At 33.9% G+C, this 72,089-nt stretch overlaps 2 long non-coding RNA genes across 2 annotated transcripts; both read right to left on the bottom strand.

The window, feature by feature from the left end:
• Window positions 1-35,919: 35,919 nt before the first annotated feature.
• LOC127705773 (uncharacterized) lies at window positions 35,920-37,858 on the bottom strand. The gene is made up of 2 exons (XR_007984005.1): window positions 37,335-37,858; window positions 35,920-36,935 (listed from the first exon to the last, which is right to left on the bottom strand). It is a non-coding gene; the product is annotated as an uncharacterized LOC127705773 (long non-coding RNA).
• Window positions 37,859-56,120: 18,262 nt separating this feature from the next.
• On the bottom strand, window positions 56,121-68,254 carry LOC127705767 (uncharacterized). Its single transcript, XR_007983981.1, has 2 exons — window positions 67,997-68,254; window positions 56,121-56,599 (listed from the first exon to the last, which is right to left on the bottom strand). It is a non-coding gene; the product is annotated as an uncharacterized LOC127705767 (long non-coding RNA).
• Between the last annotated feature and the right edge of the window lie 3,835 nt (window positions 68,255-72,089).

Here is a 72,089-nt window from a genome sequence, read left to right as displayed (position 1 = left end):
GCTTAGGATTTTCTCCCCCAAGAATAGATTACCTTAGATGTATTCGGCAAAACCTTTGTTTCGAAATTTTAGGTCCTCAATTCCTTTCAACTTCGTACTTTATTTGGCCTTTTTAACTTTTTATTCGAGCTTCACTAATGCGTCTTTTGTAGACTGAACTCGCGGCTTGCGTACAACATTTTAATCCTGGTATCTTTTTATATCTAAATATCTTTTTATATAAATTGGTTCTTTTGAGAATATGTTCAGGTATTCTTAAAACTTCTGAAAATAAGATATTCTTCAAAACCAAGTTTTCCTGTAGAATATTTGGATTGATTTAAGGTAGATCATAAGTATATACTTTTTGAGATAGAATTTTCTTATACTTTGTCAAAAGGAAGATTTTACTATGCTTTTTTCAAAAATATGATAAAAAGTATGGGTCACCGTGCTATTTTCCAAGCTATGAGTCGTTGAAAATTGCCTAAATTTGGTTAGATTGTTCATGAAAAAAAAACACATTTGTGTGCATAAAAAAATTTCTATGTGATAGAATTTTGAAATAAATTGTCAGAAGATAGGTTTTATAATATATTTTAAGAAAATAAAAAGAAAAAATGGTGTCACCGAACTTGTTTTCTTGCTACAAGTAAAAATTAAAAAATTCCCTATCAGTCCAGTATATATTTTTTGCTAAAAGAGTTATATCTCCCCTTAAATGGCTTATTTGAAAAAAATGATTCTAAAAACACAAAATTTGATATTTGTTTAAATATTTTGAATAATACAATAAATCACCAAGTTTTCTTTGTATAAATAAACAATCTAGCCATTAAATTGCAAATCTGTCTCCAAATTTGCAGATTTGGGCAAATAACTAGACCATTTTTGTACTGAGATTGTACAATCCAAGATGGCGGTATACCATGAATCTACCTTAAGCAACTTCAGGAAATCCTTGAATTTGAGATGTTTTATGAAACCAAAATAATTGTCAGTAGATAAGAGGTCCCAATGAAGCTGGTGTGTTACTCTCAAGAAAAATATACGAAAACTTCTTATAAGTTGCATGCCACAGGGTTTCACTTCACGTGCAAATTGGACTTTAAATTTATCTATACAACATCTACCATGGGTACAGACATAGCTTCAATAACGAGTATAAGAATAATTAAAGGCATCCAGAAAACAAAATATGAAGATATGATAGATAAAAATGATAAATGCATCCAGATTATAAAACAAACTGAGTGCTAAAATTTATTGCGATTGGTTTATGCTATTTGCATTTGACATCCGGTTTGCAGAAACTGGGATTTGCAATAGGATTACAAAAAAATGATAACACTCCCAAGTAATAAATAAAATAGTCAAGCCTTAAAATGTAAATTCAAAGAATATCTGTATATATACACTTTTCTATTAACAACTATCCAACATTGCTTGCAATTGACTTGTGCAAGAATCTACACACAATTACATATTTTCAATAAAGGTGTTTTAACATATCATTATCTTATTCTATTATTTCAGATCAAAAGAAAACAAAAATTCAGCAACAACTTTTTGGTGACCAGTCAGAGGTCTCGGGTTCACGTGTTGCTTTTCTTTTTTTTAAAGAAAGCAACTTGTTTTTTCTTCCACCATTTTTGTAAGATATTTGGTATTTATTATCAAACAGTTATTTCACTTATGAAACTCACCCTTTTCGACCAAAGAATTTTTCATATGGGAGTTATCCAGTGGACTAACATTTTAAGACACTGGGTTAGATGTACAAAAATGGATAATGACAGAATAAATTATAAAGTGTTCAAATGGTCAATTAGAAAAGGTAGTTATAAAATTAAAAATTGGAGTTATAAAAATATGGAAATGTTGAAACTTTACAATATGGACAGATTTTGTAATGTAGATGAGTATATACTGGATAAAACTACAATTTATCAGTTAAAAGAAAATATTTTTGATAATTATAAAACTGAATGGAGTACAAGGCTTGATTCTTATGGTCAAGGAAATAAGTTGAGAACTTATAGATTGTTTAAATTTTCATACTCTACTGAACAATATTTGTTACAAAATATTCCTACTCGATGTCGCAGTTAGATGTGGAGTAGCACCTTTAAAAATTGAAACTGGTCGTTACGAAAGATTAGATTTAGATAAAAGATTGTGTTTCAATTGTGATAATATATATAAAAGATGAAAAACATGTATTGCTAACATGTCCATTATATGAAGATCTAAGGCAGTCTTTATTCATTGATATAATTCATCAACATAATAATATCTTTTTAACTTTATCAGATGATGAAAAATTAATTTTTTTATTCAAAAATGAAAATGTTTGTAGTTCTGTTGCCAAAACCTGCCATAATATTTTATTGCGACGAAATAGTATTTTATATCGTTGAAATTTGAAGTTGATATTTTATGTACATGTATCATTTTTATCCATGAATGTGCATGTTGATATTGCACTTTTATGTTTTGTGTAAATAGCAAAACTATGTTTTATTCTGATGTTTTAATATTGTATATAACAGTCGCTCATAGTTCTTTTAAGAATAGCACATGCATTCTAAATTTTATATTGTGTATTAAATGTCATATTGTGTTTATACTATGATATTATTACGTGATTATTTCTGTATTGGCCTTGTTATTGGTCCGAGGCTTACTGTATTGGCCTGAGGCGAAGCCGAAGGCCAATACAGCTGGCCGAGGACCAATAACAAGGCCAATACAGAAATAATCACGTAATGATATCTTTATTAATTAACTATGTGCATACAGTGTTTAACTTTTTTTGTGTTTTCTTTCATTTCACAAGATTTTAACATGTTTTACATTGAAATCGAACTATCCAAATTTGAATTTCCTTTTATAAGCTGCAATGTCAAATGATCTGGTGCTGTTTAGAAGAGTCTTCTACATTTTTTGATGATTTGTTAACCCTTTTCAGTCACTTTAAAGTGTTACGATACATATTCAAATGCAGCACATAAATAGTAATTGGAAAGGTACTGCCATTGCATGAGAGATTCAGAAACAAAATGACTAAATAAAACTAGGAGTTGAATATGATTGCCAATGAGACAACTATCCGTAAAGACTTGATCAATAGATTACAGGTCATCCTTCAACAATCCATATGAGGTTCGGGTTGAAAAAAATATGATACAAGAACATGAGAAGCGAAAGTAAACAGTAAATTGAAATGCACTCATTAAACTGATAAACTGTTTTAAATAGTTATGAGGTCGACAAAAAATGAGCTTTGTGATAATCTACAGACTCGTTGCCCAAACCTGAAATAATTCAATTGTCTGCTTATAAAATGCTTTTTTAATTGAATGTGACCGTCTTCAGCCTGAAATATTTGCCACACTGAACGTTTCGGCATGTTTATGGTGAGTAAATAAAACAGCGTCTTACATTACGTTGTGTTTATCATGATTTTCGATCTAAAAACTAAGAGACGTTCCGAAATCCTGTATTGGACGGATGAAAACTCGGCCAATACAGAAAAAAATCCATATTGGCCGAGTTTTCCTGTATTGGCCGAGTCGACACTTTTGTATAGCAAAGACAGTTATCATCATATTAAGTCCAATAACAGAGTAGTTAATTAATAATTGAATGTATGTGGTGAGACTATAATAAACTATTGAACTTGAACTTATCTCCTAGTATAATGGTTTCTTAGTTATCGCTTCTCATCAGAAAACGTAAACGTAATCACTTAATTTTTTCTCCAAAATGTTTTATTCCTCAGGATGATCTGTTAAATATGAACCTAAGCGTTTCCATTACATGTTGTTGTAAATGTACGTGTGTATTGGTTATTTCCAAGTAAAGAAATATTGTTATTATTGTATTAAGAGAGTTTATATGAGTTGTCAGAAGTTATTTCTAGTATTTCTAGTATGAATGAGTAATTAACGTACGTTTTACTTTATGTTATTAGATGTATCGATAACGTCATATATGGCGCAAATTTGTCATGTATTATTCAGAACGTTACCGTTGGGTAAATATTGTAATCGTGAACCCAAAAGTGTTCATTTGTGAGCTCTCAACTGGAAGAAATATTATGTCTTGATTGTTTTAGTAACAAAAGTGTATTATTATAAGCATTTTTAGTTGAGGACTTGTATATTTTATGTCAGCGTTTGACGTTATGTTTTCTTCTTGCTTAGAATATTTACTTCCGGGAATTTCAAATAAATAGGCCTACCAGTGCAACGTCACGTTCGTCAGTCTGCTGTGTTTACATTTGGCTTGCAGCAAGGCTCAGCCCGGGGGTTCCTAGAGGTGAGAAGCAGCGCATTTAGCTGTATGCCTCGCAGTTTATATTACAAGTAAGGGTCGTAGTTTAGAGGTAAGAAGCAGCGCAGATAGCTGTATGCCTTGCATTTACTTACGTTTTCATTGTAGAATTTATTAAGATAATCCCGTTTGGTCCGTACAAAAATACAAGAGAAAGAATGTTATTTTAGTAGCTCCGCCCCGTATGTAAATTATATAATTGATGCTCGAATATTGTACATGCATGGAAATATGTCGGCTGTTCTAGAAGTTTAATAAAAGTATCATTTTCTACTATTGATTATTTATTCACGCTACCAATTAGGCGAGTGACTTATTTCAAAAAGACGCTTAGTTGACGACTTTAATGCACCCACCAAACACACGGCTATATTATATATCATTCTAATAATCTGTACTTTCTGTTTTGCCCGGTCGTAAAAAAATCGTACGGTGCATCTTCTGTTAAATCAAGGTCAAAGGTCATGAAAAAACATTCCAATTTTTGCGATTACTAAACAAAAAGCCATTTTCTAATTCTTGTAGCATAAAATTTTTCAAAAGATCATATGAACTTTATATAACATAATACATTATTTCCAAATCAAACAAAAAATAAGAGGTTATATGCGCAATATTTCCCGAAAATTGAAATTCATCAAAAATCCTAAAAAAATGAAAAATTGTTCCAAAAGCAAAATATATCTTGGGGGATCGATATTTGTATGCTAAAAAATTAGATAAATAATATGTTTTAGGTCAAGGAATATTTGTTTTGTAATTTTAAGATGCAATTATTAATTATTGTTCATAAAACAGCCTTCTATTGAAGTGTTTGTTGTTGCCCAAAAATCTGCCATCTGCAAATAGCGATCATTTTGTTATTCTATGTTAAGATAGCACATCGCTAATTGTCAATATCAGGGAGGAGAATGATTTTCCATTATAAAAGAAGGGGTATTTAAAGTTCGAAAGAATATATACGAGCTAATTGAGGTAAAAATATGTTTTTGACGAAGTCAAACTTATTTACTTTTTTTAAATCATGTTTTAATAAATGCAAACATGACTTTGCGACTAAATCGTAGGCAACATTGAAATAAGTAACCTTGTTTAGAAACACTTGGTTGTCTAAAGCGGGATGTAAACGAACTACATATAATGCTGCTGCTTCTTATTTACTAGTAGTTTAAAATCGTGTTAGATACATTAAATGTGTTTAGAAGTTTAATCTCTTTAATTATTTGAATAAAAGATGCTTCTATATATCTTTATTCTCACAAACCAAATTTCAAAGGTACAGAGATAGGATTGAGTATTTTCAACATAAGCTTTTAAAATACAAATGCAGGTCATTGTGTATGTAAAACACTATAAGCAGTTGTGAAATAAAAAAATGAAAAAAAAGTTGAATACCTTCCTGACCTCATAAAATCATTCGCTGTTTTAGGCAGTGATCGTTTTCATGCTGTGCTGTGTTTTGTGGACTGTTGTTCGTCTCTTGGACTTTAATTTTATTTTGTTCATGGTTTTAATTAAGTTTATTTGATTCATGGTTTGAGTTGTTGATTGTGCCTTTGGTATTATTTCACTTTAAAGATATTAACTTGCAATAATGAAAATCGGCAAAAAAATCGCCTCAAAGTAAAGTGAAGAAGATTAACGCAATAAGACAAATATCCGCGAAAATAACTTAATTTGCTCACGGTGATAAATATATAGAACCAAATCGTTATCATGATACATTTAACTACAATGATCTACAATTTTTAAAACTTTTACTACTTGAAGAGTGACGAAATATATCAAAGGGACATCAAACTCATAATTGAAAACGAACTGACAAAGCCGGGCAAAAAACGAACAAGACAAGCAACAGTATACAAAACACAACATATAAAACTACAGATTGAGTAACACAAACCCCCCAAAAATATTTGGGGTGAACTCAGGTGCTCCAAAAGGTTGAACAGATCATGGTCCACATGTGACACCCGTCTTGTGGCTCGTGTAATACCTACCTCGGTGCCAAGCCTTATTCGGTAGGTGACATTCAAGGCAGAAATGACGGTATTTTGGTTACGTCGATTGGAACTTATCAGTCGTCATCTGGCAAAACAGATATTTCATAATTGTCAACCAACTCGTAGAATTTTCAAAGGGATGATTTCAACTTTGCATTTGAACTCTGGTTTAAAAACATCTTCAAACCACCATTTTTCTTCAAATGTCCTGTACCATGTCAGGCATATGGCAGTTGGTATCGAATAATCTGTTTCTTTGTATGTTAATGTTTGTTTTTGTAGCAGTTCAGTGTTTCTATTATTCCGTTGTGTTCCTCTTATAGTTGATGCGTTTCCCACGGTTTTGGTTAGTGACCCGGATTTGTTTCAGTTACTAGTAAATCGATTGATGACTATTGAATAACGGTATACTATAGTTGCCTTTAATTAATATCTTCATTGTGAGCAGTTATGCACTATCACGACAATCGTGAAAGTAAATGCAAGCTCTGGAATATTGTATCAACTTGGAGATATATACTCCACAAGTAGATTCCGCGAAATCGCGTTACAATTGGGCAAGTGTTTAAATAAAGAGTTTTATTTAATTTTGCGGGCAGTACGTCGACTGAGCATGCAAAGACAAATTTAGGAAATGCAAAACCCTACATTTATACGTCATATCATAAATATTCCGACTTGTTATTGTTTCAGAGGAGTTGAGGCTCAATGGAATCGGTCTCCTCCTTTAATAGTATAGATATGCAGGTGATGCTATAATGTTGCTACATAGAAATGAAAAGTTTATAATTGGTTAGTAAGGAGTGTTTTTATGGGTTGATTTATGCTCATCTCTTTTGTCGTAAAACTTGTTCTCAACCAACCCTCATCGTCGATTTCAATATAAGTGGTAGAGTAAACTATATCTGTTGAGTCTTTTTTTTTTTAAATTTCAATGGAAAATACGAGTCCAACATTGTGACAAATTTGGCACTATTCAGCGAGATGACATCATCTATATAGTGGGAAGTGAAGTTTCAAGATAATGGTAGCTTCTTTTCAGTCGTCATCAGAAGCTCTTGCATGAAGTCATCCTCGTGTCGTACTGACTTTTCTGCTGCGTCTGATGACTTTTAGCGCCTGGTGTAAAACAAGAGAAAGTCACAGTCTAGTAAATATAGATGTTTATTATTGGAAATCAGTAATCAAAAAGTGCAACAGATTTTACACAATAAAATAGCAAGTCTCACTTGATAATAAATTTAGAATTTCACAACTGAACTAAATTAAGGGACATAACTCTATGCAAATTTAAATCAATTAAATAAAACTTGCCCAAACTCTATTTTATCAAGTGAAACAGCTTTACAAAACTTTACGTACAGGTTAATGCATAATACAATATGTTAAATAAACCGAATCATTTCAACTTTAATGGATACTTAATTTCAAATGTTTTGCATAATTATTTGTTGCTATGGAAACAATAAACTTTTAAAATTAATAAAATCTTTGTCATACTATCTTAATATTTAATCGCATAAAATCTAATACCAAATACAAGTTATTTATGAATATATTGGTATGTAAAATAACCTTGCATAATGCTTAAACAGTATTTACTCCTTTTGCAAAATACTAAAATAAAGAATATACCCATGTTGCTAAGCAACAAACATGTACTTCTGTCACGAGTTCCGTGTATGTGTGTAATACAGTGAATTAACTAAATTCAACTTAGATATAAGTTCTAAAGTCAATTCAAATGTTCAAACAATTTTGTAAACAAACTGAAATCCTGCGGACAAGTGTCGCTTTCCAAATCCTAATTTATGAACTAAATATGCAATCTATATACAAAATATAAAAACACAACTTACAGAATAATAAAGTAGAAAATAAGGTTTCATATCTTTGTTATTAGCTTTCGATTCAACTCTATAATCATTGCTTTATCAACAAAAGACATTTCTCCCGGCAAATAAAAATTACAAATTATCTCCCCTGGACATTATAATATTTAAAGTCAATACGGATACAATATGAAATATTTCCGGACTTTCAATAAACTTTTGAAAATAACTATTATAAAATCAACTATATATTTCTAAACATAGAATATATTTGTATTAAATAAATTCTTGAAACATTTATCAATTCGCCGTTTCAGAATCTAATGCATCATGGGTAATATTCTTTGGTGTACGCTGCGACGCCATTTTGTTTTTAAGGACGCCCTAACGTTTACCGTAACTGGTACAAGAAAACGTCAATGATAATGGGTTGGACATGTGCTGTTTGCCCAAATACATTCCAGAAATTCTTTTTCAGAATTCCAAAAAACAAATTACGAAAAAGTGGTTAAGTGCCTTAAACTTAGAGGAAGAAAACGTAAATACGGCAACAAGAATTTGTTCTTAACATTTTTTCGCTGGTGAAAAAGTTCTGTGAAATGGTATCCCCGACCTGTCAGTTGGCAAACAAATTGGAAAAAAATGTGAACGCAAAACTCAAAAGATAGAAAAAAAATCCAAAGTAAAGCTAGATAAACCAGAAGCAGATGATAATTCAACTTTCTTTCACAAAGAATCTCGGTCTCAATTACCTTTACTGCCTTCTGGTGACGCTTGTCAACCAAACCCCACGGCCACGGAAAATGAAATAGAACAGAACAAACTGAAAGAGAAAATACGAGATCTAGAAAAAGCGCTAGAACAAGAAAAAAACATGACTATCTTATCAAATGAAAAACATATGCTCAGTAATAAACTATTCAGATATAACAATTTCAAGAACAGTGATACAAAGATAAAAGAATTAACTGGCTTACCTGATAACCACACATTTGAGATACTATTTACACTATTTGACAAACCTAAACAGTATTGGTCTTATGATAAGAAGAATTTGGATGGAAATTTAGGTAGACAGAGAGCTTTATCAGCACAAGACGAGTTTTTTTATGTATTTACTGAGACTACGACAAGACATAAGTGAAACCGTTCTTTCTTCTATGTTCAATATTTCAATATCTTCTGTTGCATGTGTTTTGTCAACATGGGCCTGTCACATCAAATCAATATTTTCAAAAATTAATATGAACCCTACAATGGACGAATAACAGACATTATGTCCCCCTGATATACTTAAAAAATTTCCAAACTGCGTTATGATTTTGGACTGTACAGAATTTGAGGTTGATGAGCCTAGTGAACTTGATAAACAGTCGGTATTTTGGTCCAAATATTGGAGTCGTCATACGGCGAAGGTATTAGTTGGTTGCACTTTTTGGGGGTCTTTATCTTTCATCTCCGACCTGTTCCCTGGGAGCCGAGGTCATACATCAAAGCAACATGGAAGACACTATTTAAAAAGTATTTTATAACCTTGTTTCCACGAGACAATCATTTGTAGTGGTTTTTGTCTTTTAATCATTTGTAGCGTTTTTTGTCTTTTTATTCTGGGGTAAAGAGATGGCAATTTAAAAGTACAGAATTTGAGGTAGATGAGCCTAGTGAACTTGATAAACAGTCGGTATTTTGGTCCAAATATTGGAGTCGTCATACGGCGAAGGTATGAGTTGGTTGCACTTTTTGGGGGTCTTTATCTTTCATTTCCGACCTGTTCCCTGGCAGGACAACAGATGTTGAAATGTGCCAAAACTGGCAAAAGTCAGGCTTGTTAGATAATATTAAATCTGGCGAGGTATACATGGCCGACAAAGGTTTCACCCTTCAGAGACAGTTTCAGGAAAAGGGTGCGCAACTTCTGGTTCCTCCGTTTGCCAATAAAAATAAGAAACAATTCAACCCACAGCAGGTCGAAAAAACAAAGCACATAGCATCTACCCGCATTTTTGTAGAACAGGCGATAGGTAGAATTAAATCGTACAGATTCTTAACCAGGAGAATTCTGATATCTTCGTGATTCACTGATTGGCTTCAATACATATACAAAACATCGCTTACCTTACAAATTTCCAACGTGCATTTGTCACCGCTGCAGATCCAATACTTGTCGCTCACCGTAAAGTGCTCATTGAAAAGTTTTGCAAACAGCTTTTAAATGAAAGCGAAGAAAACACAGAGGAAAACATAGAAGCATTTTATATTACATAGCCCATTGTAAATTTAGAAAACGTCTGTGACGGTGACCCTGACATTCCTGAGATTGACGTCAGAGTGTATGACGACGAGCTAGTGCTTGGGTTATTCGACTTGTTAATTGAAGGGGAGATTGAAGCCGAGGAAGTGTACAGCATATGTTAATCTGCAGATCTCCAATCCGAAAACATTAAAGAGATAAATAATACCTCTAAACTTCACTCTTTGTCTATCATTAGCTAATATTAAGAATGCAATATTCAAACGTTGGTCATAAGAAATAATTACTTGCAAAACAGAGTTAAACTGAAATCTGAATAGCAAACATATCATGCTGAAATAGACAACAGCAAACAAACAAACAATCAAACATACAAACAATAGCGAAAATTGAAAAAAAAACAATTCATACATAGCAATCAGCAACAGAAAAAGAAAAGATTGGAACAGATAATTATACATTTGATTAAATAATATCTCCATCTATTTTCCCGATGATTTAATTTAGAACTGGACTGAAATTTAGTTATAAATTGTACTGTGATAACGGGGTAACGGCCCGCATTATAGCATCATTTGAAATGCACATTTTTCTCTTAAAAAAAGTTTATGAATATTTGATATATAAAATCAGTCTCATGTGTAGTCATTAAAATTGTTAGAAATGAATAGAGATATTTCAATAATAAAAAAAGATCAGCACCCTCCCTACATTATATACATGCATTGGTTGGTCAGAATGAATATTTGTTTCTTGGTTGGCACGAGAATATATTCAGTTTTACATATAGTTACCTGCAGCGTCATACATGTCACAGTAATTTATTTTTATCCAATTTTGCAATACTGTTTACCTATAATTATGAACCAGCACGTAACCAGTTTGGTGAAAAGTAACAGATGAAACCGCCAGTCGAGTATATGAATAATAGAAATTGATAAAGAATATTTCAATGCAATTAAAATACACAAAATTACAATTTGAAAGAGAATCGTGTTGTTGAAAAAATATTTTTTCATTCTTGACATATTTTAGTTGCAATATTGTTTGTACACGGCAAATTCTGTCTGACAATTGTAACTTATCAATTGCATCCTGAACACGACTTGTTATTTTGTCTTCAGTTAATGAGGGGTCTGAATTGTATGTTTTGTAATCCCGTTTTTGCTTGCGTTTTGTTGGCTGGTTTTCCCATACAGATAAGTTTTTATGAAATGTGTAGTCAGCTATACATGTTTTAGGCAACACCGATTTCTTTTTTGGTGGTTTCCATGTGTTTTGTTTTGAAGTGCAAGGGGTATTGTCATTGATATCAATCTTCTTTTCACAACGTAATGATGAGTCCATATGTTTATTCCTTTGAGACCATTCGATAAGCTGATGCAGGACAGCGGATACATGACCGCATGTACCAGATAATCTGAAAACAAACCAAAACATCATCAGGGACTCTGAGCGAATCTTTCTGAAACATGAGGCAGATTTCGGGATGAGGATGGGGCGTCCCCCATATGGAGCTTTATGGAGTTTTAATTATATGTATGATAAATGCATTGACATTTTACAAGTTTAAATTCAACAAACGTTGGTTTGCTAAGGACCCCCCCCTCCCCCCCCTTCAAAATCCGGGGTGTTATCAATATTCAGTAATGCATCAGAGAACAGTTTACAGGGCGTATTAATTTAGTTTTACGGAAGTTGAACTGGGTGCAGGGGAGGATCAAGCCATTTTAAAGGGGGTTCCCAAACCAGGATAAAAAGGGGGGGGGGGGAGTTCCAACTATGTGTCCCCATTCAAATGTATTAATCGTCCAAAAACTTGAAAAGGGGGGTTCCAACCCCCTCCCCCCTCCCTCCCTCTGGATCCGCCACTGGGGTGGGGTATAGTTATATTCCCCTATATCTGACTCATAGAATGTGTCTGCATGTCTTATATATATATAAAGCAGTTGTTGTGCATTTCTAGAAAAAAAAAGTGTACGTGTCCCTGCGATCAGTATTTTGAAAAAGAGGACCCCAAACTAACAAACCTCAGAAGTTTGTCCCCTCCTTAAATCTGACTCCGGTATAATTATGTTGAACTGCGCCGTCGAGGAACAGTTTCTTTTACCACGAGTGAAAATATTTTGATAGAAGTTTTCTTCATAAAATTCCGTGACAAGTGAAATAAAAAAAAACTTTTATAATTTTGCCACTTTGTGAGTGATACAAGTTGTCTTTCTTCAAGAATTTAGATTTGTGGTCATCTTTTTAACCACTTTAACGACTTTGGTGTTTTTGTTAGTTATTTATTCTACAATTCTGCGTGGCATAATTTTTATTAACCTTAATTTACACCTTCTAATATGTAGACTCATCCACATAGATTGGCTGACCCACTTATTTGGAAGTTGATTGGGCGGTAAATTCTAAATGTGTTTGTGTATTCTTTGTGTATAGATGTACAATACAGTACACATGTGACAGTGGAATGTGTTGTTTTATTACATTTGTGTGTTTTCTTTCAAATTTAATCAGACAAATAGTGCCTTAAATGCAACTATAAAAAGTGTTTCGCATACGCATTGACTTCGCAAAAAATTAACATATCTGAGTGACATCACAGCCGGAGTAAAATATATTAAAGTGACACAGGACAAAATAGGAATTTCATTATGACAAAAGTCAAAACATGTATGAATCTAGAGTGAAGCAGAAAAGGAAGTCAAGGTAGGATATATAGGCACATATATTTCATTTATAATCTTTGATTTTTGTATTCATAGATTTAGTATTACACTTACCCGGCTTTGCACAAGCAAACAGCAAATGTAATCTTGACTTTGTTTTGATTTTGCGGGTCATATTTTTTTTATCTGAATGCGGACCTCATGTGTTCCTTTTCTCATGGAAGTATATACAAAAGCTTTAATGTAAAGTCCGTGGCTGACTAAGCTTGTTGTAGGTGCAACATTTTGAAGAGAAATTACAGTGTCTTTAACAAATCCTGCATAAAATATTTTGGCACCACGACTTAAAGTTCTGAAACTCAGGTCTGTTCCTCTATTTTTTGCCATTATTTCAAAATATTTATAAAGTTCAGAGGATGTAAAAAGACTGAGAAATATATTCATTTCGTCCGTTACATTTTCTAATTGAGTCCAGTTGTAAACAGGAAAGAGAGGAGGTTTTAAAGTTGGAAATTTCTCTAATATTTCGTCTGTTAGTTTAGATGTTGTCGACAACTGCTGAATTTTTTTGTCAGTGTAGTACGGGTAGTCTGGGTCATACAAGGGGGTTGACTTCGTTTGGACTGGCAGTATATTTTGCACTGTTGAAACCAGTTGTGACTTATTGAGTCCCGCAACTGATATACCGCGACAGCGTAACCAAAACTGCAACTCTGGAACCTTCAACAAATGTGGCAATTTTCCTTGCAGTGATGCCCCCGGTATATCATATTCCGTGAGCACCCATGGGAAATGATCTGGGTTATCTAGTGCCGGCTGTGGCGCATCAAATTTTAGTTCTTGCTCAGCATCTACAACTATTTCATTATCATCCATAATGCTTAAAACTAACGCGATCAACTTTACAACTTTGTGGCGTTAAATTCAAAATGGCGTCGCAGCGTACACCAAAGAATATTACCCATGATGCATTAGATTCTGAAACGGCGAATTGTTTACATAAATAAAAAGCGTCGCGTCCTAAGCGTAACCAATACAAAATAATTAATCACAATGGAAACGAAATAAAATCTATACAAAATATATACAATTAATTTAAGTGAATATCATAAAATGAATTTTAACTTTAGTTTGCTTTACCCAAAAATATAAAGTAATTAAAACTCTTTAATTTAAATAAACAAAAATACAAAAAATATTATTCCACTGTTTAAACATATTGATAGTTTAATCAATATTTGATTGGTTGATACTATCCCACGTGTCATTGAACAAATCTTCATATTCCATTCTGAGGATCATATTCCCCTCTGAAATGTCGGGATTATTTAGTGCGACGTTACGCGCGGTTAATGTACATAACGTTTTGAACTTCTTATTCTTTTCTTAAAATAGCGATAGCAAAAATCATGATCATGTTCAAATTTATTTCAGACGATAAAACAAAAAGACTTATAATTAAATTTTGATCCTTACTGTTTATCAATGGGTAAGTCGTGTTTACGGTTTGACTTACAAAAACAAGCGGATAAGAAAAAAAAATGTATGCAAAATAATATTTAATGTATTGATAAAAGCATAGGCAGTGGAATAAAACATTCATTTCCCTTTGCCTCGGGAGATATGAAGATTTGCTCACCCTCGAAAAATCATATTTCCCTCGGGCAGAGCCCTCGTGAAATATGAATATTCTTGGGTGAACAAATCTTCAAATCTCCCTCCGGCACGGGAAATAAATGTATAAAATTCAACTTACCTGGTGTAAAACAAGAGAAAGTTCTCATAGCCAGAAATTAGTAGTACTTTTGCTAATTAATATTCATAATTTGTAAATGAGAATTGTACCACGTGATAATAGTTTGAACTGGACTGGCTTGATATCATTAAAATCTTTAAAACACGGATATTATAAGTTGCCCGTCACAGAGTCCTTGTTTATAATCACTCTGATATTTCCGTAAAGTTGTCAGGCGGTCAAAATCAAAACAATGAACGCGAATTTAGTGAATTTATCGTGTTTTCGTGAGTTTATTCTTCTTGAAATAGAGGCATTTTAACTTTACGTGGGAACCTAGAGTTAAACGACTACACATACAAGGTTTGGACTTGCTTATTCTTTGGACATTCAAGCTTCAAGTTTCACCCCGGCAACCTGTATTTCTAATGACCTTGTTAGCCAATTTTCAACACGAAGTTTGCAAATTTGACGTTTCAGCCAATTTAGCCTGTATTTTATACTGCAATGTTAAAAGCCTCTCGCTTCGATTTTTAAAATAGCTCAGGAACCTTGATTTTTGCAACGCCAGTCATTATATTTCGTTTAAATGGTGTATTTTGTTGTGTATATTTATTTTCTGCCCCGGCAACCTGTCTATCACTTAAATCAAAGTTAAAACAGACATTTTTTCTAAATTCCCTATCATTTCAATATAATTTCCGTGACCCGTATCCGATTTCTTTAGTATAATATTCAAATAAGCAAAGTGGCGTTGATTTCTGGATATGTAGTAAATATAGATGTTTATTATTGGAAATCAGTAATCATAGTGACCGTTGAAAACCTAAATTGTTTCCATGCGGGCGTGGTCACATGATCACTGATTTCTTAACTTTCTCCTGTTTTCTCCAATCAAAAAGTACCTTGTATCGCTCCCTTGACCACAACCTATTTTCACTGGTTGGTCAATAATCAAGTCATGGGTGACAGGTGTTATTAACAATTTCACACATGAGTAATAGGAAAAGGTTGTTTAACAAAAAGCCTTAATTTACATGTAAGGTACATAATCCAAAGTAAATAATTTAGCACTTACATGTCTCTTTGTTATCCGGCTTTATTACGTAATCTAAATATTCAAGTTGTATGTCATCATTCTCATTTGAATAAAGCTTCATTCATGTGCACGCAATATGGAAAATTCCGATTTTATTTCGTGGGATGACAATCTTAATAGTTACGACTTAGATATACTCCTAGTTGAATAAACTGATAACGAACTCCTTGTTGATAGTGACAAGGACGAAAAAATAAGCGAGAGACCCACCAACAAAAACAATTGACAATACTGCATACATAGATGGATATGTGTGTCCTCGAAGCAACAAAAAATCTATAAAAAAACACAACATTGAAGTGGGAGCCGCCGAGGTCATACATCAAAGCAACATGGAAGACACTATTTAAAAAGTATTTTATAACCTTGTTTCCACGAGACAATCATTTGTAGTGGTTTTTGTCTTTTAATCATTTGTAGCGTTTTTTGTCTTTTTATTCTGGAGTAAAGAGATGGCAATTTAAAAGTAAGATTGTTTATGTGTCATATATACAAATCCTTGGTGTAAATAAAATCTTTTATTATCAAATATATATATATATATATATATCTTTTGCAGTCACCATTGAAATGTCCTCAATACGATTTTCATTTAAAAATGAATTAGGTTCATGTTTTAAATGAGAAGCGTAGTCTGAAACGACAACAGATGCATGAAGCTCATTCATAATATTACGACCAGCAGAAGGTTTCCTTTACTAGGAAAATTTTACTCCTTTTGTAAATTTACTGCATTCGTTCATCTATGGCACCCTAAAAAGAAGAAAAAAACAATGACTTCAGAATAGGAGAAAATAAACAACTTTGCCATAAACAGAATGAAAAATGAATAAATTGTCTAACAAAATGCAGGCTATAAATTTCATAGTGCACAAAAAAGAAGGACTGATTTAAGGAAATTTGTCCATGAACAATTTCAATATTTAGCCAGTTTAATAAAAAATTTCGGGTATCAATCAGAAAAAATCGCCACATTGTTGGATCAAATTTTACGAAAATAGTCTTATTTTCACGAAACAACATTTGGGAGTACTATTGGCCCATAAATTTATATATTTATTAGCATATTTCCAAGTTTTAAGAACAAAATTGGGAGATCAAATGGTTTCTACGGCAATAGGTGAAGTAAAATGGGCCGAGTTTTAACTTTGTTTGTATTTGATTAATCTCATCATTAGAACACATTTTATCAATAACAAATTATTAGAATTAGTTTTTTGTAACTTTTAAATATACTTGCATGCTTTAGCTGTGAAAGGTATCGGCATTATCCATTAGAAAAATCGTGAGTCGTAGAACCTTTTTTACAACAATAGCATGTTTTTACCCATAAATCCATCGGATTAATCGGCTTTCCGGTGGCCACGCCATTCATTGGCTGTTATATAGACTCTACTAGAGTTGCGAATCTCTTGTATTATATGTCTCTGATGTCATTCTTCTTTATCAAAATTTAACATTCCAAAAATAATGTAACTTACATAAGGAGAAATTTTAGAAATAAAATAAAAATTTAAACTTCAAAATACTTTAACTCAAATTGTAAAAATTGAATAATTTTCACTTTAGTTTGGTCTGTTATATAAAAATTTTGTCTTTGGCAATTCATAATTTTACTATAACAACTCTTCCTCAACCTCACTAAGCTTTGTCCCAAAGCTTGAATTTGAAACATCATCTGAACAGATAAAAAAAATAAGAATAATAATATATATATACATGTTTATAGAATGAAGATAAGTATGATAAAATATAATGTAAATTTTCATATTGAGTCAATGTTTATATATCACACTCATGTGAATGTAGTTTTGTGATCTAATGCCCATAAAATACTTAAGTTAAAAAATAAAAAAAATATATATATGTATGGTCATAATTGCAGATATTCAATAAAACACTTCCAAAATTGCAAAGGGTGTACATTTGTAATGGGGAGGCACTGAGGTATTGTATGTTTGCAAATATGCATTTAATTAGTATTGTCATTTTGCAATATGAGGAGGGATTTTAACTCACATTAAAATATGTGTGTTTTAAAATAGTACTGATGCAGTTTTCCAATAATGAAAAATCAAGAAAACCACGTGCTAGTGCAACAGAAAAGTCAAAGTACCAATAAATTTTCATATTAATAGACAATGAACAATATAAAATTCAAATATAAAACATGAAACTGAACGATTCATTACATGCGCACTTCTTGCAAGCGTATGTTCTGCAATCTCCATGTATAATATAATCTAGAAAAAAAATGTTTAATATATCTGTGTTCTAAATCTTACAAAAGAAATAAACTAAACATTAATACGCTCTAAACTCCTCCACTCTGGCTCTCGGTAACATTTCACTGAACACTTAACTTCATCATACATAACTATAATATTGGAATGGATTCTAGTTTCTCAGGACACTCAGTTGCTAAAATAAAAAAAAAAGTGATGATTAGTCGAATGAGCACGGCCGTACTCTAGCACTACTGACAACAAAACACATATGCATTCTATTTGGTTTGACTTCACATCATAATTTGCCTATCAAATTTCTGAAATTAGAAAAAAAAAGTTAATCAAAGTGTCAAATAAATAAAGGATGGTCCACTGCGCAGATTCGAAACTGGAGTACAATCCAGATTATTTGAATGTAAGTGAGTTATTCGCCATTAAAGCTTTATCTGTGTTATTCCAGTGAAATTTATACAGTAATTTGTTTTCACCTATGGCCTCGTAAAATATTTCCTCCATTTTCTCCTCCTTCCTTTCCAAGTTTTCCTTGTAAAATATTCTTGTATCAAGCCCTCTCCTATATTCTGTTTTGGTTCCCATGTCGGTTTGGAACCATCTTTCCATTTTACAAGAAAATATTGTATACCTCTTGTATTCGTGTTATTTAGTAGTTTCTCAACCTCATGAAACGTATCATCAATAACATTGTTCGGTTAATCTCCATTATCACTGTTAGTTTCTGAATCTGAACTCTCATTTTCTGCAATTTGATCATCTTGATCATTATCTGCAGGTGGATTATTTTGCTCATCAGGTGCATTATCTGGAACTGGGCGTTCTGGAGCTTGTGGCGGATCACGGAAGTCAGTGGGATCTACATATTGCCTAAGATTGCTCGCATTGACCATAGCTTTAAGTTCCTTTTGGTCACTGCAGCGTCTTAATTTATATGTGAAATTCGGCCCACAGTCAGTTATGTAATAAGGACCATTAAATTTATTAACTATATAGTAAAATTATGAATTGCCAAAGACAAAATTTTAATATAACACTCGTATGAACAAGAGTGCACACGCTGAAATGTCTCGCCTTCTTTACTAATCATTGATATTATGTTGATAGTCCTAAATATAAAGCTTTATTACAACTGTCACATAAACTTAACATTAACCAAGTAAACTAAACATTGACCAATGAACCATGAAAATGAGGTCAAGGTCAGATGAACCATGCTAGGCAGGCATGTACAGCTAACAATTCTTCCATACAACAAATATAGTTGACCTATTGCTTATAGTTTAAGAAAAACAGACGAAAACACAAAAACTTAACACTGAGCAATGAACCTTGAAAATGAGGTCAAGGTCAAATAAAACCTGCGTGACTGACATATAGATCATAAAATATTTCCATACACCAAATATAGTTGAACTATTGCATATAGTATTAGAAAAAAAGACCAAAACTCAAAAACTTAACTTTGACCACTGAACCATGAAAATGAGGTCAAGGTAAGATGACACCTGCCAGCTAGACATGTACACCTTACAATCATTCCATACACCAAATATAGCTGACCTATTGCATGCAGTATTAGAAAGAAAGACCAAAACTCAAAAACTTAACTTTGACCACTGAACCATGAAAATGAGGTCAAGGTCAGATGACACCTGCCAGCTAGACATGTACACCTTACAATCATTCCATACACCAAATATAGTAGACCTATTGCATACAGTATAAGAAAAACAGACCAAAACACAAAAACTTAACTATAACCACTGAACCATGAAAATGAGGTCAAGGTCAGATGACACCTGCCAGTTGGACATGTACACCTTACAGTCCTTCCATACACCGAATATACTAGACCTATTGCTTATAGTATCTGAGATATGGACTTGACCACGAAAACTTAACCTTGTTCACTGATCCATGAAATGAGGTCGAGGTCAAGTGAAAACTGTCTGACGGGCATGAGGACTTTGCAAGGTATGCACATACCAAATATAGTTATCCTATTACTTATAATAAGAGAGAATTTAACATTACAAAAAATCTGAACTTTTTTTTCAAGTAGTCACTGAACCATGAAAATGAGGTCAAGGACATTGGACATGTGACTGACGGAAACTTCGTAACATGAGGCATCCATATACAAAGTATGAAGCATCCAGGTCTTCCATCTTCTAAAATATAAAGCTTTTAAGAAGTTAGCTAACGCCGCCGCCGCCGGATCGCTATCCCTATGTCGAGCTTTCTGCGACAAAAGTCGCAGGCTCGACAAAAATGAACTAGTCATTCAAGCTATTCAGAAAGTCTAGTTGTAACTAGAATCGTTGCGTATTAATGGATTTTTTTCTTCAAAATTATTCTTATTTGATGAATTAATGCATTTAAACAATGAACAACGCAATTTAAGCAATCAAGAAGTCAAGTTTTATAATGTGTTTACTGGTTTTTAAATTCTTTTAAATTTCAATTTTCATCAATTTATTATTTATTTATTTTTGTCTGAATTTTCAATTTATTTTTTATGGTTCACATTAAATAAATAAAAGGTATTTTCACTACATCAATATTTATAATGAAGCTACAAATCAAACAATTAGAAAAGTCAAAAGATGTTTATTTCATTCTGGTAGTTACAATGCAAGTTGCAATCTCTTAGTTTCGCCCCCTTTATTTCAAGCAATAGTATGATTCGCACACATATTTTTTTACTTAAAATTTTTCAGATTCTTAAGAATTTGTTTATTAAATCTTATATTGACCACATAGACGTTAAGCACGCTATTGTGTCAATGCCGTGAAATCCGGCAGAGCACTTAGATAAACAGCTCTTCTATGAAATCTAAATAGTTGAGCTTTATAAAATTTATATCCATCGACTACGAAGGTATTACTGTTTCCAAAAAGATAATAAATTATTTTATAACGTTTCATAATAGTATAAAATAATGATACAAATATTGTCAAAACGTCAAAAATATGCGTGTCAGACGTAACAAATTATACGCATAATAACTTTTACGGGAGTTTTTGTGCTCTTATAAAGAGTGTAAAATCCGCGAAAATTCGCATGAATGATAAACGTCATATATAATTTATGACGTCATTGCTGATTTTTGCGTTGATGCAACGGTCAAAGCTAATTTTTTTCAAAAATGAATAATCTTCACGATGGGCAGACTTCAGAAAATGGTAAGTTATCAAAAGTTATGGCTTTTTAAAATATTAGATGACATGAAATTTCGTTTTCATAAATTATTCCCACAAAAGTACATAGATAGACCATTTCAAATCCGGATTTTTACAGCACTCACACCACAAATAAAAACGCATTGGCTTTGGACAAATGTCTTGCAAGAATGTCCAATGTCGAATTTCGCCGCTTTTTACAAGTAAACTGTTAGTTTGGACGTCATTTAATAAAATATTCGTTTTGTAGCATACAAAATAGTGATTTTGCGTAATTGTACTTTAACCCCACATAACAGTTACATACTTTTTGGTAAGTTGTTAAGTCGAAACGACTTCGTTTTTTAACAAATCCAATATCTTGCAAAGTCCACTTTACAATTTTCTTACGTTTTGAACGTTGTCGATTCGGGACGCTATATATATGTGTGTTTTCAAACTTAAGTTAAATCTAAATGTTTGTTTTGTGTTTTGGTGTTGAACGCTACTATAAGCGACTTTTATCTAACTTTATTAATAGGTGGAGGCAGCCGGACATCAGGCGACCTTCGGTTAGATAACTGACACTAACTGTCAATTAGGATCGGAGTCCAACAAATTTCGCCACGAGCGTATTTTAAAATCGCCAGGCTCGTGATCACTATATGAACCCTAAGGCCACTCACCCACCATCGAAATTGAAAGCTTTTCGTATTATCATATAATATATGAACGATATTCTATTGTTTTCAAGTAACAAGTACGGTTTGATTTCATGTTAAAACTTATAAATTTCGCTATTAACTGTTCAAGTATCGAAATAACTTTATATGGCTACGTTAGAAACGAAGATAACAACTGCAAAGGAAAAATATATACTAGTAGTATTTAACAAAAAGAAATTAAATTATTATCTAAAATGAAACAAATATGGTAATTTGTCAATAAATAGGTAAAATATCAATTGCAGAAAAGAAGGATTTTATGTCCGGAACAGAGAGAATTAAATATTATAAAGAGATGAAGAAACTAAAAAGAAAAGAGCAGAAAAATAAAAGTTACAATAAATATAAAGACAAATACAACGCAAGCCGAATCAGAAGTCCGAAAAGTGAGGTGTCCAAAAGCGCTTTATATAAAAGAAATCAAAGGCAGAAAATCAAAGAAAAGAAAGAAAAACAGAATCAATATAAACGTCGGTCACGAGACAAAACACAATAAACAGATGCGCCATGAGCGCATGATACGCCCGTCGTCTTCTGTGTGAATTTTTATGCAATAAGCATAAATAGTTTCTGACATACGGCGTGACATGCGAAAAACCCCTTTTTTTTACAAAAAACTCAATATCTCTAAAATAAATTTTTTAATCAAAACCAAAAAGTATACAGATCTTGAGATTAATATAACTAAGAAGTGTGTAAAATTTTAAGCAATAATCATAAATCGTTTTTGAGATACGGCGCGAAATGTGAAAAACCCCTCCCCTTTTTTTTTACAAAATACTCAATAACTCAAAAATAAAAATTTGAATCATCACCAAAAAGTATACAGATCTTAAGGTTAATATAACTAAGAAGTGTGTAAAGTTTTAAGCAATAATCATAAACTGTTTTTGAGATACGGCGCGACATGTGAAAAAAACCACACACCTGTTTTAGTTACTAAGTCCCGTAACTCAAAAAGTTTTAATCTTATTTTCACCAAAAAGTATACAGACAGTTTGACCATCATAAGAAACAACTATGTTAAGTTTCATGAAATTTGGATAAGTCATTCTCAAGTTACCGTGCGACATGTTTACGCCGGACAGACAGACGGACAGACAGACAGACGGACAGACAGACGGACAGACAGACGGACGGACGCCGGACATTTGTATACCATAATACGTCCCGTCAAAAATTTGACGGGCGTATAAAAAGTAAAACAAATAAATAATCAAAATGACGAAATTCGAAATGCAATATTTAAAAATAAGATGGCCAAATGCAGGGCACTGAAAAGGCTTAAGGACGCTCTACCATCATCTCCAATTAAAAAACAAGCTGTACTACAACACTATCTGTGTATTTCACCAACAGCAAATCAATCTTTAAAACGACAGAGTCCATCTCTCTCTGAAAAGGTCTTAGAAAATGTGAAGGGATTCATACATGAAACAAAACAGAAAAGAAATTCTGATGCACGTAACGCTATGCATGTAATATCGGCTTCTGTCAGCGGTGAAAAAATTTTAAAAGGAGAAAAAAGCAAAGCAGCGCGTAAGTTGGGATTGCACCCGCGGCGACTTTCTGGTGGTCAAAGAATTCGCACTTCTGTTTTGAGATCAGAAAAATCTTGTTACGAATTCACAAAGAGGAAAACAAGATCTGACATTACTTCTGATGAAACAAAAAAAAAACAGGCTTATGATTTCTGGATATCCCCTATGGTTTCGCGCACAAGTTCTAACAAAACAGACGTGAAACGCTCACGGATAGGGCCTCATGCATATGTTTCGCATCAAATACACCTGCTCGAAAAAACGCAAACTGAAGTGTTATAGAGTTCAAAGCGAAATATCCAGATTTTAAAATATCACAACGTTTGTTTGAAAGTTACAAGCCGTTTTTCGTGATGCCAGTCAAACAAAAACATCGCAATACATGTTGTTGTCGGCAGCATATAGAGGTTCGAATTCTTTTTAAGAAATGTATGGATTTTCGAAAAAATTTGCATGCAAGTAATCTGGACTTGACCCAAGAGAACTTACCAGTTTTTGAACATTTAAATGACATATGTGCTGACACTTTATGTGATAAGACTGCACCGCACGCAAAGTGTTTAAATCGGTCTTGCAAAGAATGTGGAGTTGAAAAGTTGTCCTTCCACGACAATACACCTTATCGCTATTCCCGCTTGACCCGAGAATCTGTCCCGCTCGAACTTTTGACGTCATACAACAATCACTTTTCCACTGTGGCGTCAGATATTTTCTATTATGACGTCAAAATTTTACGGGAACTTGTGTGGTGTCCAGTAATGGCGGATACATAGCGATAAGGTGTATGAGCTAGACATATCTAGAAATGCTCGCGACATTAAGTGGGAAAAATTTGAATACACTGAAATAAACGTGAAAGGCAGAAAAACAAGAACAAAACTTATGTTAGTTAGTAAAAAAACAAAACCTGGCGAAATGTTTAACCATTTTAAATTACTACTCGAAACTTTTCCGGCTCATCAAAATAGAGCTAACTGGCAAAGTGAACAATATAGAAATATTGTTCAAAATCTTCTAACCAATCACGCAGTTTGTATTCACGATTTCTCTGAGAACTACCGATGTTCCGAACGGACCGAAATCTAATCAGCATACTTTCAGAGAACAGAGGTTAGCATACACGTTACAATTTTAGGCAGGCATGCTATTCTTTTGAGGTAGACGGGATCGACAGTACATTAGATTCACCGGTAATAGTTAGTGAACAGTTTTTTGTCATTAGTCCAGACTTGGATCATGACCGTCACTATACTGGATATGTCCAAACTCTCATTTCAAAATACTTGAAATCGATATCTGCTGAAATTAAGATTATGCATGAATTTACCGACGGTTGCAGTGGTCAGTATAAAAGCCGAAACTGTATGGGCGATGTTTGTACACATAGATCGGATCTAGGGTACGACGTTTTAATTAGAAACTATATTGAAACCTCGGATGGCAAAGGCCCACACGATGCTACCGCGCTGAAGTACGTTCATTATTCATTTTTCATTATTCAAAATTCAATAATGAATAATGAAATAGTTCACTATTCACGATTCAATGTTAAGTGATGAATAATGAATAATGAAATAGTTTATGTTTCATTATTCAAGTTGAAGCGGTGAATAGTGAAATAAAAATAAAAAAATTGACTGTGACACTATAGCTATATCCCGTATTTATACATTAGTCTTTTTGGTGTTATCTAACAAATATTCAAATTGATATAAGAAAAAATAAATAAAAACGCTCTTTGAATTTTAATTTGATTTATTTATCTGGTTCCTAGTTTCGGAGGATAAACTAGTGGGTTTTCCTAACTATTTTTAACAGAAATTCCTTGGTTCAATGTATGGACGATCTGAATACCAAAACATATATATGTATAAATTAAAATACTCTATGTGGTCTTTTTTTATTTTCACTGGACCTTTGCTATTCTTCATCCTCTAATTATAAATATAACAGGTCGATTGTTCAGCAATGACCATTAGAGGGGTTACGGAGGACCTAAATGCCAAAATACGCGTGAAAATTAAGAAATAGCCAATTTTGAATAATGGAATGGACTGCTGCAACCCGTCAGTCCCTAAATAAGGAAAAATTTATGCACCAAATTAAAGCTTATTGATAGAGGAATAAATTGAGTACAAACGATGTGTGCCGCAATGACCATTAGAGGGGTTACGGAGGACCTAAATGGCAAAATACGCGTGAAAATTAAGAAATAGCCAATTTTGAATAATGAAATGGATATTTTGAATAATGGAATGGACTGCTGCGACCCTTTAGCCCTTAATTAAAGATATACCTTATACCTCATTCGAAAGCTTATTAAGAGAGAAACAAAAGGTATATAGTCAATATGTTCCGCAACGCATATTAGAGGAGTAATGAAGGACCTAAATATCGAAATACGCGTGAACATTAAGAAATAGCTTATTTTGAATAATGGAATGGACTGCTGCAACCCGTCAGTCCCTAATCAAGGAAAAATTTATACACCAAATTAAAGCTTATTGATAGAGGAATAAATTGAGTTTAAACGATATGTGCCGCAATGACCATTAGAGGGGTTACAGAGGACCTAAATGCCAAAATACGCGTGAAAATTAAGAAATAGCCAATTTTGAATAATGAAATGGATATTTTGAATAATGGAATGGACTGCTGCGACCCTTTAGCCCCTAATTACAGATAAATCTTATACACCATTCGAAATCTTATTGATAGAGGAACAAAATGGTTTTAATCAATATGTGCCGCAATGACCATTAGAGGGGTTACAGAGGACCTAAATGCCAAAATACGCGTGAAAATTAAGAAATAGCCAATTTTGAATAATGAAATGGATATTTTGAATAATGGAATGGCCTGCTGCGACCCTTTAGCCCCTAATTACAAATAAATCTTATACACCATTCGAAATCTTATTGATAGAGGAACAAAATGGTTATAATCAATATGTGCCGCAATGAATATTAGAGGAGTTACGGAGGACCTAAATTCCAAAATACGCGTGAAAATTAATAAATTGCCAATTTTAAATAATTGAATGGATATTTTGAATAATGGAATGGACTGCTGCGACCCTTTAAATCCTAATTACAGATATACCTTATACGTCATTCGAAATATTATTAATAGAGGAACAAAAGTTATATAGTCAATATGTTCCGCAACGCCTATTTGAGGAGTTACGGAGGACCTAAATATCGAAATACGCGTGAACATTAAGAAATAGCTTATTTTGAATAATTGAATGAACTGCTGCGACCGTTTAGCCCCTAATTACAGAGAAACCTTAACACCATTCGAAAGCTTATCGATAGAGGAACAAAATGGTTATAATCAATATGTGCCGCAATGCCCATTAGAGGGGTAACGGAGGACCTAAATGCCAAAATACGCGTGAAAATTAAGAAATACCCAATTTTGAATAATGGAATGGATATTTTGAATAATGGAATGGGCTGCTGCGACCCTTTAACCCCTATTTACAGATATACCTTATACGTCATTCGAAAGCTTATTAATAGAGGAACAACTTTTAAACTTAATATTTGTATGTATGAAAGAATTTAGAAAAGGTTTACATTAATTTTTGGTAACGAAATCCCTGACTTAATAATCTATTAGTTATACATGAATTACGTTCATTGAAATCTAAAACATGACTACATACATGTACAAAGTGAACATATTGTGAAATAAACACACCGTAAGAAGGGGCGAAAGGAAAACCACCATCCTAAAGGCGAAATTAACAATTGGGAAAGAAGAAAAATCGTCTCTTTTGTCGTAAATTTTTGTATAGAGTTTCCCGTGTTGAACTGAAATATCCGAAACTAGATAAAGAAAAATATTGTTGTGTGTATTAGATTTATTAAAACTAATTACCTTTCGGTGAATTCGATCATTAAAATTCAAAAATTATGGATTGTATAAAGCAAAAGTATCAACAATCAGAGGCGGAATGGGTGGGTGGGTGGGGGGTTTGGGGGGGGGGGGGTGGGGGTAGAGAGCCCACCTCCCCCTTTTTGTTGGAAAAACTTGGTTGATTATACAGGGAATCACTGAAGCATGACTGGAGCGGGCCCCCTCTAAGGCAGTCAGTGGGCCCCACTTATGAAAATTTCGGGATCCGCCACTGCCAATTACTGTAAATGTTTTAAATTTATCAATTAAATGTAATTCATACGGATCTTCACTGAGCTTGGCCATAAACTGTGATTTATAACAGTACAACAACAAGTCTTCAAGAGGCGCAATTGTGCCCATCGGAATACCTACATAATGTCGGTAACATTTATTGCCGAAACGTACATATGTGTTGTCAAGAAGACAGTTTAAAGCTTTAATCATCTCATCACATCATTCCAGTAAGCATATATAATAGAAAAGCAAAGAATATGGGGTATCCATCCATGACACAAAATCAGTACATGCATAGCAAAAAAAAAAAAACAAAACAAACACACAAAAAACAAAGGAACAGTGCTTTCATTGATGTTCTTCATCCCTAAATCATAGTGAGGCTTTCAACAAGGAGTAGCATATTTCCCGTTTTCATTACAGAAGAACCTTAATTTGTATGATTTGAAGCAATTGATAGTCAAATAGTAAATACATGTAACCATGTCACTACCACCGCACAGCTAGAGGACTCCTCTGAAATTTGAAAGTCCCCACTACGTATTGACATCCTAAACTACACACACAAAAAAAAACGTTCATATTTTGTTTCCTCACGGGTTCTAGTAAATGGTCTACTTCTAATCTTTGTTGGCTGTTAATTTGTCAACTTACTTATATTACAAAACTTGTTATTAATTTTTGTAATAAAGCATATAAAAGTAATGCAATAAACTTTTTTTTGATGTTTTGGATAAATTACGTGCTTTTGATGGTCCGTTTAATTCGGTTAACAGTTATGATATTTTCGACTCTATACACTATATTACCATATGGTCGCAGATTTAATTGCTTCAAATCATACAAAGGTTCTTCTGTAATGAAAACGGGAAATATGCTACTCCTTGTTGAAAGCCTCACTATGATTTAGGGATGAAGAACATCAATGAAAGCACTGTACCTTTGTTTTTTGTGTGTTTGTTTTGTTTTTTTTGCTATGCATGTACTGATTTTGTGTCATGGATGGATACCCCATATTCTTTGCTTTTCTATTATATATGCTTATTGGAATGATGTGATGAGATGATTAAAGTTTAAACTGTCTTCTTGACAACACATATGTACGTTTCGGCAATAAATGTTACCGACATTATGTAGGTATTCCGATGGGCACAATTGCGCCTCTTTAAGACTTGTTGTTGTAATGTTATAAATCACAGTTTATGGCCAAGCTCAGTGAAGATCCGTATGAATTACATTTAATTGATAAATTTAAAACATTTACGGTAATTGGCAGTGGCGGATCCCGAAATTTTCATAAGTGGGGCCCACTGACTGCCTTAGAGGGGGCCCGCTCCAGTCATGCTTCAGTGATTCCCTGTATAATCAACCAAATTTTTCCAACAAAAAGGGGTAGGTGGGCTAATTGGTTATGACATTAATATAGGCTATTTCTAAATGTTCACGCGTATTTCGACATTTAGGTCCCCCGTAACTCCTCTAATAGGCGTTGCGGGACATATTGACTATATACCTTTTGTTCCTCTATTAATAAGCTTTCGCATGACGTATAAGGTATATCTGTAATAAGGGGTTAAAGGGTCGCAGCAGTCCATTCTATTATTCAAAATATGCTATTTCTTAATGTTCGCGCGTATTTCGATATTTAGTTCATTCGTTACTCCTCTAATATGCGTTGCGGAACATATTGACTATATACCTTTTGTTTCTCTCTTAATAAGCTTTCGAATGAGGTATAAGGTATATCTATAATTAGGGGCTAAAGGGTCGCAGCAGTCCATTCCATTATTCAAAATATCCATTTCATTATTCAAAATTGGCTATTTCTTAATTTTCACGCGTATTTAGGCATTTAGGTCCTCCGTAACCCCTCTAATGGTCATTGTGGCACATATCGTTTATGCTCAATTTATTCCTCTATCAATAAGCTTTAATTTGGTGTATAAATTTTTCCGTGATTAGGGACTGACGAGTTGCAGCAGTCCATTCCATTATTCAAAATAAGCTATTTCTTAATGTTCACGCGTATTTCGATATTTAGGTCCTTCGTTACTCCTCTAATATGCGTTGCGGAACATATTGACTATATACCTTTTGTTTCTCTCTTAATAAGCTTTCGAATGAGGTATAAGGTATATCTATAATTAGGGCTAAAGGGTCGCAGCAGTCCATTCCATTATTCAAAATATCCATTTCATTATTCAAAATTGGCTATTTCTTAATTTTCACGCGTATTTTGGCATTTAGGTCCTCCGTAACCCCTCTAATGGCCATTGCGGCACATATCGTTTATACTCAGTTTATTCCTCTATCAATAAGCTTTGATTTGGTGTATACATTTTTCCTTGATTAGGGACTGACGGGTTGCAGCAGTCCATTCCATTATTCAAAATAAGCTATTTTTTAATGTTCACGCGTATTTCGATATTTAGGTCCTTCGTTACTCCTCTAATATGCGTTGCGGAACATATTGACTATATACCTTTTGTTTCTCTCTTAATAAGCTTTCGAATGAGGTATAAGGTATATCTATAATTAGGGGCTAAAGGGTCGCAGCAGTCCATTCCATTATTCAAAATATCCATTTCATTATTCAAAATTGGCTATTTCTTAATTTTCACGCGTATTTGGGCATTTAGGTCCTCCGTAACCCCTCTAATGGTCATTGTGGCACATATCGTTTATGCTCAATTTATTCCTCTATCAATAAGCTTTAATTTGGTGTATAAATTTTTCCGTGATTAGGGACTGACGGGTTGCAGCAGCCATTCCATTATTCAAAATAAGCTATTTCTTAATGTTCACGCGTATTTCGATATTTAGGTCCTTCGTTACTCCTCTAATATGCGTTGCGGAACATATTGACTATATACCTTTTGTTTCTCTCTTAATAAGCTTTCGAATGAGATATAAGGTATATCTATAATTAGGGGCTAAAGGGTCGCAGCAGTCCATTCCATTATTCAAAATATCCATTTCATTATTCAAAATTGGCTATTTCTTAATTTTCACGCGTATTTTGGCATTTAGGTCCTCCGTAACCCCTCTAATGGCCATTGCGGCACATATCGTTTATACTCAGTTTATTCCTCTATCAATAAGCTTTGATTTGGTGTATACATTTTTCCTTGATTAGGGACTGACGTGTTGCAGCAGTCCATTCCATTATTCAAAATAAGCTATTTTTTAATGTTCACGCGTATATCGATATTTAGGTCCTTCGTTACTCCTCTAATATGCGTTGCGGAACATATTGACTATATACCTTTTGTTTCTCTCTTAATAAGCTTTCGAATGAGGTATAAGGTATATCTATAATTAGGGGCTAAAGGGTCGCAGCAGTCCATTCCATTATTCAAAATATCCATTTCGTAATTCAAAATTGGCTATTTCTTAATTTTCACGCGTATTTTGGCATTTAGGTCCTCCGTAACCCCTCTAATTGCCATTGCGGCACATATCGTTTATACACAGTTTATTCCTCTATCAATAAGCTTTGATTTGGTGTATACATTTTTCCTTGATTAAAGACTGACGGGTTGCAGCAGTCCATTCCATTATTCAAAATAAGCTATTTCTTAATGTTCACGCGTATTTCGATATTTAGGTCCTTCGTTACTCCTCTAATATGCGTTGCGGAACATATTGACTATATACCTTTTGTTTCTCTCTTAATAAGCTTTCGAATGAGGTATAAGGTATATCTATAATTAGGGGCTAAAGGGTCGCAGCAGTCCATTCCATTATTCAAAATATCCATTTCATTATTCAAAATTGGCTATTTATTAATTTTCACGCGTATTTTGGCATTTAGTTCCTCCGTAACCCCTTTAATGGTCAATGCTGAATAATCGACCTGTTATATCTATACTTAGAGGATGAAGAATAGCAAAGGTCCAGTGAAAATAATAAAAGACCACATAGAGTATTTTAATTTATATATATATATATGTTTTGGTATTCAGGTCGTCCATACATTGAACCAAGGAATTTCTGTTAAAAATAGTTAGGAAAACCCACTAGTTTATCCTCCGAAACTAGGAACCAGATAAATAAATCAAATTAAAATTTAAAGAGTGTTTTTATTTATTTTTTCTTATATCAATTTGAATATTTGTTAGATAACACCAAAAAGACTAATGTATAAATACGGGATATAGCTATAGTGTCACAGTCAATTTTTTTAATTTTATTTCACTATTCACCGCTCCAACTTAAATAATGAAACATAATCTATTTCATTATTCATTATTCATCACTTAACATTGAATAGTGAATAGTGAACTATTTCATTATTCATAATTGAATTTTGAATAATGAAAAATGAATAATGGACGTACTTCAGCGTGGTCACGATGCTGCCGGTGGTTTTCTAAAGAATCAAGCGGACTCCGCCGTGCTCCGGGGTAAAACTAAAATTCAGACGGCGCGTGACCTTTATGATTTTGCTCAGAAAAATCTCTAGAATCCACAGAGTGGAATATATAAAAAACGGCTATTCAAATACATTGCTGAAATTCCTCGTCTCCATAATATAAACTTTAAACCCGTGGATCAAAATCGCAAGATACACCAAATCATATCAACAAATTATTCTACAGATCTTCTTGTCCGCGACTTATCGTGTTATAATTGTGATAACTGTTAAATGGAGCAATAAACGAGTGTGAGAAAACAGAATTTATAGGAAATTCCAAAAGAGTGAAAATGATTCAAAATGATAACTCGAATTCCGAAAAAAATGATGACCATTGCAATACAAATGATAATATATATAATTGAATACATTGTTGAAAAGGACATGATAATTGCGGTTTTGGCAGACGATATTGATTATGAGTATAATCTTTTAAAAGTGTCAAAAAGACCTCACATTATAAAAAAAAATATTTCAGATGACTGGGGTTGTTCGTTTAACCGAGGTTCTAAAGTTGTGAAAGGGCTGTATTACGAGAGGATAAAAAATCAACCGTTAATTTTCAAACTTGTGAAGCGTAAAACTGCGATTTGCTATTCCTCTGCAATACGATTCATTTGTGCTGAACTTGAAAGTGACAGTAAAATTGTTGTACCTGAAGAGTTACACCTCGATATTATACAAAGCTTGTAAACATATCAGATGAATATAATAATTTTTTTCACGCAATCATTTTCTTTCTTAATCGAATTGTTCATTTATGAAAAATAGTAGTAAGTGTTGAATATTTTTTTTCCATATTTAACTTTTTTAGTAAGACCCTTTCACTTTTCATCAACTCCCCCCTCTCAGGTCAGATTTAAATGGGGGAAAAATGCATTATATTACATTCTATAGGCACTATTATCTCACCCAAATAAATATTTTGTTCTGTTTTTTTTGTTTTTTTTTTGCTTGCGTAACTTCCAGTAGGAAATATTTCATGCATATTCACCTCGAGGTTAGAACTATCCATATCGATCAAAAAAGATAACCGACAAAACGAACAAAGTATCCTCGATTACCGGCGTAAAACGTCAAATTTTGACGTTACCAATTGAGACGCAATATCGTGCGTAACGTCACACGATGTTTAAATAGGAAGAAATGCTTAAAAGCTGTTTTTTCGCAGATGGCGGTATTTTGGGCAACTGCATGAGTTGTTATGATTTGCTGTTTGATTAGAAGTAAGCATGATTTTAGGAAAATTATGATGTCAAAAACTTCTTTGATAGTTATTACAAGGTTTTACCTAGTTTTAAGTGATAAGCAGTTGCATCAGAAAGAAAAATTTGGGTTTTCACACATTTTGTTAACTTTTACTCGAATTTCAGGAAACATGTGCGGTCTATCAAAAACATGTTTTAAATATTTTAAAATGCATTTGATTAATGACCGTTAATCTCTCTGCTAAAAGTTTAAATGGTTTGCATATTTGAATTTAGTATATAAAAGTCATATTGTGCAATCAAGCTGAAATCTTAGAAATTATGCACTTATTCGTCCTTGGCCTTTGATCTTGATTTGACGGAAATTGCACCGTACGATTTTTTTACGAACGGGCAAAACAGATAGTACAGATGTGTAGCTTTCAAATGATATATAATTTAGCCGTGTGTTAGGTGGTTGCATTAAAAATTTAATTTTATGGTTAAAGTCACTAGCCTAAATGATGAGAGAGAACAGACAACAGATTTGACGGCCGTATTTATTTATCCCTTAGTCTAGTCACAAGTTTTGTGAGTCTATTCGTATTTGCTGGCTTTAAAACTATACAAAAACATAGCAAGAAGCAGAAATTACGACACATGTATTAAAAATTATTTCCTCTTTTTTGTTTGAAACTGACCTAGATGCTTTTGATATGAGGTCATTGTCAATAAGCAGGAAATTGACTTTCAGTAAATTCCATATGGGGTGAGAGCGAAGCTCGAATCCCCATATGCAATTTACTGACCCCATATATATCGTATTAGGTCACTAGCACACTATGTAACGAATTTATCTTACCGACTATCTTAACATGTGGTATTTAGACTATTGGCCTATCAGTGATCCTAGATGTATAAACCCATAGGTTTATACATCTATGCAGTGATCAAGTCTTCAATATTATACCGTTAGTATTAAGAACCTACTTCCGTTGGTCTATACAAAAACAAATGCCAATAATAACAACTTGTTAACTTTAAATGTTTTTTTATGAATTTATTTCAATCGTCCATCATCAATTTGTTCGTCTGTTGAAATCTTTAAGATTTTTCCTCAACACTGTATTGATTTTATGAAGGGACGTACGTAACACCACTACTAACCGTGTATTGAAATAAGCACCGCCTACTAACCTAATATGGAATATACACGGTCTCCACGCGGTTGTTTTTAACCAATCATATTCCTAGAAATGTGTAGGAGGTAAGATAAAAAAGCATATTCTACGTTTGTAATAAATTTTGGATTTTGAAATATATTGGCCCTGAGCATCCCTGAAGGCATACATTATTGAAATGCGTATCTATTTCAGTAACATTGGTGCTTTTCATGTAATTTTATAAATAGGTTTTAACAGTTTATATTGTGAGAATGCAATCTAGTAAGATATTTTATACGAACACCGCAATATACTTTTCTACCGTTCAAACAAACTTGAATATTCCCTCCGAGTCGGTTCCTGAAAGTGAATGTAGCTTTTACCATAACTATAAATACAGGCCAGAGCCCCTTCGAAATCTTCAACTTGAACGTAAATTGTGCCTTACATTTTAATATATTGTGGTTATCATTTGAATATATTGTGCTTAACATTTTAATATACTGTGCCTAACATTTCAATATATCTGTATATTGGGCTTAACATTTTAATATGTTGAGGTTATCATTTTAATGTATTGTGCTTAACGTTTTAATAGTCTAGGGAAGCTAGCTCACATTTTCTGGGTAGGCTGAGGCACATATAAAAACAAACGTTTCTCATCAACATTCTATTTTAATCTCTAAATTCTAATTACAAAACAATATACGGAACATAATATTGAAGAAACTATACAAAGAACGATAACTCTATGAAAACTCACTGACCATGGCAATCTACATTCTAACATCCCCGCCCAACAAAAAACAAATCCATTTTGTTTCAGATGGTCAGTAAGATTTCATAACATTGAAAAACATTATTCAAACAGATCAATCATCATCAAATACTACTACTTTCGAAGACTCAAACTCAATGCTATAATATCATTTACGTGGTATATTTAGACTCACAGTAAATATTTATCAACAATGTGAATAACACTGTAACATGTATGTATACCCTTAGAAAATGAACAACACTGCAAACTAAGCATTTTTTCATCCGTATTAATGAAAATTCATAAAAATACGGATGATTTTACGAGAGTACTGTTTATAAATAGGTATTCCATTTTTTGGTTTACACTTGAAACCGGAATTAACCACATAGTTCATTGACCTCTCAAAATATTTTATGACATCCGATAACAATGTGTACCATTTGTTTTCATCTCATTGAACCGTAAATTCGTTATCTCAAGGGAAATTTGTCATAATTCTACATGTGTAAAACAGTCATTAATAATCAAAGATATAATATCATGTGTACACAACTTCATAACAAATACACAGTAAAAAAAAAACTTCAGACTTTATATTTTTCTATTGTTATCTTTTTTGTTTTTGTTTTTTTTTTCTTTTAATTATAACTAGCTACTTTACTAAAAAGCAAATTAACGACTAAGAAAAATTTAACTAATGCTAAAACACAAAACTAACTACAATAAAATGCTTCGCTGGGGCGCAGCTTGATACGACCGCAGAGGTCGAACCCTGAACAGTTGGGGCAAGTATGGACACAACATTCAAGCTTGATACAGCTCAGAATTTGGATTGTTATTAAATATTTGACACAGCATAGGTTTCTGACACAGAAAGAATGTGGTCTAAGAACTTGATTTTTTTTAATTTACCTATTATGGTCCAATGTCTAAAATCAAAATACATGGTTAGATTCAGCATATCAAAGAACCCCATATATTCAATTTTTGTTAAAATCAAACAAAGTTTAATTTTGGACCCCAACTTGGACAAACTTGAAAACTGGTCCCATAATCAAAAATCTAAACACATGTTTAGATTCAGCATATCAAAGAACCCCAAGAATTCAATTTTTGTTAAAATCAAACTAAGTTTAATTTTGGACCCTTTGGACCTTAATGTAGACCAATTTAAAAAACGGGACTTGAAATTAAAAATCTAAATACACGGTTAGATTTGGAATATCAAAGAACCCCAATAATTCAATTTTTGATGAAATCAAACAAAGTTTAATTTTGGACCCTTTTGACCTCAATATGAACCAATTTGATAGCGGGGCTCACAAATAAAAAATCTAAATTCATGGTTAGATTCAGCATATCAAAGAACCCCATATATTCAATTTTTGTTGAAATCGAAAAAAGTTTAATTTTGGACCCCGACTTGGACCCAACTTGAAAACTGGGCCCATAATCAAAAATCTAAACACATGTTTAGATTCAGCATATCAAAGAACCCCAAGAATTCATTTTTTGTTAAAATCAAACTAAGTTTAATTTTGGACCCTTTGGACCTCAATGAAGACCAATTTAAAAAACGGGACCCAAATTAAACATCTAAAAACACGGTTAGATTTGGCATATCAAAGAACCCCAATAATTCAATTTTTGATGAAATCAAACAAAGTTTAATTTTGGACCCTTTTGACCTCAATATGAACCAATTTGATAGCGGGGCCTACAAATAAAAAATCTAAATACATGGTTAGATTCAGCATATCAAAGAACCTCATATATTCAATTTTTGTTGAAATCAAACAAAGTTTAAATACTGGACCCTATCTTGGACCAACTTGAAAACTGGGCCCATAATTAAAAATCTAAACACATGTTTAGATTCAGCATATCAAAGAACCCCAAGAATTCAATTTTTGTTAAAATCAAACTAAGTTTAATTTTGGACCCTTTGGACCTTAATGTAGACCAATTTAAAAAACAGGACCCAAAATTAAAAATCTAAATACACGGTTAGATTTGGAATATCAAAGAGCCCCAATAATTCAATTTTAGATGAAATCAAACAAAGTTTAATTTTGGACCCTTTTGACCTCAATATGAACCAATTTGATAACGGGGTCCACAAATAAAAAATCTAAATACATGGTTAGATTCAGCATATCAAAGAACCCCATATTTTCAATTTTTGTTGAAATCAAACAAAGTTTAATTTTGGACCCCAATTTGGACCAACTTGAAAACTGGGCCAAAAATCTAAATACATGTTTAGATTCAGCATATCAAAGAACCTCATATATTCAATTTTTGCTAAAATCAAACAAAGTTTAATTTTGGACCCTTTGGACCTTAATGTAGACTAATTTAAAAACTGGACCCAAAATTAAAAATCTAAATACACTGTTAGATTCGGCATTACAAATAAATAAATGTGATCAAAGATTTTACAAATCTAATGCGCCATACTGTGCAATTAAAGATTACTTCTTGAAATTTTTCAACATTTGAAATTTGAAAAAAAAATAATATTTGAAGAATAATTCTTTTTAATTTCTGAAATCTGAAATGAGAAAAAATTGACCCCCCACAATTTCTTTTTACCCCCCCCCCCCCTTTTTTCCCCCAAAAAATTCTTTCCCTCAAGATATGGTCATAATCTCAATTCAAATTTCCAATGGAGTTGGCAATCATAATTACCCATTTAAATCTACCATAGTGCTAACTTAATCTATTTTATAATAGAATTAAAAATATAGTGTCAAATCTTTCATATGGATTTTTTTGTAAAAAAAAATGATGCAACATTTGCAGATATTTTTACTGGTCTTCCTTTATAAATATGCATTTCTTTAAACATAATTTAAAAGCAGTGTAAGGGAAGTAACCAAAACGTTGTATTTGGATTACCTCCCTTACACTGTTTTAAATTATCTTTATTGTTCATTAACCATTACTTTATACATAATTTAAAAGCAGTGTAAGGGAGATAATTTCAATGATGTATTTGATTTATCTCCCTTACACTGCTTTAAATTATGTTTTGTACTAAAGTATTTGTCCATTAATGAGGACAACCTTGTTTTTCCCCCTTTTTTGCCCCTAATTCCTAAACGGTTTGAGCCATAACCCACCAAAGCAAATCCTAACCATCCCTTTGTGGTATGGAAACTTGTAGTATAATTTCAGAGAGATCCATACACCGTTCCACAGTTATTGTCTGGAAACTAGAAAATGCTTATTTTTGGCCCCTTTTTGGCCCCTAATTCCTTAACTGTTGGTACCATGACCCCCAAAATCAATCCCAACCTTCCTTTTGTGGTATTTAACCTTATGGTAAAATTTCAAAAAGATCCATTCACTTAAACTAAAGTTAGAGTGCGAAAACCAATGTGTCTTCGGACGACGACGCCGGACAACGACGACGACGACGCCAACGTCATACCAATATACGACCACAAAATTTTTTTGCGGTCGTATAAAAACTTGTCAAATTAATAACTATAGTCTATAATATGGAAATGCAATCATGTCTATTAAAATGTCAACATATCAATTAACGAAGTAATTTCAAATGGTATTTAAAGTCCATGAAAAGAATGTAACATCACTCTTTACGTCTTATTCTATAACTGGAGGTGGTCTTTTTATTATAGATTATTTTGCGGCTTCATTTAACTGGTTCTCTACGGTCCAGATCGCATTTTGTGCAGGTTCACCTTTATATTGCACTAAATATTCATAACACTCGTTCCGTTTTCGTTGAGCCAAAATGCGTTTGACTTTGTAAAAAGTATTGTCAGTCTGTTCAGATGATGAAGTATCGGCTACTGTACTTTCACTTATATTGTCTAGTTCTGATCGATACCGCACTGGCTTACGAATTTGTCTCACGGGTCTTGTGCGTAAATTATTGTTAACTGAGGGTTCACTATTTGGTTCGTCAGAGACCACATTACTAGTAGGTTCAGAATTAGTGATAGCTCCTTTTTCTATTTCATTCAAAGTTTGTTCATTTTTCACTGATATTGGAATAAAATAATTGGTTGGATTCGGAGCGCGAACGAACGCTATTTTAAGACGGCCCAAATGCACTGGATTCTTAAACAATTTACCACTGTCCTTTTCTCGGAGTTTAACTAAATGTGGCGATAAAATTTCATGAACAACATATGGTCCCGCGTATTTTGGTTGAAGCTTTTTTCCTGGTCCAACTACTTCTTTCAACATATATACAAAATCACCAATGTTAAGTTTAAGCGGATTTGTCTTTTTATTTTCGCGTTCCTTCATAATTTCACTTGCTTTTTGTGCATTAACAACTGCTTCTTCTCGGATTAGTTTCAGTTTGTCTATTTGTTGGTTCATATATCTATGATAATCACTATGAAGCGAATTAAGGTCTATTCCAAGTTTCGAAACGGAGAGAGGAAATTTCGGACGAAATCCGTAAACCACTTCGTACGGCGAATATTTAGTTGAGTCACTTGGCGAGATATTAAACGAAAATGTTATTGCAGGTAACATGTTGTCCCACTGTATTCCCTTTTTAGTATAAGGTGTTAAACGTTCTGCAACAGTCCTATGTGTACATTCGCACAATCCCAGGCAATGGTGTATAAAACTTGGGGTAAAGTTTTGATGTACTTCTAAAATTTTGCAAAGCTGATCAGTGCATTGTGAAATAAATTCACTACCTTTGTCACTTATAACGCAATCACACACGCCAAAAGAACATACTAATTGAAAAAGTGCATGTGACACTGTAACTGAGTCTGAACTGATTAACGGAACACAAAATAATAGTTTGGAAAACATATCAACTGCTGTGAAAACATATGCGTTCCCTTTTTGTGTTATTGGCAATGGTCCAAACAAGTCTACCTGCCAAGTTTGAAATGGTTCTGTAGGCGTTCGAAAAGAAATTATTTCGGACTTCGTATGAGCTTTTGTCATCTTTCGTTCCTGACAGTCGTGACAAGAACGAACATAACTTGACACTGTTGATGGCAAGTTTTGAAAATAAAATTGTTCTGAAATATTGTCCACTGTTTGTTGTATACCCATATGGCCCGCTAAAGGTGTTTGGTGGTAAGTTTCTAAAATTTTAGGTATCAATTGTTTAGGAATAACTTACTGAAATTCTCCCATTCTTTGGGTGCGTTTCGACTTTGCAACCCGCGAGTGAAATAACAAGTCATCGATCATGCTGTAATCAGGTGCTTTTAATAACAAACGACGAGCTTCCTTCTGAAGTTTCGGTAATGTTCCATTTTCTAAGTAAAGAATAACTGGAAGTAATGTTTCGTCTAGTCTTTGTAAATGTTTAATATTTTCTCTTTTAAAATCAATTGGCTGATCACGTGACTTATCAGCTGTGCCAACAAATTTTATATCCTGTACTTTTGTGAATTCAGTATCAAATCCAGAGTTATGGACATGTAAATATAAACCATCACCAGTTTGATCACATTCAGGTCCATACGAATCAATAAAATCAATAGGATGCCTTTGTAAAATATGAGTTAAATCATCAATGCGTAAGTTATCAGTCTCATTTTCATATTTATTTACAAACAAAGTATCACAAGCACAGTCAGAAACGCATTCATTTCCACATACATCGAATAAATCCGTCGGGTGCCTCTGTAAAAACGAATTGTTTTCGGAACTATCTACGTCACATGAACTATCGATAAAAAGTGAATCGTTTTCATAAGTAGTTCGGTTATCATCATGGTAAATCGAAGTAATCCCACTATCGGCTAAAGTCACTGAATTGCACGGTAAAGACGAATGTCCATCAATACTTTCTTGTTTGAATGTCAATTTACTCGACTCCTCCTCGGTATCGGCTGTATAACCCGTTTCGATTTCGTCAGTACTGAGTTTTGCAAAATTAACAAATGAAATTTTTCCAACTTCTTCGACTTCATACGGAAAATGGGGTTCATTTTCATTAAGTGATTCTTCCGCATTTACGTCCAGTAGTGGCGCATTTTCGACTCTTGAAAGTGCATCGGGAACTTGCATATCGGCGGCAGGCTTGTATTGGATATCAAAATTAAATTGTTGTAACACAGCTAACCATCGGTCGTAAATTGCTCCTTTAAACTGATTTTGAAATAACGATCGCAACGCCTGATAGTCACATTCTACGGTGAATCTGTCTCCGCGTAAATAACTAGCACAGTCACAGGGCTTTCAATAAGTTTTGAAGTAGGAGGATATAGCAAAAAAGTAGGAGTCCACTTAATGCGGACGGCGCAGCCGGCCGCGGCGACGAGCTTGCTCGGCGCCCCAAACGGCCGCGGGTCTGGGGGGCTGAAGGGCTCCAGAATTTTTTTTTTAAATCGTGCAAAATACTGCATTCTGGGAGTCTCCTGGACCCTTATTCAGTCCTTTCAAAACATAATTTTTTAATGAAGATAATGTAAATGTTTGATTAAAATTTGTAGCATGGTTGAAATTTCTGTAAATTTGATCACATTTATATTTGCATTTGATCCAGACATTGTTGTATTGTGCATTGAAGTCAGAAGACCTTAGAGTGGCCTTTGGTTGTTTTGAGCTTGCTCGGCGCCCCAAACGGCCGCGGGTCTGGGGGGCTGAAGGGCCCCAGAATTTTTTTTTTAAATCGTGCAAAATCCTGCATTCTGGGAGTCTCCTGGACCCTTATTCAGTCCTTTCAAAACATAATTTTTTAATGAAGATAATGTAAATGTTTGATTAAAATTTGTAGCATGGTTGAAATTTCTGTAAATTTGATCACATTTATATTTGCATTTGATCCAGACATTGTTGTATTGTGCATTGAAGTCAGAAGACCTTAGAGTGGCCTTTGGTTGTTTTGAGCTTGCTCGGCGCCCCAAACGGCCGCGGGTCTGGGGGGCTGAAGGGCCCCAGAATTTTTTTTTTAAATCGTGCAAAATCCTGCATTCTGGGAGTCTCCTGGACCCTTATTCAGTCCTTTCAAAACATAATTTTTTAATGAAGATAATGTAAATGTTTGATTAAAATTTGTAGCATGGTTGAAATTTCTGTAAATTTGATCACATTTATATTTGCATTTGATCCAGAAATTGTTGTATTGTGCATTGAAGTCAGAAGACCTTAGAGTGGCCTTTGGTTGTTTTGACTCAATGACCCCCCCCCCCCCCCCCCCCCCCCCCCCCCTTTCCCCAAATTTGACAGTGTTGCCTTCCAAAGCTTTACAGATAAAAAGAAAAGTAGATCATGACACCAATTTATTTAATTTCTATTACAAAGTCCACATTGTTATAAACGAAAATGTCCATCTAGTTGATAATCTATGTAATCAGTCAGAGTCTGAAACAAACGTGGGATCGATGTCCTTGCGAACACGTGGGTCAGTGGCTGTACATTGTTATCGGCGTGTTTTTTTTTATTTTAACATTGTGAAAATGTGAAAATAAACAATGTTCTTCTTTGAATAAGTTGTATTTCCATTCAATATTTATAAAGCATCTTGTTACAAGGTTTTTGTTTTCGTTTCATTTTCGTTCACGCCTTTTAATTACACCAATCGTAGGTCGTTTATAAAAACCGGTTGTAAATCGACCAATCAGGAATCTCTTTACGAACGGTGTTCGGGTGCCTTCTGCTGGTTTCTACTTTCAGTAGTTTTCGCCTTGCTCTTGTTGACAGCGATCCCAACCGAGGCTTTCGTGACTACTCGGGTCATTTCACGTAGATAGGGAAAGGTTATAAATATAAACCACGCTTTATCAGAAATCCCCCTTTGTTGTGTCAACAGCGTAAATTTCTCCTTCAGTCATTTTTATTGATTTTTTAATTTTATACTTTTGAGCAAAGTAGGCGGCGGATTTCCTTCAAGTAGACGGCGAAAATCGCCGCCTACCGCCTTCTATTGAAAGCCCTGAGTCAACTATACTTGTAACAACTCCTAGTAATTCCAATTTGGTTGGTCCGTACGATTTCTGCCATGAGTTCAATGATTTAGACCCAAACCGTACCACTCGGATTTGTTCACCTGTATCACTTGGGTGTTTTTGATAAAGCATGTAGCCTATACCTGTCGCTGAACTATCTACTGCTAGGAAAAATTGTAAATCAAATCTAGGAAATGCCAAAACTGCGGATGTTAGCAATAAATGTTTGATTCTTGTAAATGATGTTTCCTGTTCCTGTGACCACACAAATTTAGCAGATTTCTTTAATAATCGAGTGAGCGGTTCGGCCGCTGAGCTGTAGTTTGGAATAAATTTCCGAAACCAATTAAACATACCTAACGCACGACGTAGCTGTTTAACATTCTGTAGAGGAGGAAATTCATTCAAAGCCCTGACACGGTCGGGAGGAGGTCGGATGCCTTCTTTTGAAATATGGTGTCCTAAAAATATTGCTGACGAATTTGCAAAAGTACATTTCTGTGGATTAAGTTTAAGCCCTGCATTACGGAAACGATCAAAAACTTCTTGAAGATCAGACATATGTTGTTCGAAAGTTTCGGAGCAAATAAGAACGTCGTCTAGATAACATAAGCAAGATTTAAATGTCAAACCTCGTAAAATCTTGTCCATTAACAACTCAAATGAGTTGGGAGCTGTGTGTAAACCCATTGGTACTCGCAAAAACTTGTAAGTCCCGAAACATGTATTAAATGCGGTATATTTCGAACTATTTGGTGACAACTTCATTTGAAAAAATCCACTACTCGTGTCTATTGACGCTATATAATTTGGAATTCGTTCCGTAAAGGATTCTGTTAACTCTTGTATATCCGGAATAAATGATTTAAGAGGCTCCGTTTGGGTGTTTAAATAACGAAAGTCAACACAAAATCTAAATTGTTTTAAACTAGTAGTTTTTTCACTTATTTGTTCAGAAGACGGTTTCGAACGTTTTGCCACTAAAACAACTAGGCTCGTAATCGGCACCTCTTCAGTTGCGTTGAGTTCACAAATAACACCTTGTTGTAGAAGCTCATCAAGATGGTGTCTTAATACCTCCTTTTTGTGAGGAGTTAATCTATACGGTTTTTGATGTAAAGGTCTCATATCTGGTTTAAGTATGATATGGTGTTGAGCAATAGCAGTGCATTCGGACTATCCGTTGTTACAAATACCTCCTTATTGTCACATAATAAATGATTTAATGCAATCTTTTGATCGTCCTTTAGATTCGGATTAATTTCAAAATTTTCTAGAAATTCGCAATTTATGCTGTCACCTTGTTCAGCTGGACATTGTTTCACTAAATTAATATTTTGTAAAACAGGAACATTGTTCTTGCAATTAACATGTCGGACCTGGTACTCCTCGGTCAATTGACTAAATTTGGCAATGATTTTACCTTTCGGAATAACAACAGAATTACTGCCGGGATTCAAAATTTTAACGGGTACGGTTCTGTCTTGTGATACAGTAACTACGGCTTTACTAGAAATTAAACCATGTGATAATATCTGAGTACTACTTTCACACATTCCTTGATAACCGAAGTGAATATTTCTCGGTAGTCTACTCCATATTATAATTTCGCTGTGTGGATCTAGAGTAATGCGTTTTCGACACCTTATGTTTGCATGTTTTTGAACAACTTCGGACTCTCCAAAATCAATAGTAATTTTATTGTCTTTTAAATACGATGTACCCAAAATAAATGGATGGGACGTTTGCTCCAGTATATACACTTGTAAACAATGTTTATCACCCTTATAATACATTTTCACTGTAGCAGTACCTTTTACCTGCACATTTTGGTCATTAGCCAACTTTATATTGTCACCATTATTTACATCAATCATCGATTTACACGCTTGTGGAATAGAATTGTATAAACTTGTGGACATAATATTGATTGAACTTCCCGAATCAAGGAGTGCTGCAACTTGTACGGAATGAAATTTAACATGTAAATAGATAAACTTTGAGTCTGTTTATGTAATCGAAAATTTTTCGTTGTCAGAGTAAAACTCGGATGTATCTGATAATCATTGTCACTATAACTACTATTCTCACTAAATCTAGGTACATTATTAGTATTAGTCAAAGTATTTACAATCCCTGAATGACGAAAAGGAGCAGGCTCTCGATATTCGGCACCATTTACCTTCCTGAGGGGCCGTGCCTGGTGTCCCCCAGGAAATTCGGGTTTCCCTGTTGAGCGAATTGATTGTGATAGCATTCAGATGCTGTATGGTTTGGTTTAGAACATATCTGACAAACAACACGATTCCTATTATAGTTATCAGTTTTTGCTTTGAATTTTAGGCATTGACCTGCACCATGTCCTGACTGATTACATAGCTGACAAGAAATGTCAGCCGATATCGTTCCATTTCCATTCCAATTGCAATACCTTTTAGCGTGTCCGGTACAACTACAATTAAAACAACCTGATGACTGTCGTTGGTCATTTTGTTGAAATGTCTTATCATGGGTCAGTCTTTTCATCATTCTAGTTAACTCAGAAATTTGCGATTTCATCTCTGAGATATCATCGGAATGTGGAGCATTTCGGAATGAGGGACCTTTTCCGACAGCGGCGCATTGTTCGTGAATTCGATATTTATAGGCCTCGCCTGCTTTGGCAAATGACAACGCTTCTGATTGAGTTTTTGGATGACTAGTCCTAACATAAAACGCTAGTTTCTCAGGTAGACCATTGATGAAACGAAACATAATTTCATGTTCAGGTTTAGCTAATATTTGCCCCTTTTCTTGAACTTGACAAGAAAAATCTTCAATTTCCTGTGTTGGATCCAATTGCATATTGTGAAAAGTTTCACTTTCTATAACTACCGAAGGATGCTGCCAACCAATCTGAACATATTTGTCAGTAAATAGTCTCTTTACAGTGGTCCATGAAAGATCCGGGCTAAGACCGCTAAACCAAGTGAGGGCAGGTCCCTCTAAATGAAGATGAAAAGCAGCAACTGTCTTTTCATTTAAAATGTCTAGTTCGTGAAGCTTACAGAATGACTCAAATTCTCGTAGAAATTTTGTTCCATTGTCTTTAGGATAACCCGCAAATTTTCGGCATGTACCCAATTTTTCCATTACTGCAATGCTCCTGTATTTTGAACTTGAATTTATGATTGAGGGGGTACTTGTGCTAAATGTTACTTTCTTCAAACTTTCGGAATTGAATTTAATATTTTGTCTAGCGGAAACTAATTGTTCATCAATATCAGCAGGTGTTAATACAATTTTTGTGAAGTATGGCTGAATTGGGTCTATTTCAGGTGTTTCGGGAGTTTGTACCATTAAATATTTTTCTGCAAAACTAGAGTCAGAATCAGACCTTGTAACTGGTGTATATGTTTCGCCCAAACAATTTTTGCTAAGGAAAGTGTCACTTAAAACGGATTTGTCTGAAATGTTATTAAATGACAGAAATGTTGGGTTGAGGTAAAAATTTTCATCGTCACTGCCACTTTGATTCATGAGTGTTCGAGGGAAATGCAATCCAACATAGTAAGTTCAGAATAAAACGCTCGACAGTAAGTTCATAATAAAACGCAAAGACATAAACAAATTGTTTTTCTTGTTTATCGTGGCCAAGCCCGAAAACGAGGTGCCATGTGGCGATGATGTGCTGATGCTGAGTGTCAAATTTTCAATGTTTATGTAGGAAAATCTTACTTTGTGTTCATACACTATTATAACGATGATGTATTAAAGTTATTACTAAATTCGGTACCTCCACCATCTAGGGAAGCTAGCTCACATTTTCTGGGTAGGCTGAGGCACATATAAAAACAAACGTTTCTCATCAACATTCTATTCTAATCTCTAAATTCTAATTACAAAACAATATACGGAACATAATATTGAAGAAACTATACAAAGAACGATAACTCTATGAAAACTCACTGACCATGGCAATCTACATTCTAACAATAGAGTGTGAACTACATTTTAATAGATTGTGACTTACATTTTAATAGAGTGTGACTTACATTTTAATAGATTGTGACTTATATTTTAATAGATTGTGCCTTACATTTTGATAGATTGTGTCTTACATTTTAATAAACACATGTATTGTGCTTAACATTTTACATTTTATGTTTATAATTATGTTTTAATATGATTTTATAGATTAATTATTTAACTTTCATTCATTTTCTTTATAAGCAAAACTGTTTCTTCATTTCAGTTATTATGTACATTCCCTGACGTTTTTTCTAGTGATTATACATAATTCCGGAAAATTTTAGTGATTATATATAAATCCTAAACTAACCAGTGATTCTCCATAATCTCTGAAATTTTAGGGATTCTACATAATCCCTGATTATACAAATTTACTGTAACATATACAGGCCAGGGCCCCCTTGAAATCTTCAGCTTGGATGTAAATGATGCACCCTTATCTATATATGGCCTTCAAAATTTTTATAATTAAGATAATATTCAACTTCAGATTGAACTGCTTTTATAAATTAATAAAGTAAAGTTTATAGATTTTTTAATAATTTAGTCTAATCACAGAATTCAACATCTTTCAAATCAATATTTATGTATATATCTTATATATTCATAAATATATAAAGCGAGCATAAATGCCTTCCGTTTCCAGATGAGGTGTTACACCTCAATATTAATTAAAACGACAACATCGAGTTCATATATATTTATATATTGCAAACATGTAACCAACTTTTCACATCGAGCAACAACCTTAAAACTGACCATAATATACATTAAATCTGTCTTTATCTTTGAATGTTAAACATATTAAAATAACCAGAAACTTTTTAGTGTTCTTCAGTGGCGACTTTATGGCCATAGATAAATAGCACTAATTAATTGCGACAGTTCTATAGAGTTCATTCAGATGCTAAGAAAATATAACTATTTAACGGTTAACAGGTGTCACGGTCTAAGTTCTTGTAATGTCTAATACACAAATAATATTAAAATTAGCCTTTAACAATCTTATATTTTCATAAATAAAGCAAGCATAAGATTTTTAATGCCTTCCGTTTCCAGAGGAGGATTTCAGAGGGGCAGCAGGTATTGCCCCCTCCTTTATCGAGCTACTATTTTTAAGTCCCACTGTTAACGGTGGTGTGCCAGCCCCCTACTTTAAAATAAATCCTGGACCCACACCTGTTTTTTTCAAAATGTGATAGCATCGTATAATAAAAAGTGAATATTTCAGAGTGCATTCAGGTATATTTTTATTGGTGATCAAAATCTCTTCATGGGAAAACACTTATTGTTGAACCATAAGGAGGGCAGGTGCCCTGTTCCTGAATGTGACCGGAGGCCCGGGTCCCTTCGAAATCTTCGAACTGGAATTTAAATGTTGCACCATATACAATACCAACTGAGTCACATTTAATGACGTAGCCTACGTGTTTGTTTAATAAACCCCAGAAATTAAATAGTACACTGTCCAAGATAAACCTGAAATTACAAGTAGGTCATCCGCAGCAAAAATTAAAAACTATTGATTGTAATCGTAATAAGATATAGCAGAAGTCGGGACTTCTGGTTTTAGTGATAGTTCAATATTAATAACTTCCATTGCTCACCTTTCTTAAACATGCTAAATTATTTTGACTACATATATCTGTCACCTTCGTGCATTTTTTTTTGCCCTTTTTCTTACTTAGCATTGAAAGTGCAGGTTAGTCGATTTCGTCTAGGGGGTATATCAAATCAAATCAAATGTCTTTATTCCTAATTAAAGGGCCATATTATAGAGCATACAAATCAATACAAATCACAAAGATTATACAATATCCACAAAAACAACGCATGCAATCTAACATATATACTGATTGTTAAGGGCCAGAAAAAACCCACCGACCTAACCACCCTATTTTGAAGGTACCCTCATTCTGAGTTAGAAATGGTAGGCCTTTCGTTTCTGCGTGTTGGTAATTCGAGAAATATCTAGATAAATTTTGGTTAGAATGATAGCAAATTACGGAGTTATCTCCCCTTAATTGTTAATTTCTAGTGCATTTCAACCAAATTATATCTTGAATTACCAGAACAGGGAAAGGAAAGGAATGTTATATTCATACACCATTATACATTCTGAACTTGAATTAATGTAAAGCTGAGCGGGGTTTTGTTTGTCATGTTTTCATCACATCCTGATTCTTAGGCAGATTGGCACTTTAAAATAATTAAAATCAAAGTGCGAATGCGCTGAAAAGGCAGTAACCTACAGGATTTATGATTCTATAGCCCGGATTGATTATAAACATATTACTTTTCAGGAAAGGCTAACAACATCAGATATTTAGACATATTTCAATTATTATGGCATGGAAATGATAATGCTACATTGCATTTCCAAAGAACATATCAATGTATGAGTATATTAATACCAAGGATTTGTATAGCGAGACTATACTATTCTCACTATACGAATCCTTGATTAATACACAAATACCTTTTGATTTAAAATTTTACCGTCTACTGAGCAACTTAGGATTGACTTTTTCTACAAACAAATTGATTTTTTGTTTTTATACTCAACAAAGTGCAATTGAATATTTAGGATCCATTTTGATTTTCACCATTTGTGGTTATTCACATTTCGAAAAAAATCCATTCCCATTCATCATGATGGCTTGGTGTAAATTCATCTTAAAACATTGAGTTTATATGATGCATCTCCAACTGTCCACTCTTTCCCAGAAAATCGTCATCCTTCAAAAAATAACCCCGAGCAAAAAAGTAAATAACTACAAGTATGACTCCAAGAAATGACCATGCCAGGTCACCACTTATTTTTTGTGATTGTCTACGTCCAACTCTGAGAAGGCCTGGAACTACCATATTTTTGTTACATATAAAAATAAGGAGATGTGGTATGATTGCCAATGAGACAACTATCCACCAAAGTTCAAATAAAATGGATGTAAGCAATTAAAGGTAACCTTCCTGCAATCAACAATGAGAAAAACCAATACCGTATAGTCGGCTATAAAAGGCCCCGACATGAGAAATGGGAAACAATTCAATTGAGAAAACTAACGGCCTAATCTATAACAAAACAATTTACGAAAAACAAATATGACAGACATGAACCAACGATAACTACTGAACTATAGGCTCCTGACTTGGGACAGGCACATAAAGAATGTGGCGCTCTTAAACATGTGCGTGAGCGCTCAACCCTCCCCTAACCTGGGACAGTGGTGTTACAACACAACATAAGAACAAACTATAAAAATCAGTTGTAAAAGGCTTAACTCATCAGATCGATACAAAGTATGTATGCAATTCTGGTAACTTTAGAAGTATGTAAACTTGCTTCAGATAGTGATTCAAAGTAAATTTGGATTATGAAAAGTCCTACATTTGTTCTAGCGGATGTATTACTATGGGTTTTACCATGTACTTAGGAATATATAAATACCAACTTCGATGGTATAACAGTGAAATCATTTACACTAGGAATATGAGAGATAGGTATAATGCACTTGGTTTATGGAGTGAGTATAGATTTTGGAGAAATTAAACTAAACAAATCATAGATAACTCAAAAAAGAATTATTACAAAAATATTTAAAGAACTCCAATGACCCTAAAACTTTATGGAAATGTCTTCACAGTCTGAACCCAAATGTTAAAAATACACCACATGAGTTAGCCACAGAAGATAACAATTCAACTAAAAGTAAAAAATCAATAGCAGATACTTTTAATAACTTTTTCACTTAATGTGCTGAAAATCTAAGAGAGCAAGGAAGTTGCACACCTGTAGACAAGACAGATTTCAGTAATCTTTGTAAATCTGTTAAAAATAAATTACATTTCTAACAACCAGTGATCATGAATAAGCTATTTTTAGATGAGTTAACAAAACTTGATATAAACAAATCATCTGGTATGGATAACATTGGACCAAAAATTCTAAGATTAAGTGCCCATTTTATTGCATCACCTCTCACATATATATTTAACAGAATGATAGATACTGGTATATATATCCTTCTTTACTGAAGAATGTTAAGGTGACACTAGTCTACAAGGATGGTGACATGCTTTTAGCAACTAATTACAGACCTATATCTGTTCTTCCAACTTTATCAAAATTAATAGAAAGGCATGTTTCTAATAACATGTACAAATACTTCAACGTATTCAAACTTAAACTTTTACATCCTACATAATCTGGTTTCAGGCCACAACATTCTTGTCAAACTGCACTTATTGACATCATCGACAAATGGTTACAAGAAATGGATGATGGTAATTTAAACCTAGCAATTTTAATAGACTTTAAAAAAGCTTTTGATCTGGTAAATCATGACATCCTTTGTTTAAAGCTTGAAATTTATGGATTTAGTGATGCTACTGTTAGTTTTTTCAAGTCATACCTGAATAACAGAAGACAGCAGGTAAACATTTGTAATGTTTATTCGGAACAACAAAATGTAAAATTTGGTGTCACCCAAGGTTCTATACTTGGTCCTCTATTAGTAGTCCGAGATTATTCTGACGTCCAACGGCTGTTTTGCCAGACAAGCTGGGGCCGTGGGACGTCAGAGCTCGTCCCATATCAAAAAGTGGATATTTGCCCGTCCAAAATAGATGCGCCGCTTCGTCGCTTCTGGTGCCAACGGACGGCCTTGGAATTATATAAATCGGGTATCAATTTGTTCATTTTTCATTTATCTCTTCATTTATGTAAGTTTCACCTACCTGCCACCCTTTATTTTCTCATATTTAGACAGTTTTCACAGTGACCCACCGATTCTGGCATTTTGACTTTCATTTTGAAAGATTGTCATGTGATCACGAGAAAAAAGTAAGGCACAATGGACTATGGGAAATGGTATATGCATATGACCCTAGGTCAATATGAATATATAATCTAACACCTCGCTCATTTACGATGCAAGCAATGTAAATATCCGAGAGCTTCCGAATGTTATCGTGGTTGGCACTAAATGCTTAATACCGATCTCCTGTAAAGGAGGTGAAAAATCGTGGTTGGCTACTAAATGTTAGATATCGATTTCCTATAAAGGAGGTGAAAAAAGTATAAATATTTGCATATTTGAGTCTCGAGGTCGCAAAATCTCTCGTAACTTGACGTCCATTTGAAAATAAAAGTAAAAATGTCTGAATCGATGGGTCACTGTGAAAACTGTCTAAATATGAGAAAATAAAGGGTGGCAGGTAGGTGAAACTTACATAAATGAAGAGATAAATGAAAAATGAACAAATTGATACCCGATTTATATAATTCCAAGGCCGTCCGTTGGCACCAGAAGCGACGAAGCAGCGCATCTATTTTGGACGGGCAAATATCCACTTTTTGATATGGGACGAGCTCTGACGTCCCACGGCCCCAGCTTGTCTGGCAAAACAGCCGTTGGACGTCAGAGTAATCTCGGACTACTCTATTAGTTGTGTTATTTATAAACGACATTCCCTTATTCAATGAAAATTGTGAAACAGACCTGTATACTGATGACACCACTCTTCATAAATCAGGGAAAACATTGAAAATTTACATGAGTTCAAGAAGATTTATACAGAGTTGAAGAGTGGTGCAAAATGAATAACATGTTCATCAACATGAATAAAACAAAATGTTTGTTTACTGTGACGTAGTTACGGCGACTGAGTCTTTTGAAGAAAGTGCTAAATTCTAACATTTCTGATGGATAGAAATAAAATAGTTTTAATCATCGTTTCGAATACTGCGAGTAACTAAATATGTTTGAATCACCTCACTTTCTATCCCATTACATATTCAATGGCACACTGTCTTTCTATTCCTTTTGATCTCACCAGCACATATTGTGAAGATCTTTTGTTTCAATATTACCCACAAACTACGAAGTCCATGCAAAACGGAGTAGCGCCTACTACTTAGATGGAATTTTAAGTTATCACAGTTGATACATTGAAGTTGACTTTGGAAGTAACTTCAGATCGTGTTCAAGAGATTTCTTTATTAATACAGGCTTGGTTAATTAAGAAAAAGGCTTCTTTTTTAAGTTTAAGAGAGTTACAGTCATTACTTGGTAAACTTCATTTTGTGTACACCTGTGTACGACCCGGTAGAATATTTGTTAGTCGTTTGTTAGACTGGCTTCGTAGTGAACTGTTTCATATTTTTCATGTTGGGGCTTTTTATAGCCGACTATACGGTATGAGTTTTTCTCATTGTTGAAGGTCGTACGGTTGCCTATAGTTACTTACATCCACTTTATTTGAACTTTGGTGGATAGTTTTCTCATTGGCAATCATACCTCAGCTCCTTATTTTTATATTCCCTTCAAATGTCGTAGGCAGGGGACACAAGATATTAAGAAGGATTCAAGTAGAGGTACAGAAGGACTTACTTTGGTCGTAAAGGTTTCTGTCGAGTTATAATGGTATTTCCATGATGTGTCTTGAAGATTGGTTTTCTCCAGAAGAGATTTTTTCAAGCGATGCTTGTTTAAAAGGATTTGGAGATATTTATTCCAATCAGTATTTTCATGCAGTATTTCTTCCTGATATCACAAAAGATCAATTGCGCATTAATTGTTTGGAATTATTTGCTACTGTAGTTGCAGTTAAAATTTGGAGTAAAAAAAAATACGGGAAAAACAAAAACTGATCTTTTGTGATAATGAGGCATCTGCTCAGGTGTTATTAATTCAGGTTCATCTAATGATACCTTTATGCAAACTTGTTTGAGAGTGCTTTGTTTTGTACAAGCAAGTTTTCAGTTTGAAATTCGAACCAGACACATTTATAGGTGACGAAAAAGAGGGGCGAAGGATACCAAAGGGACATTCAAACTCATAAGTCGAAAACAAACTGACAACGCCATGGCTTAAAAGAATAAAAAAAACCAAACAAACAACAGTACACAAAACACAACATAGAAAACCAAAGACTGAGCAACACGTACCACACCAAAAACTGAGTGTAAGCAGGTCCTGCTCCATATGTGGCACCCGTCGTGTTGCTCATGTTAGTACAAACCCGGTGATAAGTCGACTTGCTGACTATTTGTCTCGATGACGGTTTAATCATAAATACAGAGATTTATTTGAATCATCCATTGAAGTAGATAGATATGAAGTGGTACCAGTTCTCGAGTAATTTTTTCATTTTTAAATAATTTGTAAATTTTTGTAAGAGTTAAAAGTTCTCTGCGGTTTCAATGTAAAGATTCTGTTAAACATGGTTTTGCGGAGAGTACTCATAAAAATAAAAATATTTTATGTTTTGTATATATTTTGAATTTAATCCTGCTTCTGCTACAGTTCATGTTTTGACAGCATATGCATAGTTTATTAGAAGAAGTTTTAAATCTGTTGAATCTATCGAGAATTATGTAAGTTCAGTCAAAATTTCGCATTTACTGTTAGATTTAGAATATCCACAAATTGAAGCTTTTCATTTGAGATTAGTATTAAGAGGTTTACGTAGAATTAAGGCACATTGTCTAAAACAAGCCCTGTCGATTACTCCTCAGATTTTGCTTGAAATTAACAATAAGCTGGATATGAATACATGTAGTTCGCATGATGCTACTATATGGTGTTTATTTAAACATGCCTTTTTTGTTAAATCAAAAAAATCTAATCTGGTTCCAGATTCTGTTTCTCCTTTTGATCATAATAAGCAACTTTGCAGAAATAATATCCTATTCGATTTTGAGCTTAAGCTGTTATTAATTAGTATCATGTGGTTCGAAAACCATTCAGTTTTGGGAGAGAGAATTATTGATACCTCTAGTCTCTATACCAGATTCTCCATTATGTCCCGTTCAAGAATTTTTGAATATGAAATCATTAGTTGATACTTCTGATAAAAGTCCAGGGGCCGTGTCAACGAAGCTGTCCCAGGACTAGGACGTGTCTTAAGATGGTCTTAGGACACGTCATAGTCCTAATTTAGATTAGCGAAGGTTTCCTTAAATAAGATATGCCCTAAATTTGGTCCTAAAATTAGGATATATACATAGGTGTCTTAGGATGGTCTAAGGATTATCCTAAAAGTTACGATATCCGAAGTCGAAATAAAAACAACAAATATGGCATAAACATAATACTAGTACAATATTAAACTATTTTACTGTTATTAGAATTAAACTTATTTAACAAAATATTTTTCAATATATGTTTTTTAAAGATTCAGTTGTGTTACATTATTAAAGATTTGTAGACAAACTTGATCCATAAATCAACATAGAAGATTATAGTATTCACTTTGAGTTTTTGGAATAATAAGCACATGTTCTAGAACTAACCTGATGCACATATCTAAATACATTGAGATATTCCGGAGTCATTTGGTGAAGTACTTTAAGAACTAAAATTGCTTTTCTATATACAAAATCCTATGAAATGGGCATTCATTGTAGCTCTTCAAAAAGTACTGTCCCTGGTTAGGGGGAAGGTTGAACGCCCACAAACCTGTTTACCCCCGCCATATTCTTTATGTGCCTGCCCCAAGTCAGGATCCTGTATTTCAACGGTAATCGTTGGTTCATGTATGTCATATTTGTTTTTCGTAAATTGTTTTGTTATAAATTAGGCCGTTAGTTTTCTAAACTGAATTGTTTCATATTTTTCATGTCGGGGCCTTTTATAGCCGACTATACCGTATGGGTTTTTCTCATTGTTGAAGTCCGTACGGTTGCCTATAATTGATTACAATCACTTCATTTGAACTTTGGTGGATAGTTGTCTCATTGGCAATCATACCACATCTGCTTATTTTTATATTGACGATGTCATAGTGTCAATCTGAGTTTTGTGTGTGTTTGTTCTTGATTTGTGGTAGAGCTTTTGAAGCAAGTGTGACAGGCAGATGCAGGGTGGTATCGACTGTATGATTTTCAGTGCTGCGACAAGATAATAATCTTGTTGACGTGAGTCTTCTGACAGGCCTGAAAATAGTCAAATCTGATTTCTGAGAATAGTCTTTATTCACTGCGTTCAATTTGAAAAGTCACTTAATAACAGTATTACATAATAAAGTATAAATCATAACAATGCAGTCAATAAAACAGATACAATAATAATCATGGATTATTAATACTATAGATAAGAACTGTGAAGGTTCTCGCTATTACACCATGAACGGTGTGAATACTAAAGGGTTTGACTGGTTTCTGAATTGTGCAGCCTGACATGCATGGGATTTGCAGTAAACACTTAAACAACTTATAAACTACTCATTTAAAGTATTTTAGCGACCAAATATCTCTCTAATAATAATTTCAACTTATTCTCAGAAACTTTTACTATTAAAAACATGTATTTACGGTGTAACATAGCTGTAGGCTATTATTTACAGAAAAGCAAACAGTTGTAAACAAATTTGCATATAAAGGGGGAGATAACTGTGAAAGTTAAATCTTGGGACTGGGACTAGCTCACATACTAAAAAATAAGAACATGGGGGACTTTATACATCTAGCATATAACACAATAAATGAAGTTCAATAAACGCATTTACTTTGAACAAGAAAACTATATAAACACACTGGGAATCTTATGAAATAAGAAAACAAGAAACACTGGGCTTTGCTATGGGATAAATAGAGAACCTCAGTTTACTAGCTTCTATGAGCTTTCTGTTACCTAACGACCATGAGAACTAATGCAAAAAGCTTTGAATAATAATGTTCTTACACCTACCATTGTTCACAAATAATGGGTAGACTGTAAATTGATACATATTACTTGCTCATGAATTGTCGCGGTAAAAACTGGAGTTGTCTCCCATATAAAAATTACTTCTGATGAAGCGTGTTCATTTTAGTCTAGTTTTGGCAACTAGTGTTCATTTACAAAAATACTTAATATGTTTGAAATAGATAAAAACTTTCAAAATATTAACTTGAAAAAGATATATACATATTTAAAATTTACCAACTGGTTTGGCGTCTTTCTCTAACTATTGAAAATGATAATTTCTCTATAAAATGATAACTTGGCTTAACTCATATGCATTAACATGAGCTTTTAGAACTTTTAAATATACATTGTAAAAATGAAATAAATACTTTGAATCTATAAAGAAATAGATTTTTAAAATAAAAATAAAACTTAGTTTTCACTTACCTGAAAATAGTCAAATCTGATTTCTGAGAATAGTCTTTATTCACTGCGTTCAATTTGAAAAGTGACGCTATTTAGTGAATAAAGACAATTCACAGATTTGGACAATTTTTTCAGGTTTAACCAATCAGAATTTGTTTCTACTTATTAATCCATGGTAACACAAAATTTAAAGTTACCACGTGTTAGGATTATCCCCTATATCGCTCGGAGAAGCTTTACGTAAGAGCTTAATTGAAACTAATGTAGACATTCTGATTAACAAAGAATTTACATCTTTTTGAACAAAAGAGTGTAAGAGGATCTTATGTAATAAAATCTGTCACCTTAAGTTTTGACAAAGAGAAAATTTAATACTTAATTGAACACCTGTTTCTTATGTCCTTAAGAATTTCTAAATGTGACAAAGAATAAATAAAGTTAAGAATTCTAAATATAACAAAGAATAAATAAAGTGTCCATTTTTAACAAAACTTCAAAATGTTTTTCATTAAAAGTAAAATTATTGCAATATAAAAATTCAAATATCAAAATAAGGCTTTTCTTAATAAAAATTCAAATAAGAATTTTTAAGCAAAATTACACTGTGACAACTCCTCCCTGGTCCAACTGCTTTGGACCCCAAAGCTTCAAAATGTTATATAATTAAACAGTTTTTTTTTTTTATTAAATGTCATCAATAGAAAAAAATAAAGTCTATGATTGTTCATTTGAGAAACACACATCTGCTGGAACAAGGATTGACGGTCATCATGTCCATGGTTATTTTTCGGATGTCCAACGGTTCGGTTTGTAGAAACATAAAGTGTGGTAATGATATGAATTCCATTTTATGAATGTTCATGTGTAGTTCGGGAATAGGTCCAATCCAACGGTTGATACGGAGTGTCCATGTGTAGTTTGAATATGTCCAATCCAACAGTTGATACGGAGTATCCATGTGTAGTTTGAATAGGTCCTATCCAACGGTTGATACGGAGTGTCCATGTGTACTGATATGTATCCAAGAATAATGCTTTTATTCACAACAGTATTTGTTGATGGTGCCTACTTTTCAGGTTGCTGTTGCCAATGATGCCAATAGTTCTATATACATATATATAAACAAAAAAAATATAATACCAGTAATATATTAAAACAAAATTTGAATGCAAGTCATGCTTATCAAGGTCATAATATCTGCCATAAAAGGGGGAGTTTAGATAAAGTCATGTCTAATAACCAAAAATCAAGGGTCATATTTACATATATATATATATACACATTAAGAATCATTGAGTTGTGACAAACAAGGTACAATAATAAACCTTTTTGAAAATTAGTTGTTCACTAACTTAGAAAATGAATTGAAAATTCATGCTAAAAGACTAGGGTATAGTGAATCTGAATCTGCTGCTAATGCTTGAACTGTTTGCTTAGAAACATTTGCTGGCTGACTCAACATAGTAGCGAAACCTTGATGTGTCACATAAATATAGGCATTAAATGGCTGTGCCAAAACTTTCCTAATTCTATAAGACTGAAGAAAACTAAGGGTAAGTGTGGTCGGAATCTTGACAAACTTTTGAGTTAGCTTGTTTGTAACTTCAAATGATGACCACACTGCGAACATTTTACATGAGGGGAATGAGGCAACAGTCAAATCTAAGACCGATGGTCTTGAAAATCCGTAGTAAGATGGGCACAAGGATAAATCTAATATTGGGATGACAACACAGTCGCCACCACAGGTTACTTCCAAAACTAATGAGGTACACCGATTGTGCTTTGATTTGTACAAATAACATATTACAAATAACAAAAAGATTAAAACTAAAATACTCAAAATAACAGAAGCGTGTACCCATGAAAATTCTGATGAGAAAAATGACTTAACTCTATCCATAATATCATCTTGCTCCATTTCAGGAAGCTGAGTGGGTTTAACATAAATAAAAGAAGGTACACTCTGAGACTTGGTGTGCGACATCTGTTGCATAATTGTCATGGTCATTGCTATCTTTCTTGTTTTACAAAATAAAAATGCAAAAGCGAAAAGTGAAAGAATAGCAATACCAAGTGAACAAAAACTAACAATAGTATTTGTATCCAGCCAAGAAGACTGCAAGCTTATATCTCCAGACAACAGGGGTTCAGTTAAAGTTTTAAAAATCATTTTATCCTTTTTAGCAGCAACAGCTATTTTCTTTAAACTTAAATGGGTCTTTGTGTCTGCTGCTAAAATCTTTGACATACTATGGTTATAAAAAGAAAAATCTGGGATTGCTAATTGTACAGGAGTAGTAAAAAGGGAATCTGCTAAAAGTGAGGTAAATCGCTTTTCATCGAAAAATTCCTGTACAAGAGCTAAATTAACTGGATGTAAAATAGAAAAATTTGAACTTGACTCATAACAATCAACTAATCTAGGAGAAAAATATAGTTTCCTAGTTGACAATGAACATTTGCAGGGTATGTTGATAACACAGAATGTGCACCCAGGTATCTTTCTTTGGCTTTGAGGACAAATCAAGTCCAATTCTTCACTGTCGTAGACAAGCACCGAAGTTGGTGTTAACTCAATAATATCATGAGAAAGGTGATTTTCTAGAAACCTAAAATTGCAAAGTCTTGATACCTGTTTGACATTATTTTGGAACAATGCAAGGGAACAATCAGGAACAGTTATAGGAATGAGTGCCTTATTAAAAGTACAGAAAACCATAGGTCCATGCACACAATTTGTTAGGTCATCAGTAGATAAGGGGAGGTAATAATCATGCTGATAGGTTAGTGCAAGGTATTGTGGTAAATCTAACAATTTAGTAGCATGCTTAGTAGTCTTATTAGTAGGGGTTGGTACAGGTAAAGATATGATTTTATAGAGTTGAAGAGGTTGTGCATGCGAGGATACTGGAAATTGCACCGTGATGAAAAGAGATGAGAAATTACGGGTAAATATAAAGTTGGATGTAGTGTAATAGTATGAAGGATGAGAATGTGTTAAATAGAAACCAGGGTACTTCTTGTTTAATGTGCTCTGAATTTGGTGAAGTGTGCGAGAAAAATCATGCTTTGGAATGAGGAAAGGTGAAATTCGACCTTCTACCAAGGATTGAAAAGCATTCTGTAACTGAAGTAAGTTAGATTTCAAGACATTAAAATTGTTGGTTAGGGTGATAAGAATCTGTGAAATATTCACCATGGATTGTTCCGACGAAACTATTGCTAGTTGAAATGAATGGGCAATTGTCTGAATTTCTAATGAATTGTCTTTAATACCCTGCATTAAATTAGATGTTCTTTTATCGATCACTTTCACAAAAGATGAAAGGTGATCACTATGTTGCTGGAGAGCTTGAGTGATACTTCTAGATTTTGCGTTTAAAGCATTTATGTGATTGGCCAACAACTGAACATCACTCATTGTTGCCAATCCAAATAAACCTTTGGCCATTGAGCCAATAAAAGGGAGAATGGCACGACCATTTCTATTTGACTCAAATAATTTAGTCTGAGGAACTAATATCCTAATCGCTTGTATTGTTTCTTTCAAGTCATGTTCCATTGAGTCGTGTAAATGCTGGATAAAATGTCTCATACTGTTCATTGATGAACATATACTGGAGAAGTTCTTGTATGAACAAATTGGCAATTTAGAAATGTGAATTTCTCTGGGTCTTGGTATATCTATTTGGAATGTGTGTAGCCATGCTTCCTTGGCTAAGTACATCTTTGAATCTGGGCGAAACACTACTCCATAGTTGAGTCTTTGGATGACGTCTTGGGGAGATGAGGTTGTGGCACCAACAGAAAACATACTTAAAAGGACTATATAGGTGAGAAGGAGACTGTTCCAAATAGTCAAAGAGTGGCCTACAATGATATCAAATGCAGAAAGTTAGATATGCCAATTTTTTAAGGTGACTGAAAGTTGACGTCTCAACATACAATCTAGCACTAAGGACTACAGAAATAACTGTAAAATAACATCAAAAGCAAATCCAAATTTCGAGATCTGAGTACAAGTAAAGCCACTTATCAGAATAGATAATAAACTAAGACATATATATTTAGAACAATAATCTCAAGCTAGCATTTCTTCAACCTATTATTACCAAAAGGTATATGAGTCAAAAGTAGTAATTGGTGAACCTCATAAAGACATAAAATAATATACTTATAAAACTAAGGTAAAAACCTTTTTTCATACACTTTCAAAAGGGGTGGGGTGATACTGAAGTATCCTATAACAAACAAGGGGGTGATACTGATGTATCCTTCTATGAACAAGGTGGTGATACTGATGTATCTATCTATGAACAAGGTGGTGATACTGAGGTATCTTTCTATGAACAAGGTGGTGATACTGATGTATCTATCTATGAACAAGGTGGTGATACTGATGTATCTATCTATGAACAAGGTGGTGATACTGAGGTATCTTTCTATGAACAAGGTGGTGATACTGATGTATCTATCTATGAACAAGGTGGTGATACTGAGGTATCTTTCTTCACGTGTATTTTCTTGGTCCTGGTATGGTCGTGGTCACGTTTGAATACTGAATTCAAGTAGAGACTTCTTTGCATGAAATGTAGAAAAACAATGACTTGAAACATAACCAGAATGAGAAATAAAATCAGAGTGAAAACAAAAGAACAATTAGGTAGAAAACAGGTAAACCAGTATCAATTAAAGTAGGATTTCCTGCGTTTTCCTTGTTTTGTCCATCTACTATTAATGAAATCTGACATCTCTTGGTCGAAGCATGTATCAGGTTCCCAAGTGCATGAACCATCAAGCCATTTAATATACATCTCTCTGCGTCCATGTTTTCGTCGACCTCGTAAAACTTTTTGAATTTGGTACCTTGTAGCAGGGTCTGGAGTTTGCTGAGGGGTTGGGGTGGGTTGTTGGGTTACTTCAACATCTACATTTGGGGTTGCTTCATCATCTTGGTTAACTTCTGGGTCTGAGTCAGAGTCTGAGTCTGGATCTGGGGGAATATTTTGATCTTCTTGAGAGAGTCTCTGCCGAGTAGGATCAGGTCGTATATATGGCTGCAGATTGGTAGCATTGACTAATGAAGCTTGCTTTTTATGGTCTGAGATTCTCCTAATTCCATATGTGTAATTTGGGCCAATTTCTTCTATTCTATATGGACCAGTAGCTTTGTCACAAAGCTTTCGTGACTGACCTTTTGGAAATTGGTGTACCTTTAGTAAAACAAGATCTCCTATAGCAAATGTGCGTACTCTAGCTGTTTGATCATGCCTCACTTTGTCTTTTTCTTTTTGAGCTGCCTCATTCTGAAGTGCAATCTTGTGTGACATCTTAATGTTCGACAGAAACTGGTCAATGTACACTCGTGTGTCCTGTGGCAAGGAGTCTTTTGGCTCTAAGGCAATATCAAATGGGATTTTCATCTCTTGGCCAAACAACATGTAAAATGGAGAAAAACCTGTGGTTGCACAAACCGATCTTCGAAAGGCCATCATAATACCTGGTATGAGAGAAGGCCACTTGTCATGGGTATCATTACAGTAAGTTCGAAGTGACTGAGCAAGTGTGTGATTTTGTCTCTCGACAGTGCCATTTGTGTTAGGGTGGTAAGATGTGGTATGATGCTGAGTAACTTGAAGGATTTCACACATGGCTTTGACAATCTTTGACATGAAGGGCTGACCTCTGTCACTTAGCAAAACTCTTGGGCAACCAAATCTAGATACAACTCCTGTGTATAGATTATCCGCTATCTCCTTTGCAGTCTGGGTTTTCATGGGAAATGCTTCACACCATCTAGTGAAAGCATCAATGACCAATAAGATGTACTCATAACCTTGTGAGTTTTTAGTAAGGGGGCCAAGAACATCTATATGCCATCTATCGAAACGACCAACCTGGGGCATCTTGGTAAGAGGGGGTCTGTTTGGGTTGCAGTTTTGCTTGGCTCTCTGACACCTATCACAGGATTTAACATAGTCTGTGATATCTTGATGCATACTTTTCCACCAATATTTTTGTATAAGGGAATTGTTGACTTTGTCAATACCAAAATGTCCTCCTGTTGCCAATGAATCATGATATGATTGGAGCGCTTCAAGTCGAAGAGTTTTGGGGAGGGCTATTTGCTTGATTCTTCTAAACTCAGGGTCCATGCCTCTGCAACGTTTCTGATACCAATGAAAAAGAACACTATCTGACAAAGAAAAATATTTGCTCTCTGAAACAACTTTATCTCTGTGCTTTGATTCTTCAGGAAGGTCACCAGATTCAAGATAAGTGTAGATGGCTGAGAATTCAGGACATTGTTTTTGTAGTTCAGAGAGTGCAGGTTTATCCTCAACTATGTTTTGAATGTTTTCAGTATCCACTGCAGATATAATAGGACATTCTTGACAATCTGTTGCATGTTCAGAAGCATAATAGAAATGCACTTCAGCTCCAAACTGTACTTCATCGTCAGAATCAGAACTCAGGTTTTCTGAAGAAACATAGGAATCAATAGAGTCGAAAGAAGATATAACCTGCTCTTGAGTTGGTATAGAAAGAGTTTCAATTTGTGTGGCCCGAAAAGGATTGGGTACACGACTGAGACAATCAGCTACAACATTACTTTTCCCTGGACGATGAATAATGTCAAAATTAAGATCCTGAAGTTTAAGAGCCCATCTAGAAAGTCTACCTGTGTGCTTAGCTGACTTTAACCAAACTAGAGCATTATGATCAGTAATGACTGTGAAAGCACTGTTGGCCAGATAAGGACGAAAGGTTTCAACACCTTTGAGAATAGCTAAGCACTCTTTTTCTGATGTGGTATAATTGCGCTCCTCTTTTGTTAAAGATTTATTACCATAGGCAATAGCATATTCTTTGTTGTCAGAGTTCAGTTGTCCTAGTACAAAAGCAATAGCCGTATCAGATGCATCACATGTAAGAATAAAAGGTTTGTCTAGATCTGGATAACTAAGAACTGGAGCATTGACAAGGGCATGCTTGATAGTGTCAAAGGCTGTTTGACATTTTGGAGTCCACTTCAGTTTTACAGGTTGGTCTTTGTGAAGTAAAGTGTTTAAAGGAAAGACAATCTTAGAATGGTCCTTAATGAAACGACGATAGTAGTTTGCCATGCCTAGAAAGCTTCGTAACTGTTTTTGTGTTTGTGGGGTTGGAAACTTGCTGACAGCACTAGTTTTAGCTGGATCTACTTTGACGCCTTCTCTAGAAATGATATGGCCCAAAAACATTATTTCCTTTACTGCGAAATGGCACTTACTAGGGTGAAGTTTCAAATTGGCATGCCTCAACCGATCAAAGACTTGGGATAGATGGTTTAAGTGGTCTTCAAAAGTTTGAGAGAAAATGAGAATGTCATCGACATATACCAATACAAATTTCCAGTTGAGGCCCCTAAGAACATGAGACATCATAGCCTGAAAGGTGATAGGACTGTTCATTAAACCAAATGGCATCCTCTTAAACTGATAGATTCCTGTCTGTGTGATAAAAGCACTTTTATGTTTGCTCTCTTCCGTGAGGGGGACCTGATGAAAACCAGACTTTAAATCGACACATGAGAAATACTGAGCCTTAACCTCTCCAATTGCATCAAATACACTCTCCATATGGGGTAACGGGAATGTCTGAGGAATACTAAGAGCATTGACCTTTCTATAATCAATCGCCATCCTCATCTCGCCTGATTTCTTGAAGCACATGACAACGGGTGAAGCCCAATTTGAACATGAGGGTTCAATAATGTCATTGTCAAGAAGTTCTTTGACCTGCCTATCTTGTTCTGCTCGAACTTTTGGAGTTTGCCTATATGGAGGTGATCTGAAAGGTTTTGCACCAGGAACTGTCTCTATGTGGTGGTTGTATAAATGGGTGCATCCTAGCTCTTTAAGAGAATTTGCAAAGATGGACCTGTTTTTCTGTAGGAAAGCTAGAAGCTTTTGTTTTTCACTTGAAGTCAAACAAGCACTAGTAAGATCAAAAGTCATGTCGTCAGACTTTGATTTAGTAGGAGGAGAAAAAGAAGGAGTATCAGCTGATTGCTTATCATCTATAGAGTGAATTTCTTCAGTGTTGACATGTGAAACCTTGGCAATCACTTTGTGTGGTCTTAGCTTAATGTCTGTAGCCGTGGGATTTAAAAGTCTTAAATGAGCTTTGCCATTATGAATTTTGACTAGACATTTTGCCACAACAACATTCTGAAGAAATTGAGGAGGAGCATCTAAAGGCTCTAAAAGCACTGTGCTATCTTCGTCTTGCTTTGAGACAGATACCTGGATCAAGGTTTCAGAATGTTTAGGAAGAGTAACCACCTTTTTAGTCCGAACTAAGCCTGACTTTAAAGTAATAGAACTAAGAACAATATTTGGGTTGTCTTTCAACTCTAAAGTACAATCTTGAAAATTGATGAAAGCTCCATTTTTCTTCATGAAATCAACACCAAGAATGAGGGAATGGTGAAGTTGGTCAAGAACATAAACAGTTTGAGTAAACTGCTTATTGCCTACATGAAGGGTAATTGATATCTTGCCTAGAACTTGTACATGATTGCCATTGGCTGCAATAACTTGTTTCATTGCACCAGGTTGCAATGGAACTTTAGCATAAGAGGTCTTATGTAAGAGATTTCTATTTATAACAGAAATATTTGCACCTGTATCTATCAAAGCTTTGGTTCTGGTTGTACCTATGGTGACGTAAGTTGTGCATTTGTCTGAGTCCAAAGAAATAATTGTGCAAACCTGATTGTTTGTACTAATTTTGTCATTTACATGAAATTGATTTGTATAATCCTTGTGCCTACCCCTAGACTGCTGCCTAAAGGAAGGCTCGAATCCCTATGCCCTATTTCCTTGTGACACATTTTGATTTCCCTTACTTAAACAAACATAGCTGAAATGACCTTGTTTACCACACTTATGACATGACTTTTTGTAAGCGGGGCAGATTGACCTTGATTTACATGACTTACCACAGCCAATACAGGATCCAGGTGGACCGTTATTCATTACTGGTCTTTGTCTTTGAACTGGCATCATTGGCTGGCGGTCATTGTAAGTAGGCACCTGAAAAGATTGTAAATGTTGATAGTTATTAGCATGATTATTTCTTGGATTATAGGGCACATAATCAGACTGTTGTTTGTTGGAACTTAATGCTGCTATAGAGTCTAATCTTTGAGAAATTTTGTCCATTATTTTGTCTTCAATGGAAGAAACAGCTTTGATAATTGAGTTTTCGACGTTTGAATGTTGGGGTTGTACCATGTTAACGGTCATTTCGGCTGTAATCGACTTGCTGAGTAAATCAGACATTGACACCGGATTTTGGGGTACAACTATCTGCTGAATTTGTGGTTTTAAACCTCTGTATGCAAGTTTTAATAAAAATTGTTCTGACACACTGTTTGTTTTATTATAATTCAAGGCTCGGTGTAGATACTGATCGACAGGTTCATTTTCTTGTTGTCTAAGATAAGTAAGACCAATGTCTTCTTGCTTGTGCTGTTTAAAGCGATTAAGAAATGATAGTTTGATGTTTGCCAAAGAGGCTTTTGTAGTTGAATCGATCATTTCAAACCATTGTTCGGCAATGCCACACAAGTAAAAAGGTAGGACAAGAATTGCCTCCCATTCTGCCATTCTCTGAAGGGTAATGTAGGCAAGAAAACTTGCCCACCATTGAACGGCATCAGTGTCGCCATTGTAATGTTTTAAGTTTACCATTATTTTAGAATTAGTAAAACCTGGGGGCGCGGGTCTATTGTTACCCTGCCCTGTAGCTGCAGCCTGAACTGGTGGTTGTTGCACTGGAACTGGTGGTTGGTTCTGCAAAACTGGTGGCTGATTCTCAACAGGTGGAGGTGGTGGTGGTTGGTTCTGAACAGGTGCTGGTGGAGGTGGTTGATTCTCTGGCTGAACATGTATTTCTTCCACTATGGGTTGGTCCATGATTACTGCATTCAGGGGCTGCATGTCTGCTGACCTTAACCAGTAGCTCATGAATTTCTAGTTGATTATGAAGTTGCGGTCTGCTGTCTCTTGCTGGGAACTTTGGGTCCGCCGCCAATTGTCAATCTGAGTTTTGTGTGTGTTTGTTCTTGATTTGTGGTAGAGCTTTTGAAGCAAGTGTGACAGGCAGATGCAGGGTGGTATTGACTGTATGATTTTCAGTGCTGCGACAAGATAATAATCTTGTTGACGTGAGTCTTCTGACAGGCCTGAAAATAGTCAAATCTGATTTCTGAGAATAGTCTTTATTCACTGCGTTCAATTTGAAAAGTCACTTAATAACAGTATTACATAATAAAGTATAAATCATAACAATGCAGTCAATAAAACAGATACAATAATAATCATGGATTATTAATACTATAGATAAGAACTGTGAAGGTTCTCGCTATTACACCATGAACGGTGTGAATACTAAAGGGTTTGACTGGTTTCTGAATTGTGCAGCCTGACATGCATGGGATTTGCAGTAAACACTTAAACAACTTATAAACTACTCATTTAAAGTATTTTAGCGACCAAATATCTCTCTAATAATAATTTCAACTTATTCTCAGAAACTTTTACTATTAAAAACATGTATTTACGGTGTAACATAGCTGTAGGCTATTATTTACAGAAAAGCAAACAGTTGTAAACAAATTTGCATATAAAGGGGGAGATAACTGTGAAAGTTAAATCTTGGGACTGGGACTAGCTCACATACTAAAAAATAAGAACATGGGGGACTTTATACATCTAGCATATAACACAATAAATGAAGTTCAATAAACGCATTTACTTTGAACAAGAAAACTATATAAACACACTGGGAATCTTATGAAATAAGAAAACAAGAAACACTGGGCTTTGCTATGGGATAAATAGAGAACCTCAGTTTACTAGCTTCTATGAGCTTTCTGTTACCTAACGACCATGAGAACTAATGCAAAAAGCTTTGAATAATAATGTTCTTACACCTACCATTGTTCACAAATAATGGGTAAACTGTAAATTGATACATATTACTTGCTCATGAATTGTCGCGGTAAAAACTGGAGTTGTCTCCCATATAAAAATTACTTCTGATGAAGCGTGTTCATTTTAGTCTAGTTTTGGCAACTAGTGTTCATTTACAAAAATACTTAATATGTTTGAAATAGATAAAAACTTTCAAAATATTAACTTGAAAAAGATATATACATATTTAAAATTTACCAACTGGTTTGGCGTCTTTCTCTAACTATTGAAAATGATAATTTCTCTATAAAATGATAACTTGGCTTAACTCATATGCATTAACATGAGCTTTTAGAACTTTTAAATATACATTGTAAAAATGAAATAAATACTTTGAATCTATAAAGAAATAGATTTTTAAAATAAAAATAAAACTTAGTTTTCACTTACCTGAAAATAGTCAAATCTGATTTCTGAGAATAGTCTTTATTCACTGCGTTCAATTTGAAAAGTGACGCTATTTAGTGAATAAAGACAATTCACAGATTTGGACAATTTTTCAGGTTTAACCAATCAGAATTCGTTTCTACTTATTAATCCATGGTAACACAAAATTTAAAGTTACCACGTGTTAGGATTATCCCCTATATCGCTCGGAGAAGCTTTACGTAAGAGCTTAATTGAAACTAATGTAGACATTCTGATTAACAAAGAATTTACATCTTTTTGAACAAAAGAGTGTAAGAGGATCTTATGTAATAAAATCTGTCACCTTAAGTTTTGACAAAGAGAAAAGTTAATACTTAATTGAACACCTGTTTCTTATGTCCTTAAGAATTTCTAAATGTGACAAAGAATAAATAAAGTTAAGAATTCTAAATATAACAAAGAATAAATAAAGTGTCCATTTTTAACAAAACTTCAAAATGTTTTTCATTAAAAGTAAAATTATTGCAATATAAAAATTCAAATATTAAAATAAGGCTTTTCTTAATAAAAATTCAAATAAGAATTTTTAAGCAAAATTACACTGTGACAATAGTATTGCGCTCATGTAAAATAATTCGTGCTGCCATTTTGTGAAGCTTAAAAATTCAATCATCATTAGCAACATTTTTTGCACCTAACCAAATGGTACAATAATAATTGAAATGTGGAAAACATTTGAATTTCGGTTTCAGAAAGACTTCTTTTCTTACAAAGGTTTATTCAATACATGTAATGAAATGGAGTGGACCTAATGACAAAACTAGTTTATATAGCCGAGTAAAATTGCAGCACGAATATCGCCTTCAACAAAGTTTTGTGACCATTTAGTTTTGTTGTTGTATGAAATCTATTTATCATTTTTTATAGTATATAATAATGTATCTATTAGTATTACGTTAAAACTTTATTTTGCGTTAAAAAAATTCTCTTAAAGATGCAACCTCCCGCCCTTTACATATATACTGAAATACATTATAATATATGTCAATTAATTCTCTACATATTTTTATTAATTGAATAATAGTTAGGATGGTCCTATGACAATTTTAGTTAGGAATGTCTTAAGATAGCTTTGTTTTACATCATAAGACATGTCTCGGACACGTTCTAGGACCATCCCAAATAATGTCTTTAGACATATCTTAGGACGTATCCTAGGATACTTTCATTGACATGGCCCCAGCTTATTATTTTTCAAGAATAAATTATGTGTTCCTGTTACTTATAGAAAATTTCAGATTCTATTGAATCAGTTAATACCGAGATTGGTTTAGAATCTTCGCAGTCTTCACACAGTTTAAGGCGAGGGGGTACTCTGTTAAAATTTGCATTAGACGATAAGATTTCAGTAGCTAAAAAGATGACGGCACATATTTCTGATGTTTTGTTATATATAGTTATTATAGGGATTTCTTAGAAAAAAGGACTACCATTGTTTCGGCGTCTATACCTAAATGTGTTAGTGGAATAGATGGATGTACAACTCAGACCTTTCCTGGTGCCATCATTGTTCGGCTTACTGAATTAATTTTATCATCTTTTAAGTCTGATTGGAGTCTGTTGTCTGTGGTATCAATACATTAAGACCAAACATATATTAAATGCGATAGCCAATGATAAAACCATATAAACCAGTGCTTGCAATTTTTCAAAACGGTTTTAGTTCGGTATTAACAAATAAGGATACATCCTAGGGTTTTAAACTATTTTAAAACTGGCTATAAATCAAATAATCACGATTCATTTCATTAAACTTCTTTAAAACAAAAACTGATTTCACATTTTCATTTCTACTTTAGCCAGAGAGCTACCTCTAATTTCCATAACAACACCTCAGGATAGAACATCCAGTGGTTGCCTCCTATTTAGCATGTTATAATGTTATCTTTCGAAAGAGAGAGGGAGGGGGAGAGATATAAATGATTTCGTTGACAAGAATATTATGCCCAACATTGAACAGCAGTTACAATACGAGTGCATGCCAATTTTTCTACGTCTCATTTAATAAAATGAGACAACCCATGAATCTTAAAATAACAATTATCTGATCTTTCATATCTAACAGGCATTTAGGTTCACGATTGCATTTCTTTTTTTAAAGAACGCAACTTGTTACAGCAATTAATTACCTATTACGTAGGTGAACGCTCAGTGACGTCCCAGGTGGCCATAGAAAACAACAGATGTATTTCGAAAAGATAGTAGAGATTTCCATTATTCCGAAAGACTACAAGAGCACCTAATATACTAACGTGAACCCACGTAATAAGAAAAAAGTTTCTATGTCATGGCCCAGATTGAAATATTGCAATGACAGACCGTTACGTAAAGTATGAAAAGTTTCTTAGTATAGATCGAATTAGTTCTAGAATCATTAACAGTTTATCTTTTAATAATTTTTATCAAATAATTAGCATCAATATGATATTTTTTGCATATGTGTCACGAACGGAAGTAAACTAGCCATAAATTCACACCCAGACTGATAACCAATATCAGCCCTATGTGGCGTCACGTGGTCGGGCTCATATGGGGTTATCAGGATAGGTGCTGTCGTTCATCGGTAGTATATCACTATATGATAAAAAGACCAACGTCTTGGACTGATATGGGGTCTCGGAGTGATACCCGGGTCGATAATGAAAAGGCCATGTATTTATCTGTATATATTTAGTGGCTGAATGCAACATTTCAGCCCTTATCTAATGTACCCTCTTTTCCAGTAGCAGTCTATATTCACCACCCTTCATCCCTACTAATTGACTTATGTTTATTTTTCTTTCGTCCTGACTATGCATGCAATACGTTCAGCAAACATTTTAACTTTGTTTCGTCAGTCATCATCTCTAAGGATCATCCGATTTCTTAGTAAGTCAGTACTTTGATTTTACCATGTACTATAGACCGTCATTTGTCAGACAAAGGATTATTCTAAAATCTCCTGCGAGACTAGAGTCCTTTATACGTCAATGTTTTGTATTTTCATTAGAACAGAATGGCAGCATTCACAAATCCAAATATAAACTTGTCAAAATTCATTTATTGATGCGTCATTTATTACAAAACTCTATATTTGCCAAACCAATGTGCTAGACATTAACGTTAGGGGAGTGCTTAAATATAACTCTATTTATGATGTTGAGATTATTGTCACTATAAAACTGCTATTTGAAGTAGAAAACTGTTATCAGGTGTAAGGTACTTGTTGTTGAATTTTAGTTATTTATTACACCTTTGAAATAATCTTTTAACCGAACATCAATAATATAGTACTTGCATTTTTCGTATAAGCACCTTTTTGTCATCCAAAGATTTTAGGCTTTTTTTTCTCACTATGATAACATAATGTAATTGTCTTTTCTTGTAATTTC

The sequence above is a fragment of the Mytilus californianus genome, unplaced genomic scaffold, assembly GCF_021869535.1.
Source record: "Mytilus californianus isolate M0D057914Y unplaced genomic scaffold, xbMytCali1.0.p SCAF_6, whole genome shotgun sequence".
In the NCBI taxonomy this organism is placed as follows: Eukaryota; Metazoa; Mollusca; class Bivalvia; order Mytilida; family Mytilidae; genus Mytilus; species Mytilus californianus.
This window is presented reverse-complemented; position numbering and strand designations above follow the sequence as displayed.